This window comes from Lipophrys pholis (assembly GCF_963383615.2).
Source record: "Lipophrys pholis genome assembly, chromosome: 21".
NCBI lineage: Eukaryota > Metazoa > Chordata > Actinopteri > Blenniiformes > Blenniidae > Lipophrys > Lipophrys pholis.
Window position 1 is genome coordinate 12,304,348 of NC_137649.1, and position 72,089 is coordinate 12,376,436.

The following is a 72,089-nucleotide window of genomic DNA, read 5'->3' on the forward strand; positions in this document are numbered from 1 at the left end:
ATGTACCTTTCTTTAATACACATGCTCTATCCTTTATGTCCCCCACAATTAAGTTGGCGTTACAGACAGTGCAACCATCATCCCTGTAACCTTTAAATAGGTATTTCCCACTTACACTTGAAACTGTCTGAGGTGGGCGGCCCGGTAAAGCAATGCCACTGACCCAGTAATGTAAGTAGAAGAGCTTCCTCCATGTGGTTCTGCTCTACAAGCATTGGACTAGAATTTTACATTGATTTTTTTTTTTTTTTTTTTTTTTTTTTGCAAAGTAGTTTAGTAACCGGAGCTTTCTGTTGAGGGAATGTAGCTGGTAAACAAAGATTTGCTGTGAGAAATGTTTGGTCCTGCCTGCAAGTGTTGTAGAGTTGAGCACTCTTTCCTCACATCAAGCTGGGTTTGAGTCTCGGCTTAGGGGGACATTCTCTGGCAAATTTGCATGCTCTCACTGGACATATGTGGGTTTTCTCCAGACACTCAGTTCTCACCTTTCCGTTCCACAGTCCCAAAAACTGGCATCTAAGGCTTTGGCAATTCCAACTCATCCACATCCATAGGAGTGTTTGTCTCTGTGTGTTTACTCTGGGTGGACTGTTGTCTTGTCCCGGATGCTCCCTGCCTTGACCTTGACTGTGATTGGCCTCAGTTGCCACACAACCCTAAGTTGGATCAAGCAGTCCAGAATGTGGAAGGGTGTGTGTTACCAAATCAAATCTAATCACGGGAATATAGAAACCTGCATGAGGTCGTGATGCACTAATAATATACTGTCATTTGCCATAGACAGCTTGGGTGGACGAATAGACAAACAGGCCATCGAATCAACATTCCTCTCAACAAAACAACTAAATGGACAGATATATTTTAATATGATTCATATCAATGATCAATGATCTGTGCACAGGGTGTCAATGATCATGGCGCCCAAGATGCATCTGTCAGATCCTAGTTGTTGTCTACCTGCATTCTTCTTTCAACTGTCCCACAGCCTAACTCTGACCCATGGGAGGTTTTTGCAGGTCCGATGGGAGCCTGGAAGTCTGCTCTGGCCTGTAGCTCATATTTGTCACTTGTGTAAACCTCGTCGTCCTATCGTCGGCGGGGTCACAATGTTTGTTGTCTTCTGGCTCAGTTTATTCAGCAGAGCGCCCACTCAGAGGCTCCACAGCTAAGAAAAACATAGTCCAGCCAAACTTTCACCTCTCATGAAACGTTTACAAAAGCAGCATTTCAAGCAGTGGTGAAGACGTGTACTGTATATGTAACCAGACACTGCTGATTGCCACTCTCTGAACAAACACATTTCCTGTGACCGGACTTCAAAATGTGTCGGATGATAAGAATTGTCTCACAAAGCCTAAATCCTCCTGCCCGAATTCCCCAACTCACAAATTGCATGTTTTATCTCCAGCCGATTCATAATTTATGGTGGAATTATGATATTATTAACAACTCCTGGGATCCATAGGCAGTAAATAGGTCTATATGCATAGTTAACTGTTGTTATGCATGTGATTTTTCACTAAATCAGAACACAGGCAACCATGAGTGTAGTTTTGAACAAGTTGAAATAAATGATTCAAAGGATGCAAAATGAAACCAACATTTTGTTTGACCATTCGTCTCACTTGGGTGGGGAATTGACAAATCAACCATAAAAGGCAATCAAATGCCATTTGGCATTGCAAATGTTATTCCTGAGTTACCCCTGAGGTTTTTGACCTACTTAACATACAAGCAAGCAATCATAGCGACTGTCAAACTGCACAACAGACGTCAGTTCAGTTGCAGCTCGACCTTAGTTGTCAGACTCAGTGTAGTGACACATAAATGAAACACAGCTGTCTCTATCCTGACTGCTTACATCGCCGACTCTCGCACAATGCATGCCTGCAGGCAGGTTCAGTGTTTGCGGAAATCTGTCTGCCACAGCTATCTCTCATATTTCACACGTGTGTGTGTGTGTGTGTGTGTGTGTGTGTGTGTGTGTGTGTGTGTGTGTGTGTGTGTGTGTGTGTGTGTGTGTGTGTGTGTGTGTGTGTGTGTGTGTGTGTGTGTGTGTGGAGTGCAGGGGCCGCCGATTTGTGGTCAACAACACAGGGAACACTTGACTTCCTGTACGCACGTCGTTCATCACTCAGTGTTCAAACACAAGACATCATGTCCTTTTTTCAGGAAACACTCTGTGCTCCGCAACCAATTTTTGGACCTTTTACCTCAATAATGAATGTATAAACAAACTCACATCTCAGGTTTGTGCTTCATTTTGATGATTTTATTGTAATTCTATGTATTGATTTGCATTTGTGAAGCACTTTGGATTTGTGAAATGATATTAAACAATAATTATGTTTAATATCATGACATGACAAAAAAGTTATTTTTCTTTAATTGTCTCCTAGTTTAATGTTTTAATCAGGCTCTCTTCTTACAAAGCCTCCATTCAAATTGACACATGACATTCCAGCACACCTACTCATGGTTGTATTATTTTTTAATGGGAAAATAACAGAAATGGGTACAATAGACTGCACAGCATCTGACTTATTGTTATTTTTACATCTGACTTTTAACTCTTTATCGGGGGAGTGACCATATGAGGCAACTTCCCCATTTCAAGTTAATTAAAATGGATATTGAGATAGGTAGAATTTGTGCACGATATCCAGAATTAATGAAGACTTTTCAACCACCTTTGCGTTTTTCCCGCTTTGATATCATCTTTGATGACAAACCCTATTGTCTATAAAACCAATGCAAGTTACAGATTTTGTCTTCAAACATATACGTATTCAATGTAAAAAGTCATGTGACAAGGCTTTAGTTTTCCTTGTAATATTATGTAGGAGACTCTGTAGTGCTTGAAATGTGGATTCTTGTTTTTGCTCATTTTCAATATTCTAGACATCAAACTTCTATCACAGGTATGTGAAATTACATATTATTTAAAAAGTTTTCCAGACTTTCCCCTCACAGTGGAGTAATGGTTAGCACTCTCACCCCACAGCAAATAAAAGAAATCTCCTGTTCTAGTGAAAGCTTACAACCTTTCCGTGTGGAGTTTGCATGTTCTTCCTTTGCTTGTGTGGATTTTGTCCAGCGTTTTCACGTTACTTTGTGCCTCTAAAAATTTTCCAAATGTAAATGTATGACTGTGTGTTTCTCGGTTTACCCTGTGATGGACTGGTGATCTGTCCTGGATCTACCCTGCATCGACCCAAAATCAGCTGGGATTGACAGCCTGAATTGGAATAAGTCGTCAAGAAGACGAGTGGATTTGATGAAGGAAAATAGAAATGGTTGTGGTGGTCAGATTAATGTTAATTTGACATTCTTCATGGAAACCACAGACTCTATGTCCTGCCATTGAAGGAATAAAACCACCCGGCTTGTTATCGTTGCGCATTTCAAAATCTGGCCTCTCATAGTATTGAGTTGCATTAGTGCCTATGTTGTGGGCAGCTTACTTGTCTGGAATGGCACTATCATTATTGAAATGTACAAGGCAGCTTGAGAGGAGCATCTCCCATTCAGAGAGCATTCCTTTCAGTGAAGGTATTACTTATTTCAGCCAGACAATGCTAAGCCACACGGTGCATTTATCATAATGGCTTGGCTTCATCAGAGAAGAGTCTTGGTGCTCAACTTTGTAGAACATTTGGCACCTCATGAAACAAATTCGAGTTTGATGAGCAGCTTGATTAGAACCGTAGCTATTGATTTCAACAAAAACAAAGAACGATACACAGTGTGGACCATTCCTGACTTTTTTGCCATTTAATTAACACTGTGCTCATGCTCATCTTAGTGTCATTGTGACGACGAAAATCAGGTTCACCTGTCACTGGACATCATCAGCGGTCAAAAGAATCTTGTTTCTCCTCTCTGTTGTATTCAGGAAAGAAACAAATTACCTGTACGACTGTATGAATGGAGCATTTTTTTTTTTTTTGGTTTGGATTTCAAAAGTTGAGTGTTCGCATGGAACATTGCTTAAAGTACATTTTCAGCGAACAGAATTACCAATCTGATCGGAGGACAAATTCAATATTTAGGGAGAAAAAAAAGACAAATGATGGCGGCTTCATAGTAAGTGCTTGCAGAAATCTTTCTTTTAAGGACTAAAAATGGCGGTAGCATTCCATTACCCATGCCGGAGCCACACGTAATGAAATGTATTCATCAGCAAAGCATCTGCTATTAGAAAATAGGGAGCCTTTGACACGCTTCACGTAAAGCTGCTTGTTGGTCTCGTATGTGGCCAATCATCTTTACACATGTTTTGTGGTGGCCATACAATTAACTTGATTTGACATGGGGCGAATGTTTATCTGTTTGAAGTCCCCTTAAACCCCTACAGCTGGTGTGCTGGCTATTACTGTGTTTACCAGACCTGTGATTCGAATGTGACGTTAATGTGCAGCTGTGTCCTGCGCTCGTACAGATAGTGGAGGTACACCGTATGGGTACACAGCGTCTTTGGTGTGGCAGGGGTGCCGTGTTTGAAGCTGAGCCTGTAACTTGACACACGGCTGAGGCCATAAAGAATTACAGGCCGTCGGATAAACAGAAGCTGTGGAGCAGTGGCAGGGCGTGCTCCCTTCAGGAAATTAAAAGCCATTGCTTCTTCCTTCAGTCTCCCCATCTTCTCTCATCTGCTGCCAGCTTGGCTAATGAATAGCACGCTAATAGTGTCTGGGATCTTCCATTTCTGCTCTTGTCTACGCAGGACAGTCACCTTCATACAATATTACGCGAGCATTGTTTAAGGAATACTATAATTGCTGCTATATTCATTACCACGAGGGGGCGTGGCATGGATATTATACAAAGTCTTAATACCTGTCTGCTGTAGTTGGAAGTTGCGTTGTTCAAACTTGCACTCAATATTGCCACAATTTGGTGAGAAAGCTGTTTATTCTATGTGTCGTTGATTTTTTTCCCTCCCTCAAGTTTCCTTAAAATGGTGAACAGATTTGACTCATATAGCACTTTTTAATTGCTTGAGCAGCCCCAAAGCTCTTTACACTGTTAATCCCATTCAGCCATTCATTGGGAGCGATTTGGCATTCATTGTCTTGCTCAAGGACACTTTTCCATAGAGATAGATGGAGATGGGGAATCGAACCTAAAACATTCCGACTGAGAGACAGATTTTTTATTTAAAAAAACCTTAAAAACTTAGCTGAGAGTTATAGTAGAGCATGAAATAGGATTGAATATTGTCACTTACAGGACAGAGATATTCACTTTATAACAATGGTGAACATAGTTTGAACATTTTCCAAAGAGATTCCATATCAATGTTTTTAAACCAACATTGAAGAATATTTATAGATTGAGTGAATCAATACACAAATATTATTGAGCCCAATGTCCAACTTAATGATTACATTTGAGCGCATATGACTCTCACCAGAAAAATTGGAAATGGTTTTTCCTCACTTGTTTTAGAAATCTGTTTTTGAAAACCCGTTGTGTCATGAAACATGCCACCTTGGGAAGATTGACGTTCAACATCCTCATAATGATGTTTGGTGATGAGTTTGTCACCGACTGCTGTCAGTAAGGGGTGAACAAGTTCAAGACTTTCCATGGAAATATTCAGTCCCTGTTAGGAGTTCACTAGGTGCAGGTGGCTCGGGGTTGGAGATCAGAGCACATCTTATCCAGGAAACCCATCTCATCTGCCAACAATCACAGGAATCGCATTATTCTCAATGGGGAATAATTTCATGAGGGCTTACAGAGGGAATTTACAGAAAAGTAGCCCAAGTGCTGATGTGATTATGTAGCAGTTATGTCACAGAGCCTGACATAATCAAAAGGACCATGTCTTTGTTTCACTGATGATTAAAAGTCCCATAAAACTTAGCAAAGGCCGAGGGACTTTTGTTGATTTTCCAAACGCAGCATTTTAAAACCTTTTTGACCTCCTTTCACAAGAATAAAACATTGTCTGTACGTTTGTATTTATTGTGTCTTCTTTTTATTATGAATTCTATAAAATAAAGATGCATCCACCCGTGCTTTAGTCATATAGTATAAGGTTGATAGGGTTGTAGCCCATCATAGCCAGCGTCAGACAAGGTACATGCTGCAATGACAGCTGCAGACTGTATATATAAAAAGACATAATCTTATCAAGATTATTGGTCTCCAATCCCACCTGAATTTGTACCTCCCACTATCAGTGGATCCTGATACTTTCCCAATTTGATACTTACATTTCCCTCGATGATTGACAAAAGTGAATGTAAATGATTCTTAAGTGGTTTTATATTATACAAAATGTCACAAACTTGTTCTTTTTTATTTACAAATTGTTAACCATCCCCAGGATGACCTCTTTGACATGTTCTGCTGAACAAAACCTGCAAAATTGTGCAGTGTTGCATGTGTGACTGCTCATTTTATGGCAGCTTTTATTGAAAAAATAAATAAATTAAAAATGCCCATGGATCCCAAAAGCAAATAAAAATAATGTCTTATAATATGAAAAAAATAGGTCCTGCATTCATTGTACAATTACTTATTTGTGTAAGACTAATAGCTCATCCTACCATACTTTGAAAACCACTGGAAAAGGCAAATATTTAATATTTGGCTCCTACATTTTTGTTTTGTGGCCTCTGCATATTCAGGTTTCTGCCGTCTCAAGCATCAAGGATGTTTACATTTTGAGTACCAGTGAAGCCAAGCACAGCAAAGCACAGATGGTTCAAGATATTACGTAACCACAGGGGCGATGAAAGTGACAATTTTAACAGTTCTGGTGTCTGAAGCCGCTTCTATTCCAAGAAACAGCATGTTGCAGGTGTCCTTGAGGTTTACTTTAAACCAACACGCACACACATGAAACCATTACTGGGAGAAATGCCCTATTTCCAGACTTTTTCTATTTATTTATTCTTTTTACCACATCTGTATTGTTCAACAAAATATTATTTAATTCTTATTTGAGTCTCAAATACTGGGTGTGCAGGTGGGATCCTGCAGCTCCAGTGTGTACAGAGGTGGCTGGTGGGTAGATGCAGCAGTATTTGGTTGGGGGGTCCTCCATCCTAACATAACACTTCAGCACCTCTATCCACAGCCGCTTGAACCTTGAAGGTGTCAACTGACAGACAAAGGAGTAGGGGAGGTCAGATCATGTGTTACAGGTTTAAAGTTTGAGGTCTGAGGCCAATTGTGGGAGCGGGCTCTGCAAAGGGTGTGCAGTCGGGGCAAATTACAGAAGCAAAATAAAGCTGTTGTAACTCCAGGGTGTGTGGTATTTGTTCCATTCATGAGCACTTTACATTAGTCACTCAATACTGTGGTTTGATGTGCATATCCTTTTACTGCAAAAGCTGCTTTTTACGGACCCATTAAAGGTGCTGGAGGTAATTTGGCAGTTTGTTTTTTTTTCTTGCTGTTGGCCTGTCATTATTTGACGGCTGTGTGTGGTAAGTAATCATGGATGTGGCTCTGACCGGAAGGCCGATCGTCTGAAGCGCCGTTGGTCTTCTTGGGAAATCCTGAGGGGTGGCAGGCAGGTGACTTCAATCTCGTCTTGTTTGTAATACACTGTGGTTTTCATAAACATCAAAGTGTGTTGCTGTAACTCCTGTAACTCTAAATAGGGTAAAGCTCATAATAGCTGTTTGTGCGTCACTGTAGCTGTATAAGCCACCTGCAGTGTTTGCACAATGTGCGTAAAATATGTGCCGGCAGTTTAGACCTTTATGTCAGTTTATGTTAGAAAATAAGCAAAGATTTTGAAAATAAATAAATTCAACTTTTTCTTTTAAACAACAGTTCAAAAAAAAAAAATAAGTGTTTTTCCTAGTTCGTATTTCTTTCAATATTAACAACTTGTAAGTTGAAAATGTAATAATGGAGAAATTCTGCTTATTGTTTTCAGCTTTTGTCAATTTTTTATAACCTGTTTTAATTAAAAACAAGGGTGACTATATGGAGTTGATGTCCCTTTGGCATTATTCATAATATCTGGTCTGCTAAATCATATTTAAAATTAGGCTTTAAGACTTCATTAAAAAGGGGGGAAAAAAAGTTTCCAAAAATCAAGAAATTGAGGCCATTCATAAGAGGCACAACCTGCCACGTCCTCAAAGATCAAACAAAACATATAGCAGAGTTTATTTTGAACAATTCATATAAAGTAAGATTCCTTGTGTGCGGAGAGACTTTTTTGAAACTCTCAAAAATGAAGACGCTCTTGTGGTTACACAGCCTAATAAGGTGCTGAGAGTAAATGAGTGTTAGTAGACAGTCGCGTGAGAACTACAGCTAGTATTAAAGACGTCTAATCATCAGTGTTGCCTCTTTGTAATAATCTCTAATAACCTGTGGCAGGCAGTCATTGTGATTGGGAATAAGTATATAACCAACTCTCTTGAATTAAAATAGGCTTCAGCTACAGATCACAGTGTTTTTTATAAATTATATTATCTCGACTGCTACAGAATATCAGTGAGTCAGTCGATGCTGAGAGAACAGTCTCGACGGACATGCCCAAACACAATGTGTCTGATAGGTTCTTCCTCTGTGAAGTAATCCTGCATCCTCAGCACTGAGGAAAAGCTGTGTTTATTGCATCAACAGAGATGCAGCCACAAAGCTGAACCAAGTCTGAAGTCAATGTCAAGTCAAAGTCTGGAGGCGATGTCAAAGGCCACCCGTGTGCAGGACAACATGTTTGACTTGTGGTTGTGTGTCGGCTCAGTTCCTAGTAACTCAGGTCTTACTCAGAAGATTGGCTCATTCTTGCATTTTTAGTACATCACAGGTCTGTGTGACAATGGCTCTGAACATGTTTCCACATCAGGACGTTACTCGTTTTTGGTGTGTTTCTCTGTTGAGTTTCTTTCATTTGACCTTATTCGGAGAGGGTCCCTGAGTTTCTTTGGATGTTGTTTACCATTCACCAGGTTTCTTGACAGATTAAGTCATTTTCTGGGGGGGTAAACCTTATTTGCTGTACACACACTGATTGGCAGTAGGTCTCTCACAAGTCGCTTTCAGATTGTTTTCTCTAAAATTCCCAATGGTTTTCATACTTGTGGTGGAGTTTCTTTGGACCAATGTTGAAAAAGAAAAAAAAAAAACAACAAAGGCACATTTGGTCCTTTTTGCTTTGTGCGCTCACTGGTATTTCTAATGTTTAGCCAAAGATCTAAACAAAGGGTGTAATGGATATGCACTCTGATGTGTGCTCCATGGCATAACTTTCATAACTTCTAAAACAATGCAGAGCACTGAGCGAAAAGTCTTCTAATGTAAGAGGAATATCTGTGGTAAGTACAGTAGATGGAGCTGCATAAAGATGCAGTAGTTACCACTCTGCTTCTTAGCAGGAAAATGCCCCTTTTAACTCCAGAATTTGGGGCCCTGTCTGTGTCAGTCTGAAAGCATGGGAATAAGTGAAATGGTATCTCCAAATTAACCATGTGTTTAAGTTCAGTATATTGAATCTACAGGACAAATGGATGGACGGAGAATCAAAACTAGTTTTGAAGATACAAGTCCAAATTGGAGCATATTCATGCCTCCATTGTGCACGAGAATTAGTAGAAGAATTCTTTTTTTGTTATTCAGCAAATTTGAATTTGTCCACCCCAATATGCAGCTCCCCTGAGGGATAACCCATAATTGGGTTACAGCCTTGCTCTGGATTCAAACCCTGACTCCTTTTTTTTTCAAATTCACCTCTTTCGTGCTAGTACCAGTACTACTACTACTACTACTACTATTTGAGTGTTTTGGGTCTGCCGCAAGAAAATCTCTGACTCATTCTGCCTTGAGACTTTTGCCCAAATTCAATCAACCCATAAAAGAATTGAAAGCTGAAATGAGAGCTGCTTGTTTGAGTAATAAACCAAAACAAACAGAACCAATGTACATGGGTTTGGTTTCACGTGGAGCACGTGTGAACATGTGCTTGAACTTGTGAGTTAATTTGTCATTACATATCCATGTATCCTTACAGAGCCACATGGTATCCATTACAAGACACAAGTCACAGTTTGTAAGCCAAAGGCAGACAGAAATGGGAAGAATTCAGTTCTTGTTGACGGTCAAAAAAGGGCTCACAGGAAGAAATAAAAATAAAAAATCTCAAAGGGTGTAAAATAAATCTGCATATTTTCAAATGGTTTGTGTTTCAGACTTTGTTCTGACTGTGTGAGAGTAGTTTTGGAAAAGTAGTCTATTTTATATGTGTTTTGTTCGCGTCGGCTGCCACTCAATGTCAAGGTTTGTGTCAATCTAATATTTGCAGATCTCAAAAAGGTCACGGAGATCAAGGTGAGGAGCAGACGTCCTTGTTAGATTCCTCATGTGACCTTCATCGCAGAGATGATGTTTGCCCCCGTGCAGAGAGAAAAGCCTGAAAGTACACGTCCGTCTGAACTTGAGGGGAAGTGGGCCATCATTTTGACTTTGACTGTATTTAAGTTGAGTATTGAAGCTGCAGCAGAAATGATCAAATCTGCTTGCCTTTGTGATTTATTCCTGTGCTCTGAGTCATTTACAAACTGTTGTATAATGTAAATCAAGGCTGTATTCCCACCACATCTAAACAAGCTCCTAGAGGAGCTCCAGAAAAAAACAAAAATACAGACACTGGAGTGTATTTTAACAACTATTTATTGTCTTTAAGTATGTAACAAAATAGTCGCTATGAATAAAAACTGCATTTTGCTTTGTACAACTAAGAAAATGTTTACAGGCAAGCAAAACTAATTGTACAAAAATAACAGTAACATTGATACACAATAACAAAAAAAAAAAAGTAAAAACGATAAAGAACAGAACATCCTCACGTCAGTGTGCAAACCGTTTATACAGACGGACATGTGGCCTTTTGTAAGGCAACAAATCCTGATAAATTATTTAAATAGCAATTATCTACACACACGCACACACACACACACACACACACACACACACACACACACACACACACACACACACACACACACACACACACACACACACACACACACACACACACACACACACACACACACACACACACACACACACACCAACCTCTCACAAACAGCTAAGACAAACGGAACAATAATTTATCTGCTAAAACTCGCAATGGACATACATGATAAATCAAAAATTATATATATAGAAAAAAGAAATCTCCCATCGTATTGTCGTTTTCACTGGAGTAGATCACGAGAACGGGAGCTCTGCTGTTTACTCTTTGTAAATGTGAAACGTTGTATTATTTACAGCTAATGCCACAGTAGCTCTATGATGTCCGTCATTTCAAGGAATATGAAAAAAAAAAAGTAATTATGTTGTGTTTTCTTGCGTTTAATCAGATATTACAACAGCAATGAGGTAATAATTGTACATTAAAGATTTCCTTTGTTTTTCATCTCTCTGAAGAAAAAGCACACAAGTATTACACTTCATAAACACCATATCTGAAGAATACCTCATTTTCTTTGTACAATGGGAGATGATAAAAGAAAATGACAAGAGTAAGCATCTTGTCTTTGAAAAGCACGTTTGGGCCATTTGTCACTTTGATGCAGATCCTGTAATTCGAGAGGAGATTTAAATTTTGTTGATTGCCTACATTGTAGGCAAGAGTCAATAAATTATACGCATTTACACAATTTCATCTAGAAATTTTCTGAAGACGATGGAGATATTTCTCTACGGATTAGGTATGTGATGTCAAATGGGTAATCTTTTTATGGGTTTTGAATTCACAAGCTCCAGCATTTATTTCTAATTGAGTTATTCATATGTATTCTTCTATCTGGTTTAAAATTTGATAATTGACACTTTTTAATCCTGAGAGTTGTTTAAATTATACCAGATGAAATCAGCAAGACCTCGTATGTAAAAACAACAAAAATAAAATAAAATTAAGAATTGAATGTTGTCCTTCCTCGTCTCCACAGTTCTTCTCGATGAGAGATTCTTAGGTAGATCAGTTAACAAAAACCTTTCTTATTTCATTAATGGCTAGTATTCCACACACAGCACATGCATGAACACGAACACCCACAACATCACGCTCCCTGGTATTTCTAACTCGCAGCACTTTCGACAGTTTCCTTATGTTTCAAGTCCAAAAGTTACAAAAATAAAAAATAAAAAAATGTGTTATTGCTGTCTTTATCCTTTCAGTCCTCATAGCTTGTATCGTTCAGATTCTATATCCTGGTCAGTTCTGCTGTATAGCAAAGGGAGTGTTCAGTTTTATCTTTGGGATGTCCATCCAGAAAGAACGGTAGAAAGGCACACGGGCTCAAGAAGTGACAGTTTAAAAGAAAGGCTGAGAGAGATGTAAAGGCTTAGAAGTGCATAGTTTTCTATGAAGTGCCGTCCCACACAGAGATGAATGAGGTCTTTCAGAGAGCATGAAAGCAGGCTGGGTTGGGAGAGAACGTTCTTGATGTCTTACTGGTCGAACTAAAGGTCCTTTTTTTTTTTTTTTTTTTTTTCCAGTTGTCCAGCTCAACTTGCTCTCAGGGATGCTGAGGGTTGATCTGTGATCCTCAGCTGGAAGGCAGCTGATTGGTCATCTGGACCAAAACCAGCTTCAAGTCACTCTGAGGCCGAGCACAAGCCTTTTGCACTGTTTGAGTGCGAGTGTGCGTGCCACAGAAGAAAGCGTTGCAGAGATAAATCAGTCCCTGGACTTTGCATGAGAGTATATAAGTTCATACTTTATACAAAAAAGGTGCATTCCTCAGAGCTTCCAATGCCGAGCATTAAATGTCTGTTAAGAGAGAAAGATATTGTAAGCAATTTGCATTATGGCTTTCTCATTACATCAGTAAAAAAAACAAACAAGTACTTATCTGTCAATTTTAAATGAAGACTCACCTCTGCATTCATACTTGAGGTCTGAGAAGTATACCATCTCTTGAGAGAAGACAAAAAGACCTAACCTTCCTCCAGCATAGGTCTTATCATACATGGTACCAGAGTCTGCCATGATCTTCTTACCCTCATACATCACAACTCTGTAGAAATAAATGTCAAATCAGTTTCACATTGCAACATCGGTGGGCTTCCTCATTATATATAATGCTTACCGAATAAGTCCTGTTCTTGGCCTGTGAATCAGATGCCACCTGTAAGCAGTGAAATCCTTCCATCCAACGTTCTTAGGGTCGTGCCAGAGGGTGCGGACCTAAATCGTGAGGAAATAAAAGAACCGTAGGTTAATGTGATGTTTTCATCTGGAATCACACGTTGAAATCGCCCACCGAAGCAGGTGAAGCCGTCATACCTGTCCAGGGGTGTTGCCCGTGTGCCAGAGTGCATTTCTGAGGTGCTCTCCGGGCCCGGTGGTGGAGTTGACCACTTTAATGGACAGGCCAGAGTAGCCCTGGGCTTTGGTGGGTTTGTTTGACCAGTAGGTTTGTGTGATCTGCTTCCACATGACGACATAAAACCTGGAGCTCGACTGGTATCCAAACACAAATCCAGCATAGTCATCGTCCCTTTCAGTGTTGATGAAGAAAGTCCCACTGAAGTCCACTGCATTGAACTCATGGTAACCTGATGAAGAAAAAAAATTTTTACTTTGAGGAAATGCCAAGAGAGGATAATAACAACATATTCTTGTGGAAGGTTCTAGCACACAGGCATAGCATGCCATTGTTTAGTACTCACCAACAGCAATACCAGGGTCACAGTTGACTGTTTGGACCAATTCTTTGCCCTGATGCCGAACAACCCAGTTAGGATCAATCTGAGAAGTGCCTTTTGGATCCAGAGGAACCATTTGGAACTTGCGGAAATCTGTCTGACTGATGTCAAAGTTCTCAGGACACACGTCATAGATGTCAGGCACCTGGTCCTGATCAAAATCGTCTTTGCAAGCATCTCCACGACCATCACCTGCAAAATATACATTGCATATGAACCAATAATAACAATACTGAAGCCGTTACTTGAGAAGAGTTATGTCATGGCCAGTCTTTCTCACCATCAGAGTCCAGCTGGTCAGGGTTAAAGGCCAGTCTGCAGTTGTCTTTGTCATCAGGGATGCCATCGTTGTCGTCGTCATGGTCACAGGCGTCTCCCTTGCCATCCTTGTCATGGTCGGCTTGGTTGGCGTTGGGAATGTAAGGGCAGTTGTCCAGGTTGTTCTGGTGGCCGTCCTCGTCAATGTCCTGGTTGCTGTCGCATTTGTCGCCTACACGGTCATCATCTGAATCCAGCTGCAGACGTTTAGGAATCAGGGTTATCGCTTGATATGAAGCTACACGGCTCAATACGCTTGAGCCTATCAACATAGGTAACAACAAGGTTACAACTCTTTTTCACAACTCTGATTTGCGCTGCTCTTCTTGTTTTTTAAATCTCCACTCCACCTGCATTCTATATGGACCTGAGGCTGCAATCACATTTAGAAAAGCTTCCAAGCTCCATTGACCAACATCATTCCCCCAAAAAACTGTCCCTCCTACTCATTTTGGTTTTTGAGGACGGCAAGCAGTGTTAAGTAAAATCACGGCTCTGAGAAAGACCAGTACAAGAATGCCATGCAAGATTAAAAAAAAAAAGAAGAAAAAAAGAAATCCTCTGTCTCACTAAGCACAATGTTTGAAAGCAGCACTTGTGTGCACTTTTTGTTCTCTTTGGAGCAATAAACAACACAGCTGCACTGCATCCATGCCTGGGCAAGTCCCTCTTGGCTTGCAGTGAACAATTCAGTCTTTACAAAACCACATCAGTTCAGACTTCGATGCCTCCCTTCTTCCCCCGATCCTTCTCCTGATTCCCGTTATTCAACACATTCCTATTTCTCAGTGTAGCATGGCACAGGTGGACTGAGCAGGCCTGTGCTGCGCTGACAGGGCACGCACATACCCCAGGGCGAGTCCATTCCTCACTAATATCCAGCCTCGGGCCTCACAGTAGTCAGCTAACATCAATGGGCCATTGAAAAAACCCAGAGTCCCCCACCACGCCTTATTAAACTGACGCGCCCCTGAACTGCCGACAGGATTATCTCTACCTTTACAGGGCGTAATAAAGCTTATACAGCTACACAGGACTAATCGCCGGGGCTCCCTCTCAATTGAAAGAAAGATATATGCTGTGAAACAGAAAAAGGCCAGAGTGTGTGTGTGTGTGTGTGTGTGTGTGTGTGTGTGTGTGTGTGTGTGTGTGTGTGTGTGTGTGTGTGTGTGTGTGTGTGTGTGTGTGTGTGTGTGTGTGTGTGTGTGTGTGTGTGTGTGTGTGTGTGGGTGTCCACACCTGATCGGGATTATGTTCCAGAGGGCAGTTATCGCACATGTCTCCAACTCCGTCGAGATCCGTGTCTCTCTGGTCAACGTTGTACACGTATGGACAGTTGTCTTTTTCATTGAGAATGCCTAGAGGACGAACGGCGAGATACCATATGAAAATATCGGGAGAACAAATGTCATGATATTAATGTCTCAAATGCTTGTTCTACGTATTAAAATCCAATAGTATCAAAAGGACTGAAACTGATTCATTTACAAGTTTTTGTCCAGATTACTTATACACATTTACGTGCATATTCATCTTGATCAGCAATAATAATCCAAACCACAGTTAGTTTCATAAAGAGTATTTTTTTAAATCCCTACTACTCATGGAGTGATGATGGACACTTTAATATTGTGGCAATGCTACAAGAATGCCACAATCTCAGACAGATGTTAAATTCAAAATGATTTTTTTCATTTTTTTTGTAACTTTCTTACCATCTCCATCGATGTCCACTGCACAGGCATCTCCTTCACCATTGTTGTCCGTGTCTGTCTGGTCTGGGTTACTGTTGTACGGGCAGTTATCACAGCGGTCACCCACATCATCGCGGTCGTAGTCATACTGCCTTGGATTGTACACAAATGGACAGTTGTCCTGTTTCAAAGAGACAAAGAGTGGGTGATCAGTCTTCAGGTGCACCGCCTGTCATTTATGGTTTGCACTCCATTATTCACAAAGAGCGAGTGATGCGGGGGTGAAAAACTACTGCATTTTTGGGGCCTGTCCCAAGATCTAATGTTGGGATTAGCTGCACACAGAGAAGCTCATTCACAGCTTCACTTCAGTGATGGAATTTGGGGTTTTGGCTCAAGCCAGAAAGAAACATTCGCCTTCCTGCTGAGCTCTCTCTGCTTCTTTCCTTTCACATTCATCACCCTGCATGACTGATGAATGCAAGAATCATAATTTCATAGGATCTATGCAGACACCTTACAACCAGTTATATCCTATGTGCGAATTTCTACTTACCCTGTCATCAGGAATGCCATCATTGTCGTCGTCATTGTCACAAGCATCCCCAATGCCATCTTTGTCATAATCTTCTTGCCCTGAATTAGGAAGATTGGGGCAGTTATCCTGAAAAAAAAAACAAGAAGAAAATTATTATTAGCAAATTCTTTATTACATCATTGTAAAAGTGTGATTTATCAGAGCCTTGCAGCTTCATTACTACACACCTTTTTGCAGTGGTAGGTGGCATTCTCCACACAAACCAAGTCAGAGTTGGGCCATCCGTCCAGATCTGTGTCCTCTCCACAGATGTGCCCATTGCCAGCATAACCAGGCTTGCACTCGCAGCGATACATGGGATCAGCAAAGTGTCCAAGGTAGTTGCAGCGAGCATTTTTGTTGCAGTCATGGCTTCCATCAAGGCAAGGATTACGGGGCGTGCACACCTGCATATCAAAGAACGAGAGGATGAATCGTGATCAGACTGGTGCACACAGGCCAAATTCATAACATTCTGTCCTTGGAAACACTGACATTCATCACAATGAACAAAAATGAGTCTACCCCGGAGAAGCAGGCGTACTTACATATTTATTTTCTGTTATCAGTGGTACTTCATCAACTCAAATCTTTCTCTGTCACAATTACGTTTTGTTTTGAAGTTGTTTTTTGAACTGCACTTGCCTGTTTATTAGCAGCAGCCTGTTCCACACCTCGGCCAAATGGCTGGGGTCCCGAGTACCGAGGAGGACACGGCAAACAGTTGTATCCAGGGTCTGTGTTCTCGCAGCGATGCACACCATTAAACTCAAAGCAAGCATCTGGAACTTCCTTGCACTTTCATAGGAATAAAAAAACACAACAGCAGAAATCAGTTATTGTGGGATTTGGTAGAAGTTGCAGTCGGCATGAATCTATGAATGTTACAACGAAATAAAAGAAATATTTTCTACCTCATCAACATCTTTACATTTGATTCCGTTGCCGGTGTAGCCAACGGGACATCTTCCACATTTCCAGGAACCATCAGGGAGACTGGTGCATTTCGCTCCAGCAAAGCAGGGGTTGGACAAGCACCCATCTGACAACAACAATGCAGTCTCATTATCAAGACCATTCAGAGTTTACTTCCTTTTTTTTTTTTTTTTTTAATCTGGTAAGTTCTTTTCCTGTAATGATCTCATTTTGCTTTTAGATGTATCTGCTGCCAGAAAATAATGATGTGGTAAATACTTATATTAAAGATAATTGAATCATGGAGAACCTCTGCAAGCGATTAACGTGACTCACCGATGGGGCAGGCTTTCTTGTTGCACATCTGGGTGCCTTTGGCATCACCAACACACTCTTTTCCATCGTACTTCGGAGCAGGATCATTGCACACACGTTTACGAGTCTGGGCACCACCTCCGCAGGTAGTAGTGCATGTATCCCAGGGAGACCAGGGTCCCCAGTTGCCATTTACTGATTAAAACAAGACAATTTAGGGATTATTTCTAACTTTTCTGTAGATAATGATGAAAAAAGCAGTATGTGCAGGGCACATCAGACTTACTGGGACACGGAGACTTCTGACATTTCTCAGTTTGGCGGCCATCTCCCTCACAGTTCTTGCCACCCAGCTGGGGGGTGGGGGAGTTGCAGAGGCGGATCCGGGTGATGACTCCAGCTCCGCAGGTGACTGAGCAGGATGACCAGGGTGACCAGTGGCTCCAGCTGCCATCCTGCTTGACTGAGGATCCAGGAAAAAGGTTAAAGGTCACTTAGGAGAAAGCAAAGAGAGGACCTCTGCAGCATAATATTAACCCCCCCCCCCCAAAACAAATTACATCAAAGAGGCGATGGTAAACAAGCTAGACTACTGCAATCAACTGAATTTTGCTATTGAACATGATGTGCCTGTTATTTGTACATGTTGAGTAAACTCACAGCGCTTGTCACACTCCTGGAGGTAGCAATCGCGAGTCTGCACAGAGGTGCCCTCGCAGTTGTTATTGATACGGTCGCAAGAGCGCCCACGCTGCTGGATGCCCCGCCCACACGACACGGAACAATGGGTCCATTCAGACCACGGCGACCAGCCGTCCTCTGCATAGTCGCTCGCTGAGCAGGAGGGAGAGGGACAGAATATGAGAAAGAGGGGAAAAGGGAGACAATAAAAGAGGTATTCCAGTGTGGCAGCACCCCCTCACAAACACCCTGAACTCTAAATGAGGAGGGAAAACTCTAAAAGCCGAGGGCTAATGGTGTGGATTTAACTGGGACTTAGACACAGAGAAGGCCTTCTGTTGAATGCAAAGTCAGAGGCCTGACACTCTGAGAGAAGCTGGAGAAACAGAAAGGCCCAGTGTCTTCAGAATGTAGAGGGATGCCCCATTGGCTTGTGTTTTTCTAAAGAGGAAACAGATTTTGCAAACATTGCGCTGGATATGCAATGACTTCAACAAGTGGCTGGATGCAGGATGAACGCAGGAGCCCATGTTTATTTAGGTTTGAGGGAGGCCTTTCAGCCAGGAGTGCGTAGGTATGCAGAACATGTCACTTCCTCACATGTAAAAAATGGGATTTTCCATCTGTCTTTCACCAATTTGCCAAATTACAGCCGTTTCAAGTTGAATATTCAAGGATGTTTCAACACAAAGCACCAATGTTCCAAACGCATAAGCACCCTTTCATTTCCTCTAATGTTATTACAGTTAAATCATCTTTAAAATGAACATGCTTTCTGTTGAATAGAAACCTTCACATCAGGGGGAAATATTTGTGGCTTTTTTATTTTATAAGGCAAATAAAACAGAAACAGCTCTCTCAGTGAACAGGACAGTACATGAATGCCCTGTCTGTTAGTTGAAATGTAAACATTCCAGCTTATGGGGGCTATTTGTGACATTTATGGTGCAAGCTTTACATTGCTTTAATCACCCCATGTGCTTCAATAGCTATGCAGGCTGTAAAAATATGTGTTGGATTTTTAAAAAAATGCTTACGTGTTCCACAGCGAGGGCAGCACTCTCCATCAGGGACAGTAGCATTAGCACAGGGAATGAGGGGGCAGGAGATCTTGCGGCACACAGTAGCAGAATTCTACACAAAAATCAGATTTATGATTAGACCTGAGTGCAATATATGAATGTCAACCACATGTGTTGTTATTTTCTTCCAAATCAATTCCAGATGCAGCTACATGACAAAACGATTAAAGTAATGTGGAGTTAATAGTTGTGTAAACCTATTTAGATTAGTGCGTGCTATATGATGATTTCGTATTCAAGTCCGTGCAACCAACTCATTACATTCCCTAGTCAGCATGTGAGTTTGTGCAGATGTGCAATGCCAGAAAAGCTGTAATAAAACAAACAAACAAATTGAGGCCTGGCTCAGAATGAAGACCCCTGCAGACTACCACCTGCCCACTGGGTGAGGGGGTTGGGGGAGAAGACCAAAGTCCTAATAATTGATGTGGGTTCCTCCATGGAGCTGGACTGGGCAGTGAGCCCGAAACAAGTCAAGTCAGGCTGCCAGCACAACCTGTGTGGGTGCACTGTGAATGACTCAGGCATAACAACTGCCTCCAACTACACATACTAATCTTCTCCCTGCTAGATCTCGTCACTGACTGGGAAGAAAAAGTAAACGGGTATAACTAGTGTATCAGTAGAAGAGGAAACCAATGAATACAGCAAGCATTAAGCATTTGAATGAATATCTTCTTGCCACTTGTCAGAGCCAATATCTTGTTTTTAATTACGGCCAATGGATCACTTAAAGCCCAGACAAGGCCCTCAAGGCCACACTCAAGTTGAAGCTCTGACAACAGACTTGTCATTAGACCAATAAAGGCGTTGGCCGTCTGCCAAGCCGTCACACTTGTAATTACTGACCAGACCAGTGGAGTGGTGGTGAAGTGTGTGTGTACAAGTGTTGATTGTCTTTATACAGAAGGGTAAAGACAAGGCCGGCCATCAAGTGCGTCCCCCTGCGTGTGTGATTAAACACTTAGGTCGCAATAGACACTGATGAGATCAAGTTAAACACCTCACCTGACAAGTGCACTCAGTGCAGTCGTCCACAGTCCACTCGTCTTTGTTCTTACGCACAATGCCGTTGTGGATGCAGACACCGCTGTGAATGCCAATGCGGTTGTTAATCAGCTTGTTCTCATCCGTCTGGAAGAAACAAAAGAATGCAAAGAATGAAATAATGTTTGTTATTGACTTTCGTAACTTTTCTTATTGGTAGAATTAAACCTTTTTTTCAGTGTTAACCTGTCTGTTCCACTGGAAACTGCTGTTTGTATTTGGTGCTGCAAGGCCATACACATCGGAAACTTACAGACACATACAAAAGCAGCTAGAAAGGAATCCTACAGGCAGATGGTAATTCAGATTTTTTTCTTACCAGTTGGCGAAGCTCATTGGACAGCTCTTTGACCACAACCCCAAGACCCTTCAGTTCTTTAAACATGCTGACCAAATCCTCACAGGAGAAGCCGCAGACCATCTGCAGATCTTCAGATGAAAAAAAACCAAACAAAAAAAAATCATAAACCACATTGATTGGTTGTATACTTTATATTTCATTTGTCAGTCTTTGCTCATTGAGTCAAGACAGATCAAAGATAAGTAAAACATTATGTAATAATACAGAGATATAAAAAAAATCCCTGTGTAAGTGAGTCATGTAACTGTATTTACCTTTTGTCTTATGTCCTGTGTACTCTGTTCTGATGGCAGAGGAGCCATTCAGGTTCTTGAGGATCATGGTGTCAGTTGTAATTGCTGCAAGAGAAATAATGCTGTTGATTTCTTATTATAATGTGGTGTCTGTATCATATGTCACACATCACACACCAGTATAAATTATTATGAATGGCTGAGAGTGCACAGCCAAGAAAACAAACTTTGAGACCGCTGTAGTCCGAAATAATTTCCATCTGGCATTCTTCAGTGGCAAGTTGTAAATAGCTTCTTAGGGAGTGTCTTAAGTTATAATCAGCAGGCAAATTAAATATATGTGCATTTGTTTGATAAGGACTTGCTATAACTTGGCAGTGCATGTGAGAGATGAATGATTAGTAAACACAGGAGACGTGTTGCTTGTGATTACTCACAGCTTTGGCATCCTTTGTTGCGGAGGATGGCATCCAGTGTTGTTCCAAACACAAAGCGCACGTTTTGTAGGACCCCCTGCAAAGACCAACGTTTTATTTAGGCTAATATCATGTAATAAAACCCGCGGATCACTGCAATACAACAAAAATATCGTTGTCCGGATGTGCGTTTTTACGCATGGTGGCACGATTACGCATTCCCTTGTCAAAGCTCAAAGTTGAAGCACCGCACACAATTCACTTTTCAAACTCGATCTTCCTTCTGTAATGACTCACCATAAACCTGTCCTTCACGGCTCCCTTGCCCACCCGGAGCTTGGCGCCGGCAGGAGTCTCCTGCGTCAGGATGCTTTGAATGGGCGCATCCAACTCCGCGGTGTTCACCTCCTCGCATCCTGCGTACAGCTGCGCGCGGTCCTCCTGCACGAACAGGGTGATATTCTTCCAGTGACCCGTGGCCAGGTCCACATCCTCGATGGAGACCACCTGCTGCTTGTTCTCGGTGGAGAATACTATGTCCAAGGTGTTCGCTTTGCCGTTGGAGACGATCTCAAACACGGGTCCGGAGCCGTCCTTCTTCTCCACGGTCAGCAGGCTTCCTCTGGTCCGTTTGAACTGCTTAAAGTTCAGCAGGAGGAGGAAGCCCCTCTCCGCGTGGATGGAGTCGATCAGGTCCCTAAAGGCGCTCTCGGGGACCGGGGGGATCAGGTCCGGGTTGAGGATCTTGTAGGCGGGGCTGTATGGGTCGTCTCCTTTCACAAGGGTGACCCCGTGGTTGGTACTGGGGACATGGACGAGCTCAAACAAGTCATAGACGCTGTTGTCCTCTCGACTCTCTGTGGGTGAATAATAACAATCAGTCAGCATTTTTTGTGTGGAACTGCAGTGGATTTCTGTTGTTTTCAATTTGTGTGCTCTTCTAATATTCTAAAACCACTCCAGCTGTTCTATTATACTACCAATAACCCTCCATCTGAAAATACATAGAATTTCCAGAAAAAAAGTTCACATTTATTATTGATTCTGTTTAAGTAAACTCACCTGCGATTCTGGCACTGTCGCAGGTCCAAAGCATGAATAACAGAAAAACCCCTGCCAGCTTCATGGTGAAACACCAACCTGTTGCAAATAACGACAAAAACCCAACAGTCTAACCATTTATCACATTCAAGTCAATACCAGACACAATCCATTCAGATAATTTAAAAAGCCCCGATATAAATGATGCAGCAGCAAACACACATTTACTACTCACCTGCTAAATTAAATCAGCAGATCCAAAATGATAAAATCCCCCAAAATGTGTAGAAATCCAACAATAATCCTCGAGCATGGATTGATGGAAGGATATATGAAAGTAAAAAAAAAAAGAAAAAGTTACACCATAGCAAAAAGGAAATAAAAAAAATGTTGTGCGGTGCCCTTAATTCAAAACTTGACACTTCTGCTGTCGACCGCTAAAAAACTCCCTTTTAAGCCGAAGGGGGGACAAAGTGCTATTTAAATAGTTTGATGCCATTCCTAAGAAGTGGCCTCGTCCAATCACGGTGAGGGGAGAAAAGGGACGTGCTTATCCTCAGAGAGAGAGAGAGAGAGAGAGAGAGAGAGAGAGAGAGAGAGAGAGAGAGAGAGAGAGAGAGAGAGAGAGAGAGAGAGAGAGAGAGAGACCATCCATCGCTTATCTCAGTCCTTTCCATTTCAAATAAGTAGAAATGATCTCCATGGATGCCTGTAATATTGATATCAGTTGTCTTTAGATTATTCATTCAAAAATGAAAATTTGTCCCAAAATAAATTTTTTTTAATAAATTTAAGCTCGTCTATCACTGCTCTGGACAGTTCGCATGCTTCTTTTCTAACTTCTTAACTTTTTACATCTGGTTTTTAAATTTATACTTTCACATATAATCAGCTTGCAGCTTTCAACGTTGGTGTTTCAATTCTTTCAACGTTGCTCTGTTACAAAAAAAAAACACTTTAATTGTCACGTTCTATCTAAAGCTTCAATTGGAAGATTTTCTTCTTCAAGTTCAATATAATCAAATTATAATTGCTTTGGGATTCACTCACAGTTGTGTGCAGTACCAGCTCTGGTCGCTAGGAGCCGACGTGACTTCACAGGATATGCCTGAGGCTTCGAGGTGCTGCAGCACACCTGACCTGACATCCGGATTCACAGCTGATATTGACATATGGTGAAATATTTAAATATATTCAATGCAAAGATATGTCATGTCTGTGTTCAAGAGCAAATTGTTCAGGGATAGATTTATGTGTCATTGATAAAGGCACCAAGTTTAATCCAAATGATGAAGACAAAGAGAAAAATGGATGTAATGACAATTGTCTGGTTATTTCCATCACAACACAGGTGGAGCAGTAGTGAACCGACATAGACCCGAGAACAGAACTTCCAGTCTGCAGTTTATGTGATGGTTTATTCGAAGAAAGTAAAAGATGAATATACTGGGGTTTCCCTCTAGAGTTGTATATCTTTGTCTTAGTAATCGGTCTGATGGTTTGTTTGCTCCTCTGTTTGCTGGACTTGTGAGAATAGGAAATAGTCTGGGGCAGCTGTACAAGTTGTAGGTTATTATTTTAACATATTGGTCCCAGGGCAGGGGTCTGTAATGCGATGCTCTAAAGCTGCATGAAGCCCATTATCCTGCTTTTCACTATACCTTTCACAACATTATGTGTAAATAAGCCTATTTATCTGTCATTAACATTGTTTTCGGCTCACATATTGATATTGAGGTGACAAATGTAACTTTTAAACACAATATTAACATTTTAACATGTTCCAAACAATACAAAAGAATGGTGATAGTGAAAGAATTAAAATCGCAAAACAGACAAAGAGCTAAAATGGCCAAAATAACTAAAATTCTTATAAATATTGAATCACCTAAAACAGCCAAAATGTCTAATATACCTTAAATGACAAACAGCTAAAATTGCTAAAAGAACTAAAACGACAAAAACAGCTAAATGAGCTCAAACAATTGAATACAATAATAAAAAAGTCAACTTTTGTTATGTTTTGTGGCTTCAGGCAAATTTACTTGATGGGAAAACATCAAAAATAGCATCTGTCATCAGGGTACAGATGTCCTCCAGAAAATGTTGCAACATAGATGAACATCACACAGTAACATGAAGTCATGTTCTGGAAATTCAGCAACTCAGTTTCTCTATCCCAACCCCTCATTGTTAATAAATGTTTATAGATTAAACACCAAATGCTTTCATATGAAGATTTGTCTAATTGGCCTCATAGTAATGCAATGTTTAGCACTCTTGCTTCATAAGAGGAATAGAAGTCGAGTTGGAGGACTAAGTTTCAACCTTTTGCTTTAATGTTTCAAAACTTGCAGTTGATGTATTGTTTGTGGAAGTACTTCCTCTCGTGGTGCCATGTGCCAGAGCAGAGCTGCCTAATTGTGGGAGGGTCAAAAGGAGGGCCTACCATGATTGTGATTTGCTAAACCCCCGATGACACTATATAGGGGTTGATTTCTGATTGGCTCGTTGGAGCACACGCTTTTCAAAAATTGAAACAGGCCAGAGAGAGAGATGACAGACTTTCTTCACTTCGGGGGGTCAATCCCACGTATGGGGATGCATATCACTGTTGGAAAACCATTAGAAAGTAAATTTTGCATGATATGACCCCTTCAGTGTGTGTTTTCTGAGTGAACCACCATGTACTGTGGGCAGAGTGGGAGAATGGGTCGCCATAAAGTATCTTTAAGCAAGACACTGAACTAGACTGAAAGAGATTTAGAGGAGAAACATGTGACATCACTGACAACTAGATGGCAAGAAGTTAGAGGAAACACTCGAGTACATTTTTCCCGTCTTTGTGTTTTGACTTCGTGGTTGACAGAACACAGATCTTCCTCTGACAGATGGGTAGTCGTACTATTTGCTGACACATGAAACTGAGTTCTCCTGTCTGTACCTCGGAGTGTAATTCATCTAGTTGATGCGTGAGACACATGCCTTTTTACTGTATGTAATGCTCCAGTGCTTTGGGTTAAACTGGCAGGTGTGTGACGATGCCGGGCCCCTAGTTAGAGGTCTCGGGATGGACCCTGAGGGGGTCCTGAGGTCAGAGCAGAGCTGACTCTTGTGGTGCCTGTGAGTCTGTCTCAGCGGAGACACCAGGTAGCTTGTTTCAGCCTGCGGTCAACACACTCACCGCCTCAGGTGCCTGCAACGTCACAAAAGCTTGCTGCAATAAATATTGATATTTTTTCCATTTGTATCAACCTCAGTGAGGAAACTGATTTATGAGTGTTGGACTGACACGCCGCTCAGGTGCTCGCTGCAGCTCCTTCACATATCCTGCTGGTGTTTGCTCTGGTTTGTGAGCTCAGCCTGTGAAAATGGCAGAACAAGCTCAGGAGAAAAATGTGCTGCTGTCTTTGGCTTCAGAAGGTATAAATAAAAGGATCAAGGAGAGATTTGTCTAAATACACACATTCACCAGACTGTTGTGCAGATGTGTGTGTACAGTAAACAGGAATGTGCACACATGGATGCTGCACATCTCCTCACTGCTCCTCCTCTCTGTCTGTTTTTGCTCAATAAGAGCAGCAAAGTGAGGACAAACAAGAAAGAGGAAATAATTGACTCAGGAAAAACGCGTTGTAGTGAGTAGTGATTCTCACTCTCACCTCACTGCATAAATATCCCCTGAGTTTGCATGTTCCCCCGATGTGTGCGTGGGTGTTCCTCGCATACAGAGACATGCATTTCAGGTTAGTTGTTGACTAAAATGCCTTTAAGTGTAAATGCTACTGTGTTTGTTTGTCTGTCTTCTTGCAGTTGCCCTTCTGGGGATCGCTCCTTTGAAACTGACTGTTTCCAAGGTCTTTGTCAATGGTTCCACAAATTGTCACCCAACCTATATAACTAACTTAAAGAAGTAAAGAAAACATATTTTTTTTCCACCTTTTTGCCTTGTAGACCAGTTGAAGAGTGAAAGTCTGTAACGTCATGAAAATCCAATATGGTGTGTCATTAAAAAAAATGAAATCATCAACTCACAATCACCATGAAATTAAAAACAAAAAGGAAAAATATACAATTTCACTCAATTGAATCATTTTCAAAGTACAGTGAATGGAGACGGTAGGAAAGAGGAACAACATCGAAACTAAGAGGAAAAGGACACGTCAAATTGAAAGTCTAAAAGAAATTAATGAGGATGAATGTACTAAAATATATTCAAAACATGGAATAAACAACAGGAAGGGGAAAAATTCCACATACGACATGTCCGTTTGCCATTTCCCAGCACGTCACATGTGTACTGGAATAATCCGGAAAGAATCCAGGTACAGGAAGTCACTGAACACAAGGCAGCTGAACCAGACTTTCCATAAACCCCGATCCTTCTGTTGCCCTCATGACAGGTCATGACCCGGCCGTGGACGCGCTCGCTGGTTCTCAGGTATTGGACACATCTTTCTCATGTCAGTCCAGTAAGGAAAAAATAACTGTGTTTGTTTATATTTTGTTCAAGAAGACACAAAATGGATTCATCACTGGTTAGAAGATTACATCATTTAAATAAGCGTTCTGCAATTGGGACGACCAAAAGAGCCATATTTTTTACATCAAATAAACTTTTCTGGAGCCACAAACATGCCATGTTTCCCATATTAACACAGCTGAAGGGTGTGGTACAGGTTAGTACTCTGGCCTCATAATAACACCCAGGTACGAGTCAATCACTTGTGACTGTGTATGATGGTTTTAGCCCTGTGAGAGTATTCTGTACCGTGTCCTAATTGATTTCTAATTTCTCCCCATTAGCATTGTGGTCAGTGAAGCCAATTGTACTGTCCACGTGAGAAAATTCTTTCAAATTTCTCTCCTGTGCCCCAGCATTTGAACGCATCGGTATGACTCACAGAATTACAAACTAATCAGAGGCCGCCTTTCAAAAGGTGTATACCGCATGGTATCAATTGACCAATCACGTTGCTCGTTACTGGGCGTAATAAAAAACGGAAGTCAGTCGTGAGTTATTTAGTTGAGCCGATAATTCGCTATATTTTGGTGAAAAAAAAGATGAATTTAGACAAAATTAGATGGTGACAAGTAGTGATGGCCTATTTATACATATATTTTTAGATGGCTTTGAGCAAAATGGTCCACTATTTTTAAGGCCGTCTTTTCTGAAATAAATGACCGTCCAGACGACGGCTGGACGACTCGCTGCCTAAAACTATGCCAGACTCTCATAGTTGAAGTCAGCATTGTCATGCTTCTGCAGTCTGTGACCACACACAGGATGAATTGCAGGCTTTTAAAGCCATTCCCACGCCCCACTTACAACCACTACAGAGAGGATGACACGAGGAATCTCTCCCAGTCAACAGCTCCTATTTACAGTAAATCCAACGTTGCATGAACTCTGCAGACGCTCTTTGCTGCTCCATCATCAGACTCCTCGGGAGCTGATAATGTGAGTAAAGGAAGAGCAGGGAAAGTGGAGCTAATAGATTAAAGGAGACACTTTCCCGTCTGATTCTCTGGAAGTATATTTCCTTGAAATACTGTTTGGTGAGATCCATTTTTCTCAGCTTTAGTAAGATGATGTATTCATAAGAAACAAATAAAAGCCATTTTCATCCTTTAAATATTTGTAGCTACATTTTTATAGGCAAGTCTGAAGTTTTTTGTTTTAATCTAAACAAGTAATTTTAGAATGACATTATAAAAATATTCATATTGATTACACCCCACATGTTTTGCACTTGACATTAAGAGAAGTGGAAAGAATTCATTTGATCCAAATGTCATTATCTTCCGCTCACCATCGTCATCATCATCAGATCACACATGGAGGAAGTTGCCAATGCAAGCAGACACTCGCTGCAGTGTAAACAGTTAAACAGGCCACTGTGTCCATGTCTGTTCGGAGTGTGTCCGACCTGGAACTTGTTTATGAAGTGGCAGTGCCAAATGCTTTGTGGTTCCAGCTTCTTAAGAGTGAGGACTGAAGAGACCTCTGTTCTTTGGGCTTTAGACGGAACGAAAGAAGCAAAGGGAAATATTAAGTGACATTTCAGAATTTTTAAAAAAGAAATTGGGGGTGGGGGGGGGGGGGGGCAGTTTATAGATGTGATAATGAATAATCGCTGAATCAGAAATAATGAATGTCGATGTGTTGTGTTGTGCTTGCTCAACTTGGTGAGACTCTGCCTCAGGTCACACACTCCCACTAGGAATTACTGGTTGCACTGCTGTACAAACAGTGCAGCACCAAAACAGACAGGCAGACACTGTCAAACACCATCGACCCCCACCACCTCTTCATTGCAATTAACCAGCACAAAGTAGAGACACATGGATGTGACGGCCAAAAGTGCCCTAACACACTCCCTTGTGAACACTAAAGATTATAAATAATCTCCTATTGTCCAATGAAATGACTACCTCCTGCTAGTCATGTTCAAACTACATGTTTCGCTGTGGTTTTGGGAAAAAAAAAAAAAAAGAAGTATTTATAATACTAAACCATGAAGTGACCGTTTGCACTTTCAGGTCATATCAAACAAATGCAATTAGATGAGATGCATTGTTGAGCTCAAAATCCATTTTGAAGCAATGCAGACCCTCAGATGACCACCATCATTCAACCCCTCCGTGTGCAGACTAATTCCCAATAAATCGTTGGGAGTGTTCACCCATGACATTACTGCACCCAGGCCAGCATCGTAAGCAGTGTCCTGCACACAGGGAGAAAACACTGGTTGCAGCAGGCGCAGCCGCTCGGTGATTTCTAAATATCTAATAGTGTCTAGGAATGTAGTCTTGATCCAGTTCCATCTTCAGCTTATTAGGTGGTCACGGTGTGCCAGCTTCTTTTCATGGGCTTCCATGGACAATGTAATTTGCATTCCTGAGCTCAGTGGGTTGGGAGGGAAAGACATTTGGGTGCTCTGAATCATCTGATATAATTGCTGCTGAGAGCGTAACTGCAGATTGTATTTAATTCTAATGGGCCTTCCTCTCAAATCTTTTCCCCAAATTTGGCAAATTATTCCAGAATCGATTTTTTTGTTGTTGTTGTTTTTACCATTAGCAGTGTTGCAGCTGTTAACCAGCTGTTTATTACTAAAAAAAAAAAAAAAAAAAAAAAAAAAAAGAAAGATGACTGTGAAGTTCCTCAGGCAGCAGTCCAAAAACGTCTCAATCAGTCTGCCTTTCATTTCCCTTCAGTATACAGGACATTCAATAAATATTGGTATTGCGTGTTTTTCTGCTCCAGCGCAGTCACGCTGTTCTTCCAAAACTCCTTTTGATTTCCTTCACTGGTTGATTATTTCCTGTTTCACATGGATCTACAGAGGCAATCCAGAGGAACAGAAGCTGCTTTCCAAATGTGTTTGATGAAAAATGATGTGTTTCATATCATTAACCGTTACAGGACACATTGGACAAGTAGTTTCAAGCAGTTGAGCATTGTTTTTGTTTTTGTTTTTTTACAGTTTGTATATCTTTTATTCCAGTTTTACTGACACTGTGTCCCAGTTCAAGGGTCGCACCCTTTGGCTCGTTTGTCCTCTGCTTGTGTTTTTTCTTCTGGCTCTCCATTGTCCTCTGACAATCCAAGCTTGTTGGGTTAGTTGTTGACATCGTCTTTAGGTGTGGTAATGTGTCATTCTATCACAAGGTTGCAGGTTCAATCCCTTATCTCCCGCAGTCCATACATCAAAGTATCTTGATCAGTGTCTTGCTCGAGGAGAGATGGGTTGAGTGCCTCGCACGGCAGCTGTTATCATTGGTGTGCAAGTTTATGTGTGGATGTGACTAACGGGCCCTTTGGAAAACAGTTGAAAAGTGATAATATTGGTGAAATCCATTCACCGTTTAGTGATATTGAACTTTATCTGGCATTAGGTGGCTTTGCCTCAGATAGATGGACAGATTCTTTGGAGGTTCTTCAGAAGAATGAAGAGGTTCTCATGGCTGAAGTCAAAATGGATGTTTGAGCCTAAAGAAGATTTTCACTGCTGCATCATGAAGCACAAGTATGGTCGACTGGCAACTATGACACCCCACTAAAGAAATCTGAATGTTCGATTAAATAAAAAAAATTAATAAAAAAGGTGAGTCTGAGTTGCTTTTAGAGGACTGTGGATAGTTGAATGATTCTGATTGTCAAGTTTGTCATTTTTCCCAGAGCCATCAGAGATTGGCTGCAGTCCCAAACTGCAATAATAATGGGTCTTTGAGAGGGTGACTCAAAACATACACATCCTAAACAGATTATATAGTTTAGAAACACAATTTTCAGGGTTTTTTCTTCTGTTCCCATAGACGTAATTTTTTGTTGAGAATTTCAAACAATGGTGGACCTTTATGGCTCCACACACACATTCCTCAGGGAAATAAACACAAACTGCATAGACTCGAGCAAAGGCGGCAATAAACAACTGTCAGCCAGCGTCATTTGGAGATACCGAGAGGTCACCTGTCACGTTCACATTCCCGACATACCTCCGCAGCGTACATAAATATCCTGGGAGCCGTGTTCCAAATGCTATCCCTATTTATCAGTCTCAGAGCTGGACAGCGATCTCTGTTATTACCTCTTAGTTCACTCAACGTAACAAGGGGAACTACAATACCTTTCCTTGTCCTGCGTCATCAGTGAAAGCCAATCTGAGCTCATTAAGAATGTTTCCACAAAGCTGAATCTGATGGACTTTGTGTGAAAGACACATTATAGTCTGCAGGAGCAGTTTTCTTTCGGGATTGCTTGTTCATTTTCTTTGTTTTTGCTGAACAATATCGATTGATCTAATTGTCCTTGAAGCATGTTTTCCAGGGAAAGTGCAAAAACAGAAGAATGCATTGTTGGAACTGAGACAAGGAAGCATTGGGCAAATGGTGGGATCAGTCTGGACCTGCACAGACAAAATCGAGCAACACACAATTAGAGTATGTCAAATGTCAACACTTACAGAGAATGGGTGTGTATCAGGGTCTGGCAATGGCACGCAAACACCAAAAATAACTTCTGAGAACTTGTGTGCTCTACATACCTTCCTCATCACCTCATTGTTTATCTCAGGTGTAATGGTTTCAGAGAAGGATTTGCGTCACGCTGAGTTCGTCTTACAGCCAGGTCTGTCATTATCACCTGCAGTGTGCGCTCGACTGTGGCTGATTCTGGATGGCTGAGATTGTCTTAGTGGCCCCAGGACCCATCAGACTGGAGTGAACATCACGTCCAGGGACCAGTCTGACCTGGACTTCATGTTCTTCTTGCAATTAGGACGTCACTTAGTTTTGAATCATCATGAAACGATAATTGGCTTTGTGTCATTGCCGATTGGACACCCATCATCTTCTTGATAGCGTTTCCTGTAAAGACTTAAATAAAGAAATCAGATTGATACATTACCAAACTGTTTACCCTTTTTACTTGACATATTATTTACCTTGTCTTTGACCTCTGTCTGACCGCCCTGAGGGTCGCCAGCACCAGAGCGTCTGAGTGAGACGACATCTTTCAACAACCATTTAGTGCATGACTGAGCAACTGACGGTTCAATGAATCCTCCGACCACCTGCTCTTTCAGGACACACTCATTGTAAGGCATTAGACTCACACAACTCACTCTGAATAATCCTCGCCGTTCAATAATTACTCTGTATAATAGTATTATAGCGGATCATTTTTGGTGTAATGCAAATTAAGCCATGTTGTTGTCGATGTTCTATAATTACTATATAAATGATTAGATAAATACAATATCATTCAGCCATAACATTTCTTATTCATCCATTCATTCCAGATATGTCGAAACTCTGGCGTGAAACCAAATTCAAATTCACACACAAGCAGAACCAGCATCAGCTTCTGCAGCAATCTGGGCCAGTCTGAACCCCCCCGTCAGTTTTTCTCACCTCGCATCATGTTTCAGATATTCATTGCTGCAGACAAGAAACCAAACAGGATCTATAGTTTTGGAGACGTGATGGGAAGTCGACTTGCCGCTTGTCGCAACCACGACCATGTGGACCGTTTGAATCCAACGCCGAAGCATAACATTTTATTCAATGTGTCAAGATGGCGTTGAATTGTGAATTGTGCACTCACGCTTTATTTTGGAGCCGCTGTTCTATTTCAATCTACATGCAAACAGCCACCTTCCATTCGATGTGGAGGTATTTGCTTGCTTGAAACATTTCCTGACTGTCATGCTCCTTCACGTTACCAGTGGGATTGAAGACCCAGTGGGACATTAGTTGTTATGTGTACATGTTCTGCAGTTTAATGTCTTTACAAAAGGCTTACGTGAGGCCTGTTTCTGACGCTGAGAACCTCTCAGCGAGTTTGGTCTCAGACGGGCAAATCCTTTGTTTACTAAATCCGACTTGACAAAACAGATGTTAACATTTCTGTCACGCAGACATTCATTCAAATGTTTATTTAAAGCTTCCGCTCAACATTTGGCATTTTGTGCTCAGGCTTTAGCGTAAGAACGAAGCTCGATATAGGCTACCTGTTTCCTGAGTTGTTGTTTTTGTCCCATCGGGGCTCCGGTTTGCAGGTACAAAAAGCAATGAGGCGAAGTCTGTTCTTTCAAAGATTTTGACAGACATTTCAAGTGGCCTTTCTCTTATCACATCTGTGACTGAAGTCACGTTGAAAATCAAACAAAAACGGTTGTGCAGGCGAACATCCGGGGATTAAGGTGAAACAATTAATCTGAGGTCTCCCATACATTCAGAAGAGCCTGGACGAGCCCCTTTAACCAGCTTTTGAGGATATTCAATACAGAAACTGCCTATGGATGATAGATGTGGGAGAACAGCTTTATGTTACGTGGAAATACACAACGTGTGGACTATTGTCCACTAGCACAGGTGCTTCTTCACAACTAAATTACTTTTTTCTTCATTTAAAAAGATCTGCTGTGATGTGAAGATGCAAAACTATGTTCTAACTCGAATTAAATTTTTTTTTTATCCAAGAGCAGTACATCTTTAGTCCATAATGAAATAATAAAAATGGTGTGATTAACACAGACACTTGTAAAAACCCAGCAAGAGGCTTTATTTGCCAGTGGAATAAAACAAGCTGAGATCATTGCTAAGAAATATGATGTGAAGATGAAGTGAGTCGCCAAATTAAGAAAAGTGAGTATTAAAAACATAAAAGGCATAGGAAACATGTCTTTAAGCTCCCATTTGCACAAGAATGGTTCAAGTTGCACTTCAGTGGGGTGTTCAGTTAAATACTTATTTCAAGTTCAGGGACGTGTTTTCTTTTACTTCCTTGTGAGTATTTCAATGGTGGCAAAAGTGTGCCGTTTTTATTTGTGAACTTGAAAGATAGGGACCAAAATAAGAGTGTGTATTTCAGTTACCTTATCATATACACTGTTAAAGAGGTTGCAAAGGATCTACCTTGAATATGATTCACTAGATTCATTGGATGTATGAAAAAGTGGACATATTCTTACTTTTCAGATTTTTTCTTTTAAGTTGAATGCAACAATAAAATACATTGTGTTTATTTTTAAGTGTCAATCATTTCTACGCCTATCGCACAAGCAACTATCTGTTAATGTTTGGTGTAACTGACAGTAGCTTAGTATTTACAGAGATGTGAGGAAACTTTCCATATGCAGTGACTTGCTTGTTAAGCGCTCAGATATTTTATTTCTAAGTTTAACTTGTGATTTAAACTGACTACTGATTGATAATAGATTTTAGCCAGCCAGTCATGGAGCCTTAAACTGTTGAAAGCTGACACAGGTTGTATTCATCCATTCATTCACCGAAACATATTGAAGACTGCACTATGAGAAATGTGCATATTTGGTCAACCCCCCCCCCCCCCCCAAAAAAAAAAAGCCTGCCGGAAATGTTTCTCAGCTTCTGGACTTCATCAATCACATATTTCACCGATGATGAAATAAGACAGGTACTGTAATGTCTCTTAAAACCACCAATCCCAATAAGCAGCTGCTTATTTTGGCAACACAACAAAATATTTTCAGGAAATGATTCACGAAAAATATCTCTCTTCCCCTCCTCTCGAGTCACAGTAGACACTAACCAGGCTTGTATCCGCCGCTCTGTTTATGAGGTTGCTGAGCAACAGCAGGACACGGCGAACGAGCGGGACTCATCACAGGGTGTAACACCGGGAGCTGTTTTCGGGTCGTGACCCCGAAAGCAAAGGGCACAATACCGACGAGGTACGCGTACACAGTGGTCATTTGAGTTGTCTTCAGGATGGCGAAGACAAAAGTTTGAGCTTGAACTCGGTGAACTCCTTTGGCAAACAGTCGTTTCTGACCACGTCTGTTGTGAAAAATAAAGAGTGAAAACTGTCACGGTTGTGTGGAAACGACTTGATATATTTTAGGGCTCGAAGCAGCTTTACTCAATCTGAAAGGAGAAAAAAATGTTGCCCTTTAAAAGTAAACAGGGTGTTTATTCTTCAGTGTACTTTCCACACACACAAAAAAAACCCTGACAGATAAATATTATCTAATTTTCAAAAAGGAATTAATACTACTGATTAGTTACGCTCATTTTGCTTTATTAGTCTTTCAATTTTACCACAAAAGGAGGAAAGAAAGGAGAATTTCAAATGCGAATGAGATGAAAGTTTTTACTATATTTAAATGCAATGCAAAATAATTTCCTTATTTTGTTTTTATAAAAAAAACTTCTCTTAATCAGAAATTCTTTCACATTTAACTAATATCCCACAAATGTGTTTCCAAAAGAATTGTCTATTACTCGGTTTACAGTTAACTCACTGTTCATACTGAGCTACAGATCGAAAATAAAATCCTGTTTTCTGTCAAGTCCTTGCTGAGGTTAGTTTTTCCCGTTTCTATTTATAATTTCTTTTTCTGATGGCTTGCAATCTTTGTCGATTCACACAAGATAGATAATCTGCTGCAGAGTCAGGAGGTGTGACTGCAAAAGCCACAAGAAGCAGAACATGTAGCCCCTGAACTGAAAAACTTATAATCACACTTTTGATTTTATTCTATTTTGTTAAAAATTCACTTCTGATGCCATTGTTATCTTCCAGTTTAAGCTTCTTCTCCTTATGTGATGTAGTGTTTAGCACTCTGAACTCATAGTGGAACTATCTCTGCCAAGGTTTGCATTTTCTCCCTGTGCATGCCTTGGTTTTTCACAAAGTACTCCGGTTTTAAAGACACGCTAAGCCCCAATAATTCATGTTTCTAAGGGCATAGGTCCTCCAAAAACCTTGCTTACCAGCTGTGGTGACACTTTTCATTGCATGCAACTTTCTTTTCCCTCCCACTTCAATTCTCTACATTTTCAGTTACTTTTGACGCAGCCAATCGAAGCACAAACAACACCGCCCGTCCTGGCTGTATACCCCGTGTTCCCATCGTTTCCTCTGGCCAGACTCATCTTTCTGTGGCTATAATTCCGGTGTGTATTCTCGAGTTTGTGATAAGTGGAAATAGCAATGATTACTTTATATACGACATGAGCTCCATCGCCACAGAGCTGCTAATAGCTCCCTTGAGCTCATGAGGTAAATCAATGGACATCATCATATAGGTTTCAGAAAAGCAATGTTCTCGCTCCTCAAATCCTTTGGAGTCACTCTCTTCTCCTATCAACGTCGAACAGCAAATCATTCCACTGATACAAACAGATGCCAACCAGGAAAGAACTACATACTTGCAGCGTGATGCATTGCGCACGGTGTCATTCATCGGAGCACATCATCGGCCGAACACATTCAAACGTGCGTTCCTGGCATTATTTCTACTGGCTACTTTGGGCAGCGGAAACAAGCTTGTGAAGACAACACTTTAATATCAACACCTTTTTCGTAGCTGGAAAAGCAGTTGATGAGCCCGTTGGCAAGCGGCCTCTTATTTTTCCGTGCCGCACTTCACAGAGCAACATTATCATTGACTTTGTTGTTTCTGGACAACTGACAGGAGAAACTGTGGTATTTCCTTTCCTGAAACTCACTCTGGCTTCCTAAATGCCCTGCACTGTTCATCGGCTGGAGGCTGACTGTGTTTGTCTGCCTGCAATGGCTGGAAGTGACGAGACGAATAGAAAAAAGTTTGTCTCATGCAGAAAAGCCAAACAAATACAATGAACCTTAGTAATAAGCGGCTTTAAATAGAGGCAAAACGGATGCAGGTGTACTCATAAAATGTTCTGTTGGAATGTTTTCACGCTGTGACTGATTTATTTTTACAATAATAATGATGCCGATAGACGAGATGATTTCAAAAGCAGCCTTTCACTCATGGGGTGTTTTGATTTGATTCACTCAACAGCTGCTTTAATGTATTACTCGTCTTTTCTATGCAAATATAACAAAATAATCCCTGTCCCGTCATGTATATATTTAAAATGGCATCGATTTACAATAAGTAGTTTGGACAGACAGAACAGTGTGACTTTATTACCTATATGACCTGATTAATTATAGCAGAGTGCAGAAATGTGATGATCAGGTCCCATTTCTGTAATACTGAACTCTTTAAAAAGTGTTACTGTTGAATAAAGACGGGCATTCGGCAGTGCAGATGTGTACCTCTTTGCAATTATTCATTTCCAGGAGGAAACTATTAACAAACTGCAGCGGGTGGAGACTATAGTAACTATAAGGCCAATCAGAGTCTGATAAGTGGTTGCTGATATCTTTGTGCAACACTTTTCAGTGAGTGAATGAAAAATTCAAGTCAACTCCAGTGATCTTCAACAAGAAGGACATTACAACTACATGACTATTTAAAAGCAGAATTTCCAAACTCATCTGTGATTTAAAACCAAACACAACATCACTATTACAGAAGCAGCACGAAGTAAACATCTGTACCTTGTTACTGTAATTGGCTCTGTATAGGAGGATTTATTTTTCAGTCTTTTTTTTTTTCACTTCTATTCCCCACATTTCAAAATACATTTCCAGAATCAAAATGTCCCATAACTTGTTAAAACCTCAGCGAAGATGATGCAGAGTTACAATGAAGAGTTCACAGCGTTCACGTTAACAGTTATCCACATGGAACCTGCAAAAGGTCACAAATCAACTGACACAAACAATTTTTGGATGCAAAATTTCTGGTTTTGTTTTTCACAAAGTCCTTCTGAAACAAAAGTTTTTTGTTTTTCTATTGACTTTAAGTATATTATACAAGACTCAATAGTATACAGACTGAATCATTTTGAATTATTACATGTAAGGTATGGGCACAGAAAAGTCTGAGCACTCCAAGTCCTCCTGAGTAAAATAGTTGAATTGGTGCTTTTACTTTGGAGGAATTGGAGGACTTTTCCCACAAATATCTGAAAGAATTAAGTCAATTTCGTGACAAAGTTTTCATTTCTTTTTAAAGGTATAATGTAATACATTATAAGGGCCAGCTAGTGCCCATTTAGGTTTATTGATGGTTGAGATGCCAAAAAGAGACTTTCTTAGTTCTGGATGTTAAGGCATTGTTATTTAATCCTGTACATTGTTAAACATGGCACATTAACCAAAACGATTTCTGGGTTTGTCTTTTTTTTTTTTTATCTTAATCATTTTGCATTGAATCCATTGATCTATTGTTTTGTTCTTACAATGCAAATGGTTATTCTTTGATTTCCAATTCTTGGTATGCAGACGTCCTGACATGTTGATGGCGACAATGAGCCACATTGCATTAAACATTTCATAAAATGTATTTTCTTCACAGGGGGACCCTCAGGTTGTTCATTGTGTGACTGATACATACTGTAGCTTAGGAGGCTTTCTTCCCGTGGCGGATAATTGGAATGCAAAAGCCCAGGGGCTTCATTTAGATTAAATTATTCTTCAGACTATATTTATTATGCCTTTGCCTCAGCATGTCAGTCCAGTTGTTTCGACCACCCACACACACACACAGTGGCACACACACCACTGAAACAGAGTAGCGTCATGTTGTTTTCAAGCCCAAAACTTAAGACCTAAATTTAAAAAAAAAAAAAAATGCATCAAATAAATAAACATAGTGACAGCAACAAAATGAAACTTCCTTCTTTCCAGAAGATGTGGATCTAAGATATAATTCTATAAATTGCCATTTGTTTAATCAGTGGCTTCATTCACAGTCAGAGAGGATTTTACTCAGTTTGTTGCACTAAGAAACAATATGAAACATTCTTCTTCTCATCTGAAGTAACTAATGATCACCGTTGTTAGTATTAATATCATGTATTTTTTTTTTCTGACTCACAATGCGTCACAAACTCTGTGTGCTATTCTCAGCGGCTTCTTCGGCGTCCACCCAATCGGGCCGTCTCTGCAGGGGGTCTCCTCGGAGAAATAACGGCGAAATAATTAGTCTTCATGCTGCTGTGGCGCGGCCCCAGCAGCAACCAAAAGCTGAATGGAAACGTCTGCGGAGAGGTTTATGGCCCTGCCTCGGTGCTGTGGGAGTCACAGAGGTCATGTTTGTGTGAATATCAACAGGATTTACGGCACAATAGCAGTCAAGTCCTCCACTTTGATCCACAATGTGTCACACAGGGTGCAAGTCGAGTTTGTTTCTGCACGACTCCCCGTTGCTTTTTGTCAGGACTCCTTGACAGGGCGGCGAGTTATTTTTAGCGGGGCTGCAAATCAAAAGGTAATTTTTAGTGTTTTGCTCTTTCTTTATGGAGAGTCCTCGGTCAAGAGCGGCAAATGTACCACCCCCACAAGTCTGGCAAACCTTCACACAATCTCAACAAAAACAAATAGTGTATCCCGCTACAGGTTTTAATGCTTCTAGAAACAACAATACAGTCTGATTGCTGTGAAATGAGTGTTATGTTACAGTTAGATTATTGTGATATAGTCTAATTGAATGTTCTGGGATATTAACTATTTGAGCCACCTGGCAGGTTTTTGACATGAAAATAACATATTTCAAAAGATCTTAAACATTGATGTGGAACTCACGGAACAGCAGCAAACCAGAATTATTTATTTCTCGAGCAAATTATTTCCGTTCTCAAAAATGTTCCACTTCCTCAATTTCCCCTTTTCATGGCGACATATTTATTTCATACTTCGTTTTGATTGTGGAAAATAACAAAGAGCCGGGCGGCACTGACCGAGAAGGTTTGGTATTTTTATTTAATGGTAAGAAATAATTAATGAACTCACTTCAGGTTCTCATCCGAGAAATGGTGGCATAGAGATAACCAGACGTTTGCAGGTTCCAATCCCCCCCCCCCCCCCCCCCCCACTGTGACAGCCTGATTAGGGCCCCTGATCCCCAGCAGCTCCCGGGGTCCCGCACTGTGGCAGCCCACTGCTCCTATTATGTATGTGTAGGAGTTAAGGTGAACTGTGAAGAGGGTGGGTTAAATGCAGAGGGAATTTCTGAACGCAAATCGTTTGAAGCAGCTTAACTTAATTCAAGGATAATTAAACTGAGATCAAAATAATTTTTTAACAGTGAAAAAGTTGCCTGCATACTGTTTCCATGTATTTCTTTTTCTGCACATGTTCTTTGTTTTGTTTTGTTCAGAAGCTCTTGTATTCACCCAACACATCGCTGCAGCTTCATCTATGTGTTATAGAGTAGAAATCCTAATAATAGTCAACAGCACTATATTTACTGATTTGTTTCTAATATCACACAATAGGGCAGCTCTGGCTCAATTATTAGAGCAGCTTGTCTCCCTATCACAAGGTGTGATCACATCCTGTCCATGTGTCAAAGTGTCCTTGGGAACACGCTGAATTCTGTCGCCATCAGTGTGTGAGTGTGTGCATGAATGGATGAATGTTATGGATCAAGTGAAAGCGCACTGGATGTAAAGCTTTTAATTTTAGTCAATAAGACATATTGTGCACAACTCTGAGACGGTACGACTCAGTACCATCAGATACCAGAAGCTAAGTTTACACAAGAAGTCAATACTTCTTTCCACCCCGACTCACCGTGCAGAGACACACAAATGCGTTTTTAATCCTAAGATCTTCCCTGCTGCAGGTGTTTTGGTAATGCTGATACACTGGTGGCGAGATAAAGCCCTTATCGCAGTCCTGGCCTTCCTGCATCAGTTGCAGCCACTGGGTGTTTTGGGATCAGGTTGTGTTTGGTGCCCGGGTGCCGCCCTGATGTAAGACTGAAACCCAATCGCCACCATGGTGAAGGAATGCTTGTTGATGTGTAGAACAGGAAAACCTAAAGAGATGTGTTTTAATAACACAGCCCTGGACGCTACATCAACACTGATGAGAAAAGGTGGCAGCGTCAAATACCTGGAGGTTAAGTCGTGTTTATATTTAAACCAGCATCAGTGATTATGATGACGGATCCATAAGAAACGGAGCTTCCTTTTTTGTTTCTTTTCACATGGGTATGAAATCAACAACTGTGAAAAGACCACCTTAGTCGAACAGCGTGTGTGTACCTGTGCCTATCTGCTGAAACGACAAAGTGACCTTGAATCATAATGTACATAAATGATAGATAGACTTTACTAACGTGGTGCATTGTTACCACTTCAGCACTATCAAAAGACCACATGCTCCATGACATTCAAGCATTCACACAGCAATAGTGAGAGATGTCATTCAGGGTGTTCACTTTGGATTTGGAGCATCGTTCTGTTTATCTGGCTCAATGACCACTTCAACACATAGACAGAGATGAGGATTTGATAATTTCCTCTAACAGCTGAGCTCCAGTCTATAAGTTCATGACTATGAACAAAAGTATTTGTAATGTCACATTCGGAAGTAAATACCACTATATTGGCCATTGAGGTTTCTGCAGAGTTCTTCATGCATGTTTTGAAGGGTGAACTATTGTGTCCTGGTTTATCTTTACCTCACAATGAGAAGACAGTTGGCCGGATCACTGAGGATTGAGCCTGGCAAAAAAGCAAAAAAATAAAAAATAACATACTATTTGTGTTCTTGAATATGAAATATGGGGCATGAGTCCCAGATTGTGTTGTTTATGATTGCATCTGTTTCCCTTACTAAATTAAGCCATATAGTTCAATTATAGGACTGGGGCCTCCCAGTTAGAAGTTTCCATGTTCTCCCTGTGCAAGCACACTGTTAGAATGTGCCCTGGGTTCCCCCCTGTATTGTAAAGACACGCTTGTCTGTAAAGCCTGTAGTCATGTGAGTATGTTTGTTTGTGACCCGACCAGAGGCAACTGGGGAAAATGGGTTTAAAAGGGGTCGGCATTTATTGTATATCTATACAGAATTGTGTGTACTATATATGTTTATGTATTGTGAGTGAGACTTAAATGAACATCTACACTTATCATGTACATAAACACACAAAACAAAAAAGTAGTTTTGTTTCGTCTTCTGTTACGTGTGGGCCTGATGTCCCACACCTAGATGTGTTTTGTGCTGCGTTTCTTTTTTCTTCTTCCTCCTCCACCCTCTTTGTTCCCGCCTCCACAGGCCAGCAGGCAATTAGCAATCAGGGAAATAAAAGGGGAGGAGGAGGAGGTGGGCTTCTTCACACACTCTTCCTCCGAGAGCAGCAGCAGGGAAAAGTTTTCCTTGTCTGTTTGCTTTTTTTAAGAAACTGTAGAGTTTTCTTTTTTTTTTTTTTTTTTTTGACTATTTTACTTTGAGTTGGAGGTCATTGATAGTCCAGTTTTGTCTGCTTCCCAATTCGACATGCCTTTTTTGTAGTTTGAGGGAAGTGCAGGGTGCGACAGCCACATAGTGGTTGGCCCAGTGCGTTTACCTCTCTTTTGCTCTTTCTGGACAGGGTCTCCACCTTATTTTGGTTCATCACTTTTAGGGATTTCACTTTTTTATTAAATTTTTTTTTCTCCCTACAGTGAAAAGCCACAGAATAAAATACAATTGTTTTTTTTTTCAAAACCTGAACATTTCTGTGGCTTCCTTTTATATATTATGGTCTCATTTAGCCTATGTAATTTTATGAGGCTGTAACATTCAAGCGACATGAACTTTCTCATCTAATTTTGTTTGATGAATTAGTTGGGTTTTTTAAAAAATTTGAAAGTGATAATAGTGTTGAGCACTTCTAATCTTAAAAATGTAAACCAAAAGAAACCTTCAGGAGTGAAAGTCTTTTGGCGCTTCAAAGTACATGTGTTTGGGCAGGTGTTTGCTGAGGAGCCTGAAGTGATGTGTCCACACTGATTAATGTTAATAATTAAATGTTTGTAGAAAAAAAAGTTTGCGTTATAAAGAGGTGAGCTGCCTTTATTGTCTTTGTTATTCCAGTCGGCAACATACATACATTTTCCTCCTGTGACAAAGTCCGTCGTAATAAACATCTTGGATTGTCACAAGTAGGAAGAGGGGACCCTAGAAATACAGTATATGGCAGTGAGTACAGTTACTTGCGTTAACATCTTGAGGCCACAACGCAACAATGTTGGTTCATTTCCCCTTGGTCTTTTCCCCCGATATGAACTGTCGAAAATAAAAACCTGCGGACTAGCAGGTCGTGTCCTTAGTTAAATGTCCAATGCCAATGATAACTAGCCTGAACCTCACATCTTGAATCAGCGTCTCTGTTGAACTACTTGGCTTTGAAGAGCATACACCAACAATACCTTTAGTGATAGATGCATTATTACATAACCAGCCCAGATGTGCACCAGCTGTTCAGACTGCTTTTAAAAGACGCTCAATCTGGCACCTCTCTCTGTCGTACTTTTTCTCTTCGTTGAGCTGTATTGAACGTTGTTGTTTGTTTAAACTGTTGACAATGTAAGAATCACACTGTGGTCAGGTGAGCTGTTTTTTATTCTGACTTTTCATTCTAGTTGGAAAAGTTGTGGCATCAATGATGACATCAAATATGAAGAGTGTCAATGAGCATGTAAACTAGGTCCTAACAGCTAAATTATATTCAGCCATTATTATATTCATTATTGGCTTTTCTGAAACTCACCAGTTTTCAGATTGAATACAGTATGTTTGAGTTATCACCACGGCTGCATTGCAGAAGTTGTATCAACTACAACAGAGATACATCCTAACTAACTTCAGCAATCTTTTTTTTTTTTTTTTTTTCTGTAATCATACTTCATGATTTCTTAACTGTTTTTCATAATTTCCTCACTACTTAACCCAGGACTGCTTATAAAATTGGACAACTTCATAACAACACTACTTGTTCATCTCATCTGGTCTCTGATCTGTATCTGTACTTTCACTCCCTCCGGTTGGAGCATCGGGTTAGGTTTTCACCTTGAGCATTGAGGGACCCTAGTTGAGGCAGGAAGAGCAATGTGAAAACTAGACAAGTCCACGGTGCAGTGGTAATGATTTGCTGTGGCCACATATGTAAAAAGGAAGCAGTCGAACCATCATCCAGCAGTTTCTCTATTTGTAATGTAAACCTGAAGTCCGTGTGTCACTCGAGCCAAATCAGCTCTCATCTTCTTTAAGCAAACTTTAAAGACAATAAAAAGTATTTTCAGCAGATTATTCAAATATGCATGAAAACCTGCTGCGGTGGAGTGAAGACAGACAAACAAGGAACAATAAGCACATCAACTGTTGATCGCAGGGCCGGCGAACAAACTGACACAGAATCACATCCAACGTTCTTCTCATAATTTCTAATGATGTGGATGAGACGGCCTGGTCACACGTGGTTGTACATGATATACTGATTCCATTCTCTATCCAAAGACTTTCCAATGTTGCCAATGAGTTACGCGGAGTCATTCTGTGCAGCAGTCCTGCATTTATGTTCACATTACTCAAATCTCAGCCGTGATCTATGTGTCTATATCGACTGGGATTCTTTCAAAACAAAAAACAAGGCTGTCCAGGTCATATGTGGAGCAGGCAGTTAAAAATATTTAAGAAAAAAAAATTGATACTAAACGTGTTTTAAGGTTATTGCAGAATTGCCCAACAGCACTTTTCTTGATTATCAACAGGGTAGCAGAAGTAAAAAAATAAATAAAAAAAAAAAGAACGTCAATAAGAGATGAAGCCATGAGACGTTTGAAGATGTACTGAGAGTTTAACCCTTTGTAAAGCACTAGTTGAAAAACTGAAACATATTTTAACACTCAACTAACAATTTACAAATTTCAGTCCCTGATTGATTGATCGATCGGTCAGTCAATCCTCTTTATTTATAGAGCACTCATCCTCTGAAATAAAGAACAAAGTACTTGAGTACTGATTTTATTTCATATTTTTGAGTAAAAAAATCCCTCTGGTGCGCTGACGGGGAGGAAACAAAGGGGAAAATACAACGCCGGCACTTTTCTCACGGTTCAGCAGAACTATTAGGGTTTCCTGTGACAGTATTTTGATTGATTGATTGAAATAAACGCAAAGTTGACCAAATCGCACCTAATAGTTTTGTTTAGGATATTTCAAGACATGATAGAATCATCACACTTCAGGATTAAAGGGTTAAAGTATATCTATTTAAGTCAGTTCAGTGTTTGCTTTTCAACCATTCGCTTTACTGCTGCAGTGCTGAACTTGACTTTGTTTCACCGCCATATTAGCAATGTGATACAAAGACTTCGAGGCAACTGTTATGATGAAGGCCAAGAATGTGACCTTGATGAAGTCGACAATGATTGAATGACATGAAGCTTTGGGCTGGTGTGGTGTTTTGAATGCTGCTGCAGGAAAGCAGCGCTAAGCCACTGAACCTTCAGTGATTTACCACAATGCCTTCAGGCCTGTCATTCTATGAGCAGGTAAGCCTTTTTTCTCTGTAAACTGCCAGTTTCACCCCAGGTGGATAAGCCCCACAGGTATGCAGGGTATTTGTCACAGTGATGGAGCATGTAAAGGCTCAATTATGTGAAATGTGCTGATGCTGAATGAATCACATATGGCCCGACTTCTGAAAAATGTTAGGTAAGACTTTCTTTGCGTGTCGGTGAAGCATCTGTACAGCATAAAGCAAGCATTTGGGGAAACTCCACTAGTGGAAACTTAATGGTATAACTGTAAAGAGACAACGGGCAACATGAAGACAGATTCATCATGTGGCTCACATGTGTCTCTCAGCCTCTTGTTGTGTGTAATTTGCATAGAAAACGGCACACGAAAGCTGCAGCAGCCCAGACAAACAGCAGACAGACAACAATTTAGATGCGTCGGGCTGCTGTCAGAGAAAGTCGGAGCAGAAATCGAACGCTGCTTTGAACACCTAAATGGTGTTTACTGGATGGAGGCAGGTATGTAAAGAATGTCTGCAGTCTGACTTTGTCCCTGAATGAAAGGTGCTCATAAAATGTGTCCCAGGCAACCTTTGAAAACGGGCTTCATTTCACAGTATGGATACTGGAAAATCCCCGGTTTTTTATTTCCCTTCAAAGAAAAAAAGAGAAAAAAGAAATACCCTTCACATGTATGAGATAGAATCCAAGATTGTCAAGTAGAAAGTCTGACGTGCAGTGGGGCCAAGCACACCTTCGTAATTCACTCATATAAACCTTGTAAGTTGTGAATTTGTCTTTATCAAATGACATTTTTACCTTAATTTTCTCAAATGCTGAGCGTTTAGTCCAACACCTTTTTAATAGTCAGTTTAAAGAACAGTTCAAACACTAAGCCTGAAAAATGGCAACACTGGACTAAAGAGATCGCTGACTGGTCATTAAGAAGTACAAAACAAGTGGTGAGAAATGATCAGTGACTGCTGAGGAAGTACTGTATTGCATAGTTTTTGTATTGTTTGTTTTTGTTACTTTATTGTGTGTTTACTGATTTGAACGCAGTTTGTTGGTTGTGCTGTTTTGAGGGGGAATAAAACTATCTCAATCTACACCTGACTTCCAAATGTAAAGAAAATTGTTAAATTGCTTGTAAAGGCTTCTGCTCCTGGTCTTTAGTAGTTTATCTTCAACATCAACAGCAGTCTACCCTGTCATATTGGTGGAATGGTTTGTCTACAGGGGATGGGATATTTTAGAAGCCATCAGATTATACTTATATGAAACTGAACTTGGTGAACTTGGTGACTCTGCCTCATTCGTTCAGTCAGAATCTCTAAAATGCCAACTGTAATGCAAATATAATGACGCTCCAGTGGACTTGGCGAAAGGCTCTGGAGTTGTTGCCATCCAACATAAAGTTGGTCACATTCATGCCTTTTCTTATATAAGCAAGTGGCATGTGTGGCTTGAGTTGAAAGAATCCCTGAAAACAGTCGCAGTTATGGTTGGAACGATGAATCAGCCCCGAGACGCCGATGTGAGCAAAGCTCAGACCTTAAACCACGAGCTAATGTTATAAATAATCATGTTTAAGCCTGGATTGACTGCAGCACACTGAGCTCTGTAGGAAGTGTGAGATTTATTTTAAACATATTTAGAATTTGAACCAAACTGAACCAATGATCATTGGCAATTTTTTAATTGAAATAATTGTCTGGTTTCTCTGCTTCAAAGGAACATCTGTCAATCAGGAAGTGAGCATTTTATGATTCATTCAGGGGTTTGAAAGAAAAAGAATGAGACTGACTGGTAACTTGAGCTATGACCATATGCTGTCGGATCAAAATTTTAGGAATAAATAGAATGAATTACTTTTAGGGCTTACTTCTTTAAGTATACAACGTATATTATATCCGTCCATCTCTATTCTATCGTACTAGATAGCAGACTGGAGCTGGAAGATGGACCTATACTCCACTCACATCATGTTGATTTATCTCAGGGCAAACTGCTTCTTATGTACACATTCATATTTATTTGTATATATTTGTGTTTTATGTTCTTTTATGACTTCCAATGCCCACTATGACTGTCATGCTGCTACTGTCAGAGATTGCCAACATAATTTCAATGTATGTCATGTACATTGATAATAAAGGCGTCTAATCATCTAATCTAAACAATCAGAAACACACACACACTTTAGCTACGCCAATTAAGCTCCTCTTTATTTAGACATTTAGATCATGGGTTCACATTCTCACCGGGCTTTTCTGTGTGGAGTTTGCGTGTTCACCCTGTCTTCATCTTGCCTTCACTTATAGTCAGCTGGGATGACTTCAGCCCCCTGTAACCATTAAATGTTATGTAAGATGAATGGATGGATGGGTGTATAGTCAAACATTTTTTTGTTTTTTTACAAAGATGCAACAAAACGACCAGGAAATGAGAAACTGAGATATTGGTCAGGCTCAAGCGGTCTTCATTCATTTCCTAAAGAACAACATTATTAAGAGGACCTCTGTCCTGCAACAGAGCATGAAACTGTGACTGTGACAAAGACGTTGTGTAACACAATCATTGCAGTAAATCCTGTATCATGAATATGTGGTGGATCTTTTTAAGTTGACATTTGTTTGTATTATAAAGTTATACATCACCTGCAGCTCTTTTGTCCCCACTGACTGTGTCATTGAGACATGGAATTGTTCTAGTTACTGTGAAGATTTAATTAGAAACTTCAGGTCAAACTTGTTCATCCTTCACAGTGACTTCATTAAGTGTTCATTAAATGCTTAGAAATCATTCAAAGTCTGTATACAGCAATGTCAGACTTTAGGTTCTAAAATCTACACAAGACATAGTGTTTGTTTTAATCCGTACATTTACTGGTGATTGGTTCACAGTTGTTTTTTTGTTTTTCACATGAATTTTCAGCAAGCTTGAAACAAAAAAACTCCTACAAGTCTCTACTTATACATTTCCTCAAATGATGAGATGAAGATTTGTGACAGCGATGAGGGGTACATTGATGGAGAGCTCAGGATTGCCTCCTCCGCAATGATCACTTTTATTAACGTTGATCAGAAGTCTTTGAGAAGACAGTGATTCACAGATTGTCAGCTGTTACAGCTGAATGAGGCTCAACCAGCCAGGAGCAGGTTCTGACAAAATGATGAGCACTTATTGTAAAAGACTGGGTCCATATGTACATAATTACTATAGCTGCCACTTGAATCTATTCATTTTAACCTAGATGTTGAAATACATTTTTATCTTCTGTTCATGTTGTAGTCTCATAAATGTGCCCATGCAGTCTTAAAATAAGTGGGTTTTTCTGAATCCAAAATTGGATTGATCGGTAGTGGCACAATTTTCCAGGAGATGCCAGTGCGGCATTCAAGATGGCCGACAATATGGCCGCTTCTGCCAATTACCGCTATTTTGTTCTGCCAATTTTCTCCGAAACACCACCACAGCACCACTATCGGTGGGAGGCGGTAGTACATGGAATATGGCCACTTCCAATCCATTATTTGGATTCACTTTTTAATGTAAGGATATTACCTTATGAGAAAACATCGTAATGTGGCACAACGTGGTATATCAATATTAACAGATCAGTTGAGTTGATATGAGAATGTTTGTTTTCCAAAACTTAACTGTCAATTTGCCCTTTTATTAGTCAAACCTTTAGCTCATCTCCTCCCATACAAAAAATGTGGATGCACAGAACAATGTCCTATCTTTAGCCATATTTAGCCATGTGCATGTATAGAGGAGAAGGCCCCTGTTTATGGAGTGGCATTAGGGTTTATTAAAGTGCTGCTGCCGTGCGCTGGAAGCCCCCTCTGATATAAGATCAAGATTCAACATTCCACTCTTTGATGTCGCCGCTGGTTTACCCCCAGAAAACTATACGAGGAGGATTGGGGAAAAACAGGCTCTGTGCAATTATGGGAGAAATCATTTCTCCTGGCTTCCTGTTATTGAGAACGCGCTGCAAATAGGCTGAAGGCACGGTATCAGCAACATTAACAATGTTTCCGCTGGCCGGGTGACTACCCCTTTGATGTGCCGAGGGAAAAGTCACACACAATGGCAGTTTTGTCAGAATTGAAGACAGAAAGTGAGATGGGTGGAAATACAAAGCAAAATAAAAGAGAGTAAGAGGAAATGTGGGAGGGAGAAGTAGAGACAATAGAATAATCAATTCATTTCAACAGCTCATCTGATCAGAGTTTGAAAGACAAGGCTGCATTACTGCTGACAGTGTGTCGCCTGTTATCACAGGATAGCTGATGTTTCACATATGTGCCTGTTGTAAAGGACAGATAACATAAGAAATATTGAAATGGCCTTTTTAAAGAGTGTAAATCCAGGCAAGCAAATGAAATACAATTTAATGGACGGAACACTTTATGTTCATTGAAATGTTATGTGAGGGGTAAAATGTGGTGGAAAATATCCTTTCACAGGTTTTACAGGTGTTTTTCATTTTAATGTCTCTATATCATTATATCATAATAATTATTCCATATTTGGCATTTATAGCCTGACTAAGCACGGAGACTCTAAGATATTATCCACAACACCCCAGTCAGATCTGCTTTGTTGGTTAACTCATAAACCTCAGTCAGAACACCATGCAAAGGTAATTGATATGGACTATTCAACTAGACAAATACAATCAGATGCTTCTTTATAATACAACGTTACAGGTTTAAACGGAATCTATTCACTTCCTAGAAGTGCAAACAGGCCTCCCATACTGAACAATAAACGATGCAAACAAAAGGATTTCAGACTCTAAACACTCACTGCAGTTGGTAATTTGTAAGTAAAGAACTAAATAGAAAATTACATATCGCACACAAAAATAAGACAATAAAAAAAAGAGGCAAATGCCTTTTCAAATATTTATATTTAATCCTAAATTGATATGTTTGCGTGTAAGATTTCCCCAGAACCTGTGGTCTCCCACCGCTCCCTGGAGCGAGATGGAAGCAATGATCCAATGCTGTAGCGGCAGGCAAACTGTAATTTTAATGCAAACACAATTATAAAAGTGGGATCCTCCACTATCATTAGTGGTGAGAGTCTGAAAGACAGCAGCCGCAGCGCTGCATGTAGCTGACATTACATCAAATGAGTGGCGGTCACAGAGATGTCTGATCTCAGACATCCAGGGAAAGTTTGGCGCTGCTATGGTTTCAATATAAGCATATATATCATTCCCAACATCCTGGAAGTCACACAATGAGTGAGCAAGAAATGTTAAAGAAGAATTCGAAACAAGGTTTAAACCATGAGCCAAATTAAATAAGACCATAAACACCAAAACATGTTTAAGAACACATGGGTGGCGCTCACTTGCTGATCATCTGAGACATTTATTCAGCTTGTGCTCTGTGCAGTCGGTCATTGTTGGTACTGTATTGTAGAGCTGTGAGCAGATATTAGTCAGTTCAGTGTCTCGTTCAGCCGCGGTGACCAGACAGTGTAACGTTCAAGCTGTAATAATAACAGACCACTGGACAGCAGATTTATACTTGACTGCCAAGAATTGATCTCTCCTCTGGGTGACGCGTGTAATGAAGTATGTGCAGTTGGAAAAGCTGGACTTGAATAAATGATTGCTGGACCTGCAAAAAGTGTGCGAAAACGAAGTGTTGCCTATTTCTGGCACTGTATGCTGAGACTTGCATGACTGCTTCATCCAGCCCAGGGTCTAATATATACAGAGAATTTACCTGAACAAAGTGCAAGTTACAAAATGTCATGAGAAGGTGTCTTCAAATACATAAAATAGGGAAATGTCCATCGAGTAGTTTGTTTGAAGTTATAGCGGGAGTGTATGCCAACTTGGCAACGCCAAATATCTGCAAAAAATAATAACAAAATGCATCGTCTCATCTAATTTTAGAAAACTACAGATGTTATGGAATCAACTTATGTAACTTATGATGTTGAATGCAAACTAAACTGATCTGGAAACAGCATGAGGGCAGAATTTCGTCTTTAAAATCCTAGAATCTCACATGTACATCCTGTAATCCATAGATGACGATGAACAAAATGCAGGCTACACTTTACATATATTTACTCACATTCACCAGTTTTCCTGACAAGTCTTTCTTTGAGCTTTACAAAGAAGCCGGCGTGCCAAAAGAAGTCCAAAGGTCCAGGAAAAGAAGAGCAAACAACTGCACTTCTTCGCAGCCTGAGATGGTCTTTATGATTGAAATGTATGAGTCAAACAGTTTGTTTAAACGTCAATGTGAGACCAAGCGGAACCCGAGCATATCCATTTATTCATCTGATATGAGCTCGATGTGCTGCGAGGAAAGTACTTCATGGACTGCTCCACTTTACCTCTTGCAATGGAACAAGAACATTTTGTCTTCATTCCATTTTATCCATTAAAGGGCCTGTAGTTTACAAAGCAGCTGCACATGATTTGATCTTATTTGTTTTTGTGTTTGAAGGTGTCAAAAACATATTGTGAGTTCAATCATTAACTGTGGCCAAAGCAAGATATGAAGATAGGGTCGATATCTGATTTCACTGCGTATAAACCACTAACTTTTCTTTCCGGGTGGTTTTGAACTAGTGCTCTAACTCCTCTTGACAGTCCCTGCATTCACTCACTCTGTACCGTTCTCCAGTTTGCACATAATTCCAAAACACCGGACTCATACTGACAATGGAAGAATTGCCAAACGCCCAGAATTATTGAAAGCGGCACCAACTTCACTCCATTGTTGAGCTCTCAAAGGATTGTGGTATAATTTGTTTCGTCATCACCAACAGCACCTATCGGCTAATTCATCCGCAATTTTATTTTGGTTTTCAGTGAATCTGTAGTATTCTAAAATAATCAATCTACATCTCCATTAATCAACTCTACATCTCGTTTTATCTTGCTTTCTTCTACTACGACCACATGTGCAATGATTCAGTAATGTAAAGCTGTACAGTTTGTTAATTAATAAAAAAAAATTGTGACTCAGCTTGAAATCAGCATGAGCATCTCAAGATTTTCTCTGGAAACACACAGAAGAGTTAATCTGAGTCGGTAATATCAGGACTGGAGCTCTGGTCTCAAGATGCTCACTGACTTCAAGACTCGACTCGAGGCTGTCCCACGCACACCACAAGCAGTCGTCATTAACGGGAAACTCTCTCCTTCGCTTACTGGTTCCTCTCTTTCTGTCAACTTCATTCTCTATTTCCATCCATTATCAACTCCTTTTAATGGGCGACCTGCGAGCAGCTGACTCTCTCAGGGATCGAATGTTGTACAGTATATGACAAGCGTGGGAACCAGCGTGAGTCATTTTGAATAAAGTGAGCACGAAGTTATTTGCGTTCCAACTCCTTCTAAATTAACTGTGCAAAATATGCGCACAAGGCGAACAACGTGACCGTTGTGCTCAAATGGGCAGAGTGTGTGGAACATGTCTATGAAATGAAAACAAAAAAACGTTGTAAGAATCCTACCCAAATAAGACATTCAGCATGCATTTAAGGTTGGCTGAAGAACATCCCCAAACAAGGTGCCAAAAAACATTTACATTTCAGAAAATATTATGGCAAGATTATTACTTTTCTGAACAGTTTTGGTACACAGACTTAATTTTAGAGACAATGACGACGTGAAATACTCTTCGCAATACCTCGTCGCAAAAGCCAACTTAAGAGCACATTTCCCTCCAGCTCCAAAAAAAAAACAACCTCCAGAGAAACTTGATGACACTGAGTACAAGCAGCAGGAGAGAGTTTGTGTTTTGTGGCTCTAAGCTCTTCCCTCCTTCTCCTCCTTATCGTCTCTGTTAGTGGAATCACACACTTAAGTACCGCAACAACACACAAACAGGAGCACGGATACAAACCTGCCGCCTTCTCCAACTGTTCTTCCAACACACACACACACACACACACACACACACACACACACACACACACACACACACACACACACACACACACACACACACACACACTTCCTGATTGTGGCTGTTTGTTGTCTTTTCCACATCTGCTCTCCATTATGTACACGTTTCCTCTCTCTCTCTCTGTCGGCCAGATTTGAGCTTTTATACGCAGATTGCATAATGCAGGATAAGCGGCTCATTAAGGATGGTGATTATCGTCGTCTTTGAACGAGCAGTGCACATAATTCACTGCAGGTAGACAGCAAAACGCAAAAAGAGCTAAAAGAGTGTGAAGCAGTAAGGGGTTTAGTTTTAGTTCTACATTTTTAGTCATACATTTTATATGTAGGATCATTTAAATAGGTAAGTCACATTCAGAATTAAAAACTGAGATTAGATATATTTAATATGTTTGAAACTCGTTCGTTATTATACTTTTAAATGGGAATGACATCAGTTCTTCATTAAACGTGCAAAACAGATCACCCATGTGTGTTGAAATAAAGCTTCTAAACGTTGACTACACAATCATTATTTCACCTGCACGTTTATGTGTGTTGGTGATGACAAAGTTATTGGTCATTTTCTTTTTCATGTTCGGTTGATGTGTGAACTTCTTCCTGTTGCCATGTGCACGCTCCTGAACTCATTTTCAAAACTGGTACCTTCCCAAGTTTCCAGATCTACAATTATACTATGAAGTCACTTCCAGACCCCTGTTGGAGCTGCAGTAAACATCCTTGGCGTAGGAGGCAGGATCAGCCGAGCGTGTGAACATCACGCCATTATGATTAAGGGAAGGAGGAGATTGTGTGAATGACGAGGGGACAGAGATGTCGAGGCCGCGACTTGACCTGTTTATCACAGCTTATTTCTTCAACATTCGACAGACTTATTTACAGTAGGACAAATACATAGCTTTGCCACCACATGCAGACATGCATCCCTTTTTTATATAAAACTTTTTGGGTGTTTTGTACTTATCAGTCGCTTTGTGTATTTGTGTACATTTGCAGGCTTGCAGCAGATTAGGGGGTTATTCGAGCAACTGAAAGAGGCGGAAATAGATGCCACAGGCTTGACAAGTGCTGTGTACTTAACATTAGATTACCTGTGTTTTGGAGACCGAGCGGTCATGTCTGCCGCGTGGCCGTGAGAGGTTCGTCTTGAGGGTGCACTTGGTGAGGGGCTCCTTGTAGCGAAGAGGGCAGCTGACAGCCTAATCACTGCCTCTTCACCTCCTGACCTCCTAAATGTCTGACAGGCATACTGATAAGTGCGTGTGCGTGTGCGTGTGCGTGTGTGTACATAGAGGTGGTTATACTGAGGACTGAGGCTGGAAATGAAGGAAGTTCCTTAAGGTCAATCATTTGACAGCAAAACTTTAAAAGCCAAAAGAGAATATCTGCTAAATGTATTTATTTTTAATGAAAAGTAAGCAGATCTTATCATATAACTCATTAAAAAAAAAAACAATCAAGTAATTGAAGCTGGTTAGTATGATTGGATGGGAATAGTTGAATAAAACTTTAAATGTCCAATTGATGCCCAATCACATGTAACCCAAGCGTCTGTTTATTAATCTGCACAGAACAACGGATAGCTCAAACATTGTTCACCCAAAGAAGCTCTTATGAAATCCAGTGAAGATGAAGATTTTAGATTTCTAAAGAATTGATTTCCTGAATCATAACACTTCACAGTGGTCTAAAAACATAAAGTTGCTCCTTTTAACAACCTCACAGGATCTTTCCACTTAACCTTGCTGAATGTAAAAGCTTCAGAACTTATGTAAATGTTAACAGTAGCCACAAGGTGCCTCGTACTTCGAGCTGGTAGACACACAAATTCTAAGGCAGCTGTACCACTGATTAGTTTTTTAAAAAAGGGGTTGCAAACTAATTTTGGTTCAGAAGCCACATATAGTTCAGGTTTTCTCACTCAGGCATTGAAAACATTGCATAATAACCTATAACTCAATTTGTGTTGAGAGAGCTCTCATATCATTATGATGCAAAGAATTGAGGTACCATCTGACCAAACTCTCGTGTTCTCTGTCCTCATTCTGTTTCGCTCACATTAAACATCCCTCAGCCTAAACTTTGCTCATTACTGTCTGACATCTGCTGGTTCTCAAAGAAAAGCATCCAAAAAGCTAAAAACAACATTTTGCTTAGAATCACAAGGAGTTCTCTTCAGGGAAAATGCAGTATATACAGCTATAGTCCAAAATCTACCGAGCAGATGGAATATCTTGTAAGATAGCATATGTGACTCTTTTTTTAAAATGTAATAAAAGGGAGAGTTTCCAGGCTTCTGCGGTTGCGCAGAGCAATAAACCAGACTGACGTGTATGGGTTTTAACGCGGAGGGACAGCATTCAGAGTCAATAAGAAACATCCCAGTGAACTTCTGCCAGTGAAAGTTGTGAGAGCAGCTCCTCATGCTGATGTTATAACCTCCAACCAGACGACCAGGCTTTCATCTGATATCTGTTACTTGCTGATCACGCCTAATGTACCCACCATATCAAAGTTATCTTGTCTACCTACACAGAATATCAATAACTGAACCATCTATCTGTCAATATATGCTCATATAAGTAAAACTATGCTGGTATATTAACTTCTGAACACAACTTCTCGCTGTTAAAAATACAACTAAAACTATTTTCCGTGCAGGGCAGTGTGTCTAGACATACACAGAGCACTGTTATTGAGAAAGCCATCAAATAAGCTGGTGACCATGGCTTTAATTTATATAAATATATATATAAAGCCAAGTAATATATATATTATATAAAAGAATTGTATGAATGCAAACTGATCTGAACTGGAACATGTGACTTTTCTGTTTAATGCTTGTCCAGACACAGAAGCCTCACAAGCTTGCCCATTTTGTAAGAATAATAAATCCACTGGTGTCCCTATTGAAATGGTAACTATGTCGATTAGGGCTTCTGATCCCTGTTGGTTCCCAAGTATTGGTCCCCATGTAACTTCTGTCCTCTGTTTGCTGCCCATAGTCTTCTGAAATTCTTTGAAATGTTTGTTTTCTATGTCTCGTGGAGTTATAATCACAGACTGAAGTCCTGGAATGGGATCAGAGGTTTGATAACACATTTATTTTTACTCCCACGACCACACGCTTTTGATCCCTCGAAGATTTTAATCTGAAAATACAGTTTACCTTTGACTCAACTACAGCATTGTCATCAGAGGAGTGTTAATACCTTAAATCTGTGATTAAACACATTCACAAGTCTCCGAGGTGACGTTGCTTCCCTTTGAAATCATTCACGCTTCTGTGCTTCATTAAAGCATTTAATGGACTATCCAAGCATTTAACCGGGAGAGGGACAGCGAGGAGAATGGGGCCGTTGTGCAGCTGACCGGCATGGGAGAGAGAGACTGGACCCAAATGAAAGAAAATGAGAAGAAGTGAGAGGAATGATGGGTGGTGAGAAGATCCACGGGGCTCTCTTTCTCCCAAATATGAGAATAAGGATTAGAAAATGAATAGCGATTACCTCCACGTTGACCTGCCAGCCACTGTAATCAAGGACAGTGTGAGTGATGCCTTGATTGGCCAAAGGGAAGAGGCCAGTGACAGTAATCCTTGGGAAAATGCGGGCCACAATGACTGCGAGACGACAGCAGCGGCTCCATCACTTTTCATGCGAGAGGAAGATTGAGAGCGACTTCCTCCTCCTGTTGACACTTCAAAACTTTTCAAAAGGGGTCAAAAGGTCATTTCAGCTACTCTCAGATGGTTACTCAATTAGAGATGGCACAATGAAATAGATCAGTATAATATTATCTTGGTGGAATTTAGCCATGCAGCTGCTAATTACTCTGACCACCCACATGATTTACTCATTTCTATTGTGGTATTGCCAAGCCGAGCACCTGCCCCATTACACACCTTTCTGCTCTGGCCAGTCCTTGCATGGTTTCATTGACTAAACAAACATTTCGTGAAGAACTTTTTGACTAGCTCAAAAAAAAAGAAAGCAGTCAAATATTAACACACACATTGTGCAACGATCCAGTACGGCGTTTTAAACATTGTCACCAACATATTTCATGTGTATTTTAAGACCCGAGCTACTGCGGCATCATTGCTGCAGGTTAATGTACAAATGCTTGAGTCACTGTGGCTGTGCGTTGCTCCTGTGGAGTGATGAGCCAAATGCTCCTTGTTTTCTTTTTCTACACAAACATTCGTGCTGATTTGTCAATGAGACAAAAACTCCACGTTTCCTACAGCGCAGTTTAAAGACTACCGTTTACTCGTGCAATGCTGGTCGAAGGCCGATTGCTCTCTGATAGTGCAAACTGTGTGTATATATTTATCATTGTTGTTAATATGTTATGAAATAGCAACTCTGTGACTGATTATTAGATCAGTGATGCAGTCATAAAAGCGTCAGTGAACGCTCCTCTTGTTAATTCGTTTGTGCTTAAAACTGTTAGCATTATTATTCGCCAAAGCTGTAGTCTTACTGGTTACTATTTCACTAAAGTAGCATTTACTGGTATATAAAAGCCTAAAGGTTCATCTCTGCTCAATGTTAGTCATGCATGCAGACATGAAGACTCTTCTTTCAGTAATATGCATTCATTCATCTGGATAGACTCTTGGAGCAATACCACCAGTAACTGAGTGGAGGCGCAGTTTTTCCACCGCATCCAACTGAAACTTTTATATGGCTTCTCTTCGCCTTGCTCATGGACCCCCGGTGCATGTTCTTTTTGATTATTAGATTATAGAGCATCTTCCTCTACCTAACTGATGTAACTTCAACTGAACTTAATAAGTTGGTCATTCAACTCACTCCCTGCTGACAGCCTGGCTATTGTGTCACTGCAACACCACGGCAATAAAATATGTGTGCTCACATAGGACAGGATTTACTGATAGAAACGGCAAAAGGATCACACAAAAGTTACTTTACCAAACTTTTTTTTTATTTGAAATAACTGCTAACATTCAAGGGGCAACCTGCCATTACCCTATTTCTATCTACTAGTATGAGTTGTCCACAGGAAATATCACAGAAAATTCAAGTGACAGTCCATCACTTTGTCAGTCACAGCCTGTTACTGATATGTTTTCTTGTAAATATTGTGAATTAAAGCAGCTTGTGATGTATTCAGGGATCAGGAACTCAAGCAACCTTGACAGGCGATTGAACTTTGTCACTAAATGCCGCAGCAGCCGGGATCTGTTACGTAACTGCAACTGTTTAAAGTATTAGAGTCTTTGTGGGGGGTCACGTTATCAATTAACAAAACAGCCCCGACACTCAGCCATCCACACACTTCTTCAAAATCCCTCCCCACCTCTAACTCGGGTCTACGGGCTCCTCAGTCATTCGTGGGCTTTGATATTTTGGAGATTACCGGAGAACAGCTTTTATGCTTGATGTCCGCCGGGTTACACAAAGAACATTGCTTTCTCCTTTTGAATGGACTAAAAGAGGGACTTTGTTCTCCTGTAATCCAGCTTCAAGATAAAATCATAAGCAAGTGTTTGCTCACAATCCTCTGACACGTAATTATTTGGCTTGCAAATTTTGGTGTCTCAGATCCATCATGTGATGTTTTCTCTGAAGTTATTCAACTGGTGAGACGTTTCAAGCCAAACTTTACGTCTCCACTGGCCACCGTAGGCCTGTGGTACTTCAGCTGTTTTCTTTCTGTTGATCTTGAGGGGATGAGACGGGTCCAGACGTCCAGAGTGCTGCAATGAATAACAGAGTGAGCCGGAGAAAAAGAGCAACAGGCACACTGTGTGTGTGTGTGTGTGTGTGTGTGTGTGTGTGTGTGTGTGTGTGTGTGTGTGTGTGTGTGTGTGTGTGTGTGTGTGTGTGTGTGTGTGTGTGTGTGTGTGTGTGTGTGTGTGTGTGTGTGTGTGTGTGTGTGTGTGTGTGTGTGTGTGTGTGTGTGTGTCTTAGTATTTCCTTCTCTGTTATTACGGGCATCAGGCAGCCACAAAAGCCACACACTGAAAGGAAGAAGCCTTCGGTTTACACTAGTTTGTTTTTTGACAGAATACAAACTCTTGTTTAATTCTTGGTTAGTGGCATCACGGCATCGTGAGGTTCGTATATTTAGTCTGGAGAGTCCATCACATTTTGAAGTGTATCAAAGTAAAAATGTCGCCGTTTAAATATTTTGTCCTGAGAGGGATTCTCCAACATGATTATAGAAATAATCTAAATTCCATCTGTTTAAATTGGTTTGTTGTGGCTTAATCTGAGAATTTGAACTTGAAAGAATGAAGTAAGGAACAGCTTCTGTTTGAAGAATGAGAATCGACTCTGAAAGACCAAGGAAGACATGCAATTTCCCATTGTAATGGTACCAAACCTGAGAGGACACCTTAAAACATGATTATCATTGTACTGTCTTCTAAAGTGTAACATTTTAAAACTCAGAAGATATAGCTTCTTTATTTTTTAATTTAATGATATCAACATCCTGTTAATATTCACATAACAGAACAAAATTGCAATGTGTAGTTCAGACTATTTTAGTTTTTGAATTTTTTTTTTACAATTGTGATAAAAGATGTTCATTATTTCTATATTATCCCTTGAGGTAGTTATTCTTCATTACATTTAATCTCATTCCAATTATTTTGCATCAACAAGAAAATGTCCCAATTGTGATACACAACCTACAATGAATGAAGTTAATCTACATGACATTATTATTACTTTTCTTGCACAAATTTAAATTTTCACACCAAAACGTAACATTCTGTATGAAGAATTCACTTCTTAACTCTTAACTTAGCAGGTGTTCATTTTTTTTTCTTCTGTTTTAGATAAACAAGCTGCGATTGTCATAACATCATTGATCGTAGCTCTGTGGTATAATGTCGCTCAGTGAAAAGGGGTTTGTGGAGGGTTTTGTCACGGCCATGTGCTCACACACACTGCCTGACATTTTTGCTAATAGTGTCGGCACCTCACTGCAGAGCCCGGGGTGACTGCTGCTATCAGTATATAGAAAAGTAAGAAAAGAAGGCATGGCAATCTCACCATCAGCATATGTAGATGATGTGCAGGCTTTTGTTAAGTACAACATAGTGATCTTCACCTGCGATGCTTTGGAGAACGACATTATGCTGTCATACGTACTGTCGTACCAGTGTTTACAAAATGAACAATGCAGCAACTGATAAACTTATATGACTCTAGCAGCCATTGTGGAGGGTTATTTAGTTCATACTACCATATGTGTCTTCTAAGATGATGCATTTGGGCATGAATTGGAAAATCCTTGTTCAGCAGGTCTTTTAAAAACAGAGTTCAGCATTGGGTTTTTTTTTTATTATCGGAGAGCAAGCCCCTGTTACACTTGCTTTGGCACACAGGACCCGGCGACTTACCAACGAGGCGGTGCCCTTGCAGCACCTGATCACATACCGCATAACTTGCATGCTTGAAGGATCCCAGGTGCTGCCTTACATAAGACAAGTCACTGACACTCTCCGTCCACCAAACTCAGTTATGCCTGGAATGGGCTTTTAATTAACTTCTACAGTCTGTCTTTATCTCGGTTCCTTTGCCCACCTCTATCAGCCGCTGTCTCAGATAAACACTGGCACATCTGTAGATGACAGACTTTGGGATGGAGGGAGACAAGAACAACTTATTTGAGGTTTATACATGTCTTTAGTGGCTGGTCAGTCGTCTGAAAATAAAGTCTCGTGTGAAACCTGAAAAACTTTACCTGCGAGGCAATTAGTTTTAAAAAAACAACCAAAAAAAAAACCCTGAACCATTGAGCTCACACTAAAGTAACCATAGATTTTGACATTCTTGTTACAAGGTGACATATTGTAGATGACTATCGGAATCATTCATGTTTTTTGTCCTTTAATTTCAGTTCCCTTTCACCCCGTGGTGCAGGCTTCCTTAGCCTATGTTATACAAATGTATGCTCTTGTTACAGTTTTATCTTTTAATATTGTCAAATCTATTGGAAGATAATGCTAAATAATAGAAGCCTAGACCGTTTATGATATTTAGTAATGATATAATGGACGCAAACATATCATAGAACATGAATTTCCACCTATACTGCAGTGGCCCCAAGGACATCAGCAGTACTACTATCCAAGCACACATCTGGGTTTCTCAGTACAAACATACAGATATATGAATTAACAATTCTATAGCTAGTGAATTATTTTATGTGATCCAATTATCATCATGAGAGGGTAAAAGTGGTTAGCTCTCAATTTGTTACTCAAGACTGGTGTAGTGAACCCGAGCTCAGAAGCTGGTTTATGACCAGCTGTGCTTATTTTTCTACTTGTCCCAAAGCTGAATTTGACTCATTGAGTACCACAACAGACAAACATATGTTATCTCACTTTTACAAGATTTCTTGTATCAGAAGTTGTTAGTTTTTTTCACCGTCGTATGTTTTCCCCAGCTGACAGTCTGAATTACATAATATACAAAACAGCAGACGACCCGTGACCCCGCATGCAGGAGGAGTTGTTTGGTTTCCCTGAACTACGTCGATTGCAGTGGAAACATCCACACATCAAAGAATTTCATAGCAAAAAAAAAACAAAAAACGTGGATTGACTCTTCCAGAAAGGGTCTGTGGACAAAGGTGGGTTTTGTGTGATGAAAATGGTCCATAAAGGCCCATTGAGGAGCACAGGAGGGAAATAAATGTGAGCTGATTGAAGAAGGCGTGTTGTGACGGGACGGAGGATGTGTTTGGAACAGGAGCTCAGCTGTGTGATGCCTCTGTGAAAGTGTGTGTGCGCCTTCCCCGGAGAAACTCTGACGGGAGACGTAGTTATGCCAAAAATCTGTCTGTGAAAATGTGTGCATCTGTGTGTGTCTTTCATAGATGTCTGTGTCAGCATTATAGCTAAATTTTGTTAAAATAGCCGGTGAAAATACCAGGAGGCTGTTTGTACTGCCAGCTGCCACAGCAAGAATGGTAATTCCTCATTAATTTGAGAAAATCAAAGTGGCGCTGTGAGGAAAGGTGCAATTGGGCGCCATGTCTCTGGACGCGATCATGAAAGCTAATTTATCTGACATTTACATCATCTTCCAGCCTGAAACAACTGGTCAACTTGTCAACACCACTGAAACAACATGCTGTACACTGCCCCGCTTTCCATGAGAAACCTCTTTGTCAGAAAATATTCTGGTTTGGCCCAAAATTTGAGTTTACTCTTTGTGGTGTTGCAATTTAAACCAAGTGCAAAATGTGGAATTCCACATCACTTTGTCCATCCATAGATCCATTTTCTACGAGAGTATTATGGAAGGGCAGTGCAGGACCGGAGTTTCGAGGAGCAGACTTGGGATCAGAGGCTCACAGGTTTGAATATCACAGCTGACTAGTCACCACCAGTCCATGAACAAGAGCCTTTTCTCCCAGCAGCTCTTCAGGTGACACCTTATGGGAACTCACTAGTTAACTATGAATACAAAGAGTTAACTGCTAAGGTGTAGTTTCCCCAAGAGATCAATCAAGTATACTCAACTCATTTTTATGATTCATCTATTCATGTCCTCTTCTGAACCATCCATCCACTTATCTATCCACCCACCCATCAACCCATTTCAGTCATCAATCATTTAATGTCCATCCAAGCCATTTTCTCTCCATTCATTCATTCATTTTACATCCTGCGATGTTATGAATTCCTACATCCATCTATTGATTGATCTGTCTATGCACTAATTCATTCATTTATTCATCTCGTCATTAATTGAGCTATCCATCCGCCCATTCATCTATCCTTTCACTCTCCATTCGTCCAGGCATCTATTCATCTCCAGTATGATTCAGTCATTAAATATCCACTGTCTCTCCTTTATTCACCCACTAGAAGTCCAAACACTTGTACTGTATACAGGCCACTAATTGGGATTTCTCACAAATTTAAGTTTACTTTGTTTTGCATTTGACGTTTTCCCAGACATCATCAACCTTTTCTTTTATATTAGCAGCAGATTGGACATCTTCTGAAATGATTTTTCTTTTCTAAAGACATATCACAACTTCCAGCCCACCAAACAGTGTTTTATTAGACTCTCCATTGTATTCTGGCAGTTTCGTTGACTCTCATAAATGTGCTTCTGGTTACTTCATCCCTGAACAACTTGGATAATTGATTATTTATTGTGAAAAACATGTACTCAGTTTTACCTGAACTGAATTTAACTTCAAGTTTTTTTCAAAAATGATCTCGCCTGCTCATTGTTCTGTGTGTTAATTTGCTCTAACAAGTTCCCATGCTAGTTATCAATTCACTCCGTTATTTCAAACAGCAGAGGACACCTGACATCCACTGCTACAGTCCTATCCTGCTTGGTCGCGGCTGTAACTTCACCTCCCTCCTCAAAAGAAAAAAACTTTGAAACTTGTGTTTTGTTAAAAAAGTACTACACTCTGTATTTTTTCTGAGAACTGACATTTCTGAATACTACCAGCTTGCTCATATCACCTCTTCATCCAAACGTCACAATGAACACTTGTGGTCAGGCCCTCGTGCAAAAACTCACAAAGTAAGAGTCTTCCAAGTGAAGCACAGTGAGACTGTAATTGTGGTTTTCTTTAAACATGTGTAAGTCTAATTTTGACAACCTCTCAACCGCGGGGCAATCGAAGCCTTGCACCCTTTCCGTGATCTTTGGCGTCTCCCCAAAAGTGGGTATGAGTCTTGGGTTTGGACGTCAGTAATTAAAAAGTCCTATGGTAAAGTACACGTTATATTATTGCAAACATTTCAGTGATTGCCATCTTCCCCTCTGTTAGTTCCACTATAACATTAAGTTGAATCGTTCAACTCTTTTAAAATAGTTTCTGAAGTGTACAGTAAATAGAAAACATAATTAATTCCGCACAAATACCCAGAAGAAGTATTTTGAAAATGACTCTTCTCACTGTCCATCAACATGTGCTTCACAGACGGACAGAAAAACATTTACTCTGATAACTGAGCTATCGATATATCGACCGCGATTTCCTGTCGGCGCGAGGCACAATTCACAGCAGAATATACAGTTCAACACCTTGGTGGACTCGTGCCTTCCACAAGAGTCAGTAGCAGGAAATAAAATGCTTTCCAGTGGTTTTATTAGCCATGTGAGAGTATCTGTCATCCTCCTGCTGCTGCTGCTGCTGCTCTCTGCTGAGAAATAAGAGACTTTGAGGTGAGCAGCTGCCCTCCATCGTTTCAGCCAAACGACACACCACAGAACAGAAATCTGACCAAGTCCAACAACTCTGGCAGGATACGAATGACATTCTTAAAAATAAGTGACTGTCTTTCATTTAGACTGGTTAGACAGTCTGCCAAGTCTCTTTCCCAGTGTTTTATATGAAATAGAAAGATTCCACTTGTGTCATTTGATGTATGTCTGCACGCGTGTGCGTCCAAACAATGTTCAGTATAATTTATCTGTGGTGATAATAACATGTCGCACATATTACAGCCTACAAACGTGAAACAACATAATGATGATTGAGGTGAACTTCAGAATGAAGATAGACAAATCCAGAAATAGCAGCTGCATTTTGTTGGCAACTTACCGGTCGTCATCTTTGACTGATTCTAATAGGTGATGTTTCATTATAAAGCTGAAAGGTTTGCAGGTTGTTTTTTTTAAAATGTATTCATATTTATTTGTTTTATGATTTAACATGTTTAGATGTTTACCTCCATTAAGGGCATTGACTGTCAATGTCTCAGTTGCTCTAAAATGCAATTCTGTGGTCTCCTTTAAAATTCTCTTCCACAAACCATTTCTTGTTTTATTGTCTGTAGGGAAAAATCAAAACATTTGATTTGGTGGTAAATCACTTTCCCAGACTGATTAATAAAGAATCCATCCAAAACTAAAAATGAACCTGAAGCTGTCTGCCACTCAGGGTTGTTTCTCCTGTTAAAGGAGTTTCCCACTGTGACCTGAAGTAGCTGGATTCATGTCTTTAAAAAGGAAATAAACGAAATATACATGAAATGTATATGCCTGCAGCACAAATCTGCAGATAGAAGTTGAGGCTGACAAAATAATGTCAGAGAGAACCTTTCCATGAGACACTGGCGTACCTTGTGTTTGGTGCCAAAGACCAAAAATGGACACTCACTTCATATAAAAGATAATTTACTAAATATGGATTGTGCTCCCAACTTCCAGCTGCAGCTCAGAGCAGCAGACCTCTCCAATCAATCGTTGTCTATCATCTAGCCCTGTTTTCAAAACTACTGTTTCGTTGTGCTGTTCCGAGTTACAACTTGTGAGGACAGACAACAGGGACCTTCTGTTTTGTTAAACAAAGCAGTTGAATTTTTTTGCCGCTAAGCGATCGTGCAAATGTCCCGTACGGTACAACAGATGTAGAATCGGTCACTCTGCCAGTTGGCCGTCTGATTCGAACAGTTGCTATCCCAGAAAGCATTTTATTTGTCACCAAATGTCAGCGTGGTGGAAAACAAGCGAGGCTGATTGGCCGTACAAAGACTGAATTTGAGTCAGAAGAACATAAAAAATCCTTGAATGGCTCGATTTAGTTTTATTGATGCACAGGACAAGCTTCTTTAAGTGATAGTAGATGTGTAGTTACAACATTATAATTCTGGATCATTGGCATGAGGATGAACATACGACCTGCATTGTGTTTGCTGTTCAAGAATAGATTCACTGCGTCACAAAACATCCACCGAAGCTTTGCTGTTATGCTCCCATTCGAGAAATATTCCGCAGTTGCACAGTGAAGATTCTTTTTGCTCTAATATTAATGAGATGAACTAAATACAGTGGCTGCTTTATTGCATTAATTATCACGTTGTGGATTCAGGTAAGAAATCATGCTACCTAAATGCTCTGCCCTCATCAAGCGCAGCTTCAGTAGTGTCGTCTTGCTGACATTGACAATTTCCGCATTAGACTCATCATCTTTGCAGAGAAGCATCTTTGCTTTTGTTTTGGGGAAAATAGGAGGAAAAAATAGAGAAAGAAAATAATATGCTAATAAAGTCAAGATTAATCTGCATAAATTTGAGAAAAACTCAATAAGTCCAATAATATAAATTGTGGCTGCTTTGACACCTCAGCACAGCTTTGTATCCTGACCTTCGTCTAAAAGCTCACTTCTCTTCTTTTACCCATACCCATGTTTTTATCTCCCCTGGTGTGTGTTAATCTATCCTTTCTGATTCAACTTCAGGCTGAATCTCAACATGTCTGGCACCGTGGACAGTATAAACACCAAAGGTTCCCACTCTGGGCTACAGCACATTTTCTCAAACTTGGATTTTCATTTGTCAGAGAAAACCAGAAAAAGAAGAGTAAGAGTGGTTGATTAGATTGGAGAGGGGGTCCACAGCCTTTTTTTGGAGGGAGTCTTGGGGGGGGGGGGGGGGGTTTGTTTTGCTGCACCTGTAGCTTGTAATCGCAGACATTCATTTCACACCACAATGAACTTTACATTGAACTTTACTTTTGCGGCGAGAGAAATCCCCTGCATCTGCTAAAATCCTTTTATTACAGCCTCTCTGCCCTTATGTAATGGTACAGCGGCGAAAATGACCCTGCATGCAGTGAGCCGCACATTAGCCCGAGATGCCCCGACCGTTGGACTAAAGCTCCGGCTTTAGACGCAGGGTTAAGTTAGTTTAGATTGTATCTGGAAATAAGGTCTCGGAAGCACAGAGGAGCAGCATACCTCAGTGGCAGGCCTCTCACAGATAAAGCTAATGACACCAGGCGCAGAACAAATCACAGTAGCCCCAGATTAGGCAACAGACGAGGAAATGTGATGGAATGTGCGCTTTTCAACGCTCTCAGTGTGATCCCATCAAAATCAAAACAGCTCCCAGCGCAGGAGTCTTTAGTGAGCAGCGTGTGCACACTCTTCCTTTCTCCTCCCTCGAGTTCACGGCCGTGTTTTTTAAATGGCCGATGCTTAGTTTATATCCCATGATAATGGACACAAACAAAATGGAATGACAAGACTTTGAAGAATCCACATAAACACCTTGAAAAGCCTTCCAGGATGAAGAACTGGCCAGTGGCGATAATACTTGCTATCAAATATGCAGTAAAAAAAAAAAAAATCTGTTTTAAAGGTTTAAATCTGTCAGCCTTCACTCCGGTGTTTGATGTGTTGCAGATGGTCTTGGGGGATTCACACCCAGTAGAAAAAGAGCCTTCACTGTCCAGCCAAGTTCATGTTTCATTGTATATCGGTGCAAATTAAAAACAGAATATAACCGGGGTGTGAGATCCTGAGCTCGTGATAAACTTGGTAAAATCATAAAACATGCCAAGGCTGTGACTGAAGTCAGCTCCAGTTTGAGGTGTGAATGGCTTCTCGCAATGTTATTATTTTACTGTAATTTCCTCTATTTATGGCTTTTTGTATCATAATCAATGGTCACATTGGTATCAGAGGTATTTAAAAGTGTCTCAGAATCCTACCATAAAGTTCAGTTTTTGCAGCTCATTTGTCATTCCAGAACCACAATGCACATAATAAAATCCCACTTTTGCATTAAGGAGCCAGATTCAGTCCAGTTCTTTTTTCTCTCTTGAAGGCCCTTGTGGTAAATGGTGAAACAGGCCACTACCTGGCTCCTGTTTGGCCTGCAGCAAAGTTCATGGATTCCACTGAAGGATTATCTGGGATAAATCTCAGTGCGGAAGTGATTGCGTGCAGCTCCACAGCATAACAGTGATTTCTGGAAAGCAATTCACCTTCCCTGAGATACCGGAGTCACTGAGTAACCGGGTCTCCTAATGGCCTCTTTTGGTGTGGATGGGTGGAAGAGAGGGCGAGAGATGAAGAGTTGAACAGAAAGACATAAAGAGAGAGAGTCCACTCGTTCAAATTAATTTTCTTTTTCTGCCTTACGTAACTTCCTTCCTTGTCTCTACTAATGTATCATTTAGATCGATTACTTTAGTAATTGAGATTAGTAACTATATTCTACCATTTTACAATTTTCCTCATTTCGTTATTAAACAAATTTTCAGTAAAATTATAAATTCTTCTTTGCTGTAGGATTTTTCAGGGAATAGATTGGTGACACATGTGGCATGAAACCTAGTAATATAATTTTAAAAGGTAGAGAGGACCTACCTGCATGTGTGCTATTGAGTATTTATTCTGTTAAATTATATCAGCCTACGTTTATTTGTACATACTGAGCATGCTTTCTGCTTCAGCTTTGCACATCTTTGCAGCCAGAATTGCATTTCTATCCACATTATTACCTTAATGTATTTATTATGCTGCTCATGCTTATGATGTCTCTCTGTTACATGTTTCAGTGAAATGGCATTTTATATTTACAGCAGTGTTTATTCTTCCTTTTTAACCCTGAATCGCGACCATATTTAGCGTGTTTCATCCAAGTTCAAAGACCAAAACTATGCTTCATACTTTTAGAAAATCACATCTCAATTTGTACAATTGCCTACACTGAGTACCCATAAAATCAGCTTTGCCACCGTTGGTGCCGACCAGAAGAGTTTTCCATGCGTCTGCCTTTGTGAGCCTTATTGCTGTAAAATTTTGTTTATATGCGTATAGCCGGAAAAAGAAATGTTAAGTAAAACCCTGTTTCATGTCATGATGGAGCGTTCCTGACAGGAAACTCTTCTCCTCTATGAGAACTGGCCCATTTATTTTTGCCACTGAGTACCCATATACATTTCAGCCACAATGGTAATTAGTTTCATTATTGCACCATTGGGCATCGCAGTATAGCGGCAGTGGGTCGGAATCATTGTCCGTCCAGTCGGGATTCCTCATGAATAACTGGCAGAAACCAAAGCCAACAACAACTTTAACACTCCTGCGGCTCCAATGATTAAGAAAATAGATAAAAAAAACATTTCACTTTTTAATTATTGTCTTGCATAACTGTGCTCTGATTATATCACCCTCCTGGAGTAAGAAGGATCCGGCTTCAAGCAACTTGCGTAACTGTTAGCCTCATTTGACTTCGAATTGGGAGGTGTGCCATCATGTAACACTATCAAACACATCGTACACGCAAACCTGACAAATACCCTGCATGTTATCATCATATAAACCCAGCATGTCACCAGAAATCCTTTCTTTAAGGAAGATTGGTTAGTCCAGCATCTATAATCTATCTAATGCAAGTTAATCCTGATTGAATAATTCAAAGGATTTCTTAAAGTGGATGATTCCAGGCTACTGTGTGTGTGTGTAGAGTTTACATTACAACATAACCTGAACAACTAACCTGGCATTCAGCACATCCATTTATCAATGGCAAAAAGGTGATTGTTATGTAATCAGTTTGAGTGTGTAAATATTACATAATGAAAGGAATGAGTTGCGGTTTGGTGGATGAGATGAACCAGATGCTGGCTCGCTGGGTTTTTGGGAACACACTGGACTCATTGAGTCATGCGGAGGTTCCACATATCCTGTCTACAGGGCCTGTGTGTGTGTGTGTGTGTGTGTGAGTGTGTGAGAGTGTGTGAGTGCCAACAAGATTCCTCAAATGTACCAACTGAGGATACGTTGTTGTGTGGCTGTCTGTCATTATCTCGTCGTGATGTATGCAGCTGCGTCAATGAAAAGTTTCCACTTCCACTCGCACAAACAAGATGCTGTACTGACCCCAAATGTAAACACTCCTGAAACTTCTAGAAATGCAAGAAAAGCTTCTTCTCGGGCGTGGGTGTGAGTTAATGGGGGTTAGGTTGTGTGTTTGTATGCAGCAGGGGTGAGAAAACAAATACAATTCTGTATTAGAAGTCCTTTTAAGGTAAAAAAGGTAAATTCATCAGCCAAACACAACAGAATCACCTGTCTCCCTCATTGTGGTATCAGAATAATAAATTACTGTAACTACTTCTTTGCAATAATGGTGCACGATTTAGCGACTATACATATGAAGTTGCAAAAAATGAACATGGGGCTGACTTCACCAAAGCACCGCCAGATAAATACAGAAATCCAAGAGAAGATTAATGAAATAATGACACTGATTCTCACATTTAAAATGTCTGTATTTTCTGCGTATCATATGGATAATTGCAGCAAAGTAGTGAAATGTGAGAACATCTGATAGAAAGTGATCCTATAATGCAGAGAGATGTTGTTGCATTGTATGATCATACCATACAGACATATTTCATGAAGTGTTTATTTGAGCTTATGGTTTCAATGATTGCTTCTGATGACATATGGCTGTTTCTTTACTTCTTTGCAGGATCAATAAACCAATTCTCCTAACTTTATGTGTGTCAGTTTTGTCTTTAAAATACTTTAAAAGTTCTTACTTTTTTGGGGAATTATTGAAATGATGTGAATATCATTAAATCTGCAAATCAACGGAAAATAAAAACTGTGAATAACGGCAGAGGGCACAATGAAACGCTGTAATGAAAAACAAAGCTTTTTGCCTGCAGCTGCCGTTGGGTAACATCCCTTCTGGTGATTTATTTGCCTTGCTGTGATGCACATTCAGGCCAGGCTGCGATTCTTACAGGTATAAAGAGAAGTCAGCTGACAGTGACGGGAAAGAGACGGTGGGTTTGTTGGTGTTCGTGTAGTAATCAAGTGAATGAGTGAGGGAAACATTCACATTTGTTAGGTCCTCTTGGAGAAAACGCTCCGTCTTCATTTGTCTGTTGCTGTGCGGACATTTGTTTCCAATGATGCCGTTTTACTCTCATGTCCTTGACACCACTGTTGGTGTGCAGCTTACATCAGTGAATGCAGCACAGAATTATAATGACACATAATAATGCCAAGGGCAAGGATAATAATGCAGCCCACTTCCTTGTAAGTCTGGCTTCTCCCTCATGATTGATTCCTGGCCTGGCAAAAATCCAATTTCAAGTAGAAGCTTTCAAATCTTTTTTTTTTTTTTTTCCTTTGGGCAGAATATCATCTGTTTCAATCTGCTGCAGGACCAACATCAATGCTCGCCATAAATCTACCGAGCTTCCCCTACTTCTGTGTTCTGCCCTTTTTAAAGTTAGATCTCTGTAAAGCTTCTCCCTCCAAGAGAGGCTCACACATAACGTGACTTTCCCTCCTACTGAGAGGCCCTGCGCTCTTGGGAATGGGGAGCAGATGCTGGAGGGGACATCAGGTGCTCAATAACCTGAGGGCCGAGGTGGGAGACGCCTCCTCGCAGCTCGGAGACAAACAACACTTAAGAGTTCTGCCAGCTTTGTGTACACGTGCCTGTGTGTGTTTCAAGTTTGTATGTGTGCATGTGTGTGTGTGTTTATGCACCATCCATGTCTAAAACAATGTATAGTCCTATAGAAATCCCAACCTTACTCTGCGGCTTCACAAAAAAATTTTGGGATACTTTTCACTCACTTGTTTCCATTCTACAATTCACACAATAGTTGGTTCTAAAATCTAAATTTGGCAGCTGTTTCAGTGAACGAGCAGTAAATAGCAGACGGATGACGTAAACTGCTAATGGTGGAAGCGTTGCATTAATATTAAATGGAAAAAAACCTCAAGTCATAGTCTCCATTCTATATTCAAAAATTATAATCCAAGTATTTTTATAGAATATTATATATGTCCTATTATGACTTTTTGAATGCAGTATGAAACCGTTGGGAATGATTTCTTTCATTTCCAGTTTGCTGGGTTGGAGTTAAACAACAAACATTGGCAGTGCTAACAGACGAGTGATGATCATGAGGAAAAGTTTACCTGTTACATTTTTTTCAGGGACTTTGTTGATTGCTCTACATTGCCTAGTGTCTTAGTTTTCCAGATGTTTTGAAAATTTGTCCACACGCCATATAAGAGCTTGTCCTTATCCATTAACATCAAAAAAGTCCATACAAAATGTCTATCCCAACACCTTGCATTACAGAGTGGACACTGGAGGTTTGGATTAAGTTAGGATTATGACATAACGCACACTATATCTTACACAAATCAGTACACGCTGCCTGTGTAGTATTATTCAATTACATAACAATTTGGTGTGATTCTGTACCCATCCTTCATCTTAATGCATCATTACATCGCCACAAATGAGCTCAGCTGATATCCAATGACTGTTCACACATGGTTTTGGATCTGGTCTCACCACTGATA

At 40.4% G+C, this 72,089-nt stretch overlaps 1 protein-coding gene across 2 annotated transcripts; it reads right to left on the reverse strand.

The window, feature by feature from the left end:
* Positions 1-11,327: 11,327 nt before the first annotated feature.
* On the reverse strand, positions 11,328-22,828 carry thbs1b (thrombospondin 1b). 2 transcript variants are annotated; one of them, XM_080490567.1, is made up of 23 exons: positions 22,608-22,828; positions 22,394-22,471; positions 21,629-22,188; positions 21,353-21,428; positions 20,937-21,020; positions 20,641-20,750; positions 20,283-20,408; positions 19,230-19,326; positions 18,172-18,345; positions 17,798-17,974; positions 17,533-17,706; positions 17,196-17,323; positions 16,927-17,079; positions 16,470-16,688; positions 16,261-16,368; positions 15,726-15,885; positions 15,250-15,368; positions 13,973-14,207; positions 13,657-13,884; positions 13,271-13,542; positions 13,074-13,171; positions 12,862-13,001; positions 11,328-12,754 (listed from the first exon to the last, which is right to left on the reverse strand). In XM_080490567.1, the coding sequence occupies exons 2-23, from the start codon at positions 22,455-22,457 to the stop codon at positions 12,747-12,749; spliced, it is 3,510 nt and encodes a 1,169-aa protein (XP_080346693.1). In that variant the 5' UTR covers positions 22,458-22,471; positions 22,608-22,828; the 3' UTR covers positions 11,328-12,746. The 2 variants fall into 2 exon arrangements, with proteins under 2 accessions (XP_080346693.1, XP_080346694.1); XM_080490568.1 differs by having other exon boundaries at positions 22,394-22,502; positions 22,608-22,826.
* Positions 22,829-72,089: the final 49,261 nt, after the last annotated feature.

Bases quoted from the DNA above. Each gene is read 5' to 3' on its own strand.
- thbs1b (XM_080490567.1), bottom strand. From the start codon at position 22,457: ATGAAGCTGGCAGGGGTTTTTCTGTTATTCATGCTTTGGACCTGCGAC. The intron at 21,021-21,352 runs GTGAGTAATCAC...TTTCTCTTGCAG, and splicing joins CAACAAAGGATGCCAAAGCT to CAATTACAACTGACACCATG. The intron at 16,689-16,926 runs GCAAGTGCAGTT...TTTGATATGCAG, and splicing joins AGGCTGCTGCTAATAAACAG to GTGTGCACGCCCCGTAATCC.